At 40.3% G+C, this 72,089-nt stretch overlaps 1 long non-coding RNA gene across 1 annotated transcript; it reads left to right on the top strand.

Annotated features, from left to right (window-relative positions):
* The first annotated feature begins 40,726 nt into the window (after nt 1-40,726).
* Nucleotides 40,727-63,043, top strand: LOC123364477. The gene is made up of 4 exons (XR_006577122.1): nt 40,727-40,797; nt 42,017-42,098; nt 42,395-42,540; nt 62,989-63,043. It is a non-coding gene; the product is annotated as an uncharacterized LOC123364477 (long non-coding RNA).
* The last annotated feature ends 9,046 nt before the right edge of the window (nt 63,044-72,089 follow it).

Genomic DNA, 72,089 nt, shown 5'->3' with positions numbered 1-72,089 from the left:
TAAAAGTGCCTAGAGCTAATGTAACTTATTATGCATGGAAGAAGATGCTAAGTATATTGGCCTTCAGCAGAAAATAATAAAATGGTTTGATTAGGTTTAATTTAATTATTGTTGTAAGTGAAATTCCCTCTTCTTGATCCCCCATCCTTCAATAGGATTTCTTACAGAAATCAGACTAGACCCCATTTACCAGGTTGTAAAGAGGATGTCAGTTAAGGCCACGATAAGCTCCTGTCTATTCACTTCCTTCTGTCATTTTTTCTTTTTTTGAACTGGAAGCATAGACCCCATGGTGTAATTCTCTGCCTGATACACCTATTCTTTACCTAACTTGTCCATTTGCTCTCCATCCCTTCCAGGCTTTCTGGAGGGGATGGAGAGCAAGAAGTGGGAATTAGAAAGACTAAAACAAGAAATTTAGAGATGATTAAGGAATCCCTGGCTCATGTGGTTGTCCCTGTCAAAAAGGTGGGCTACCAGAGGACATTTTCTAGTGTGACCTCTCTGGTTTCAGAGTCTAGATATATTTCAGATTCATTCTCATCCCTTGCCCCAGATAAATCCTGGGATTTGTTCCCTTAAAGCTTAAACTGGTTTTCTTCTCTCTTTCTTCTTCCATTGGCTTATTTCTGCTGCCTCAATTGAAAAATAAATGAGCTCCCCTCTGAGTAGGCCCTTTCTTCTCCTAATGCCAAACCAGGATTCATGATTTCTTATAATCCAATGTATCCTTTGTCTGCATCTTTCCTCTAGAGGAGCTATATTTCCCACCAGCAAGAACTATTCCTGCTTTTCTCTCAGCATCTTCCTTCATTTCTGCAGAAAGCAGTGTGGTACAGTGAAAAAAAATTTCAGCTAAGGAGTAGTAGACATGTTCTCTCCATCTCCAACCAGATGCTTGCCTGAGTGTATTTCCTTCTGGGGGTTGCTCTCATGACTGAGCAACCTACTTACTTCAGAGAGGTTTCTTTTCACATTAACCAATCCATCATTTTATCAATTTTCTATTCTGACCACTCTCTTAGTGTTCAAAAGCGATTTCACCCACAGGATGTGAAGCAGGGCCTTAGTTCAGAGATGAGCCATATAAACCCTTTCAAAAAGACCAAATCCTTGTTTGTTTCTTTCCATGGCCACAGAAAAATGGTTTGAAGCCTCAAACCCTACATTTTCCTGCTGGATTTATATAGATGACTAGTCAAAGTCTGTCTGAATGGTAGAGAGAAATACAGCTGGTATCTTAGGTCAGGACATCTGAAAAGTTTGTATATCTGCTACATAGGTTCACATTATCAGCTCTTGGTTGAATCTTGAGTTCTCCTGGAAAACTGCCTTTTGGAAAGAGATTGCTTCACATTACTTTGTAAAGTATATCCGCCACCATGTATGTTTCTCCATGCTACATCTGCTATATGTAAGGGATTCTTTTGTATGATGAGCAAGCAGAGAAGGGAAATGTACATTGAGGAAACATTGCATACAAATAATATTTATTTGTTATTGCCCCTTTCTTTCCTCATTTTTCTTGCCCTCTTCCCACTCATGAGGCTGATTAGAGTAAATATGTTGTTAAGCTTTTTTTAATTCCCATATCTGTGTTTTATTTTATTCTGAAAGTTTCTGGACTGAGAGTAGTGGGCATGCTGCTGTCTTAATACTTGCCATGATTGGCAAGTTTTGTTTTTTTCTCTCTTTTTGATTCCAGGTAGCAGCAATCATACTGTTAAGAGATTCTGCTGTAGGTTGGTGGAGGAGGAATACAACAAATACAATTACTGGTAATTTTCCTATCTGAAAATGTTCATCATGCAAAGAGGCAGATAAATCTTTTCACACTGCCACGTCAACAATGTCTAGAAGAACCCCTCTGCCTCCCCTCCCCCCCAAACCCTCTACTTTGTGGGTGAGGCTGATATGGTTTTGACAGATGTGAATACTTGGCATACTCATCTTTAATTACTATGTAGAATTCTTTCAAACTTTTTCTTAAAGCAAGAAACAGTAAAAAGAAGCCTCAAAACCAGTAAAAATTGGGTTTGGATGAAGTTTAGTGAAAAACAAAATTAAGTTGATTTTGGCCATTTCTGTTCCATTCATTTGGTCCGTCTGAACATAATCGTTGTTACTTAATATCAATAATTGTCCTCTATTATAGTTGGATGAAATCTTTAAAATTAACTTTGCTTATTCCAGTAAATCTGTGGATTTTTAGTACAAATTGAAAAAAAAAATCAACGTATTTTTGTTAATATTCATGTTTAGTGGGTTCAGTATTAACATACTATGACTGATATGATACTAAGCCATGAATTTAAATCTGATTGCTAACTTTCAGTATTTTTTATTTTACTATCCATCTGTTAAATAATTTGGAGAAGATTTCCATAATTTCTGCTTTAAAAAAACCCAACTTTGTGGTACTCAGCAATCTGAAATTCAAAAAGGTCAAATTGCTGGCAAAGACTTCCTCATAATGATGCCTCATGCAAATATACAATTAGCAGACAGCGTGCAAATAATTTGCAGTCTTAGGTATAGTGAATTCTGAAAAATCTCATTTCTACATTTGATGTATGAGAATTTCATTGAGACAGTAGTGGTCAGCATGATAGGTACTGGTCTCAGCAAAGAAGAGTTTTAAGGAGGGATTTGAAGGAGGATAATGAAATACCTTTGCGGACATTTATGGAGAGGTCCTCCCATGTGTGAGGGATGATATGGGAGAAAGTAAGAAGATGATTGTTTGAAAACTGAACAAGTGGGTGATGAAGGCTGCCAGAGCAGAGGTAAGAGTATACATCTTGACACCATATGAGATATGTTTAGCAGGTAGGCAACAAAGAACCATGAACACAACTCCACAAGCCTTCCAAATCCCTCCTTTCTCAGCCCTTACTTATATCTACCCAATTTTGTGTAATTTCAGGCATAACATTTTATGCAAATTATATAACAAACAATAATAATAATTAATAAAGACCCTTGGTCTAGTGCCAGGTGTTTGGGTCTCTCTCTCTCCTCTACAAAGGGGAAATAACGTGTGCTATCTGATATCCACTCTTCTCCACTTATTCTTTACAAAAGAGACAGTAGGAGCAGCTGCAGAAGAGAGAGCCTTATAAATGTAAGGCAAAGCAAAGGTCTTCTGCTGCTTGCTGTTGTGGTCCATCACCCTTAAGGTCCTAAATTTGATGTGGTGCCTGAAAACCTAGAACCTGTTTTAACCACATTTTATGTTTCCTTCTGTTTGGAGACTGTTTAGCATTTTTTTCACACAACACAGACCAAAATCATCACATATTGTTGGAGTTTGAAAATTGTACAATTGGGTTATGCAACCCAATTTCACTCCACTTCACCTCCCAACACCCTACAATGCCCCCTCCCCCAATCCTTTTCAGGGATTCTTCTCATTAAATAGAAGTGGACACCTCTTGGTGCCTTCAAAAGATATCTTTCTGGAAGATATGCTTTAGTGAAACAAGTTATTGGACTCAATACCAGGGCAACTTGGTGAACTTAATGGTCTGTAATATACAGGAGTTTAGACTAGATGAGCTAATGGATCCTTCTTGCCTTAAAATTTATGAATAAATCATTTTGAGTGTGGATATGCTGTTCCTCCTGGAGTTGGGAGGGATAGAATATCTTCCTGCAGAGTTTCAAGGAAAGGGCTTTAATATCTCCAACTAAGAAAGAAAGACGTTTTCAGTTTTTTCTGGCTCTCAGGAAGTTAAACTCTTTCATATGAATATTCAAATTCTGGATTATTACCCCGGACTCCATTATCCCTTCAGCATTGGGGCATTTGATCTCGAGGATGCCTACTTTCTCCCTGAAAGCCCTTGCCTTTTACTGTGGGACTAACCATACAAGTTCATCCCTTTCAGCCTCTCTACAGAACCTCAAATCTTCACTAGATGCCTCACAGCTGTGGCAGTCCATCTGTTGGTATAATGTTTTCACATCTACCCTTTTCTTAATGACTGGTTGCTCAGGTAGCCATCCCAGGGGAGCTCTAGGCCTGGCTATACAAAAGATTTGCAATCTATTTCAGGAACTGGACCTCGTCCTTAACTGAAAGAAGTCTCATACTACTTCATACAACTCATACTACCCAACAAGTTTCCTTCATTTTGGCAGTGCTGGCTTTTGGTGCATGGAAAGGCCTTCCAGTTAGAGGACAGACATATCAAAGTTTTCAAGGCCATCGAGACCTTGAAAGAGAACTCTTGTCAGCCAATGATGTTCTTCTCCAGATAGCCTCAGCAAGGTATATGACTCCAGGAAAGGATAATGTCCTTGCAGATCAACTCAGCTGAAATCAGCAAGTCTAGTACAAATGATCTCTGAAAGAGTCAATGAAAGAATAGATTCAGTGGGGTTTTCCAGAAAAAAGATTTGTTTGTCACCAGGGCACAAAAGAAAATATCAGATGCTCTGCTTCAAGACAAGCCTGGACACTCAGTTTGTAAGGGGGACAGGTGATCTACATGCTGTCTTTTCTTTTCTAATATCAAGAGTGCTACCAATATATCTACCTCCATATCCTCATTCCTATTTGTCATCCTACCATTATCCCTAAGCTCCTCATTAAAGACTGAGGCAAAGTATTTGTTTAGATATTGGGCCATGCCTAGATTATCCTTAACCTCCACTCCATCCTCAGTGTTTAGTGGTCCCACTTATTCTTTCTTTGTTTTCTTCTTATTTATATGGCTATAGAACCTTCTACTATTGGTTTTAATTCCCTTCGCAAGGTCCAACTCTACATGGCTTTTGGCCTTTATAACTTTATCCCTACGTGTTCTGACCTCAATAAAGTAGGTTTCCTTGCTGATCACTCCCATCTTCCATTCCTTGTAGGCTTTCTGCTTTTTCTTAATCACCTCTCTGAGATGCTTGTTCATCCGGCGTGGTCTACAACTCCTGCCTATGATTTTTTCCCCCTTTCTTGGGATGCAGGCTTCTGATAGTTTCTGCAACTTTGACTTGAAGTAAAAGTTTCTGACTTGTAGGTCAGAAAGCAGATATGATGGTGGGTGAAGCACCATCGGGAGAGGGCATACTGATCTGAGGCGCTAATTTCCAAGATGGCCAACAGGAGGCACCACCATGGTGAGTGGAGCCCAATCACACTGCCATCATTTCTTTTATGCAGTATTGCAGGTGTTGGTTCCAGGATATTAGAGAGACAAGGTGGGTGAGGTAATATCATAAAAGATATTACCACCCCCACCTTGTCTCTTCATTCTTTGGTAATTGAGGTTGTTTTTATTTTCAACCAGTCCTGCCTTCTTTCTTGATTATGGGATTTTGGCTTTTTGGGTGTCTAATAAAATGTCAGTAAACAGTTCTCAATTATCGTACACAGGTTTTGGTTTAAATTCTTTCTCTGAACAGATTGGGCAGATAGTTAGTTATTTTCAGTTTTGTGAAAATGGCCCTTTTAACGCACCAGAATTTAGGCCTGAAATTTGTTTCTTGTCCACTGCGCTGGGAGGAATTAGCCATGTTGGTGAAGAAACAGTCTCAACTCTGAAGAGACAGGGAGAGAATCCTGTATGTAATGATAGCAGGTTCTGTTGGAGCTTAATGAAGCCCTTCAATGGAGAGGTGTTAACAGCATCCCAGAAGAAACATTTGTTGCCCAGCGGAGGGCAACAAAAATGATTAGGGGCCTGGAGCTGAGGGAACTGGGAGGAGAGGCTGAGGGAACTGGGATTGTTTAGTCTGCAGAAGAGAAGAATGAGGGGGGATTTGATAGCTGCTTTCAACTACCTGAAAGGGGGTTCCAAAGATGATGGATCTAGACTGTTCTCAGTGGTACCTGATGACAGAACAAGGAGTAATGGTCTCAAGTTGCAGTGGGGAGGTTTAGGTTGGATATTAGGAACAAAATTTTTCACTAGGAGGGTGGTGAAGCACTGGAATGGGTTACCTAGGGAGGTGGTGGAATCTCTTTCCAGGCTTGATAAAAGCCCTGGCTGGGATGATTTATTTGGAGATTGGTCATGCTTTGAGCAGGGAGTTGGACTAGATGACCTCCTGAGGTCCCTGCCAATTCTGATATTCTATAATTCTATGATTGTCCTGGCCAGAGGTTTGGTGCTGGAATGCTAGCTTGCTTATAGTATGCTGAAGTATTGGAAATCTGTAATATTTTAGTAAAATCTTTACAGCATAGAAGATGATAAATCTGATTTCAGGATAAGATTTGATATTGTTGAAAATTGTCCATTTTATTGAACATGAGGGTTCAGAGTTTGAGACTTGAGCTGAGTCCCTAATTGTCAGGTTAGCAGGGCTGGGAGTATTGCATAATCAGAATGTTACGCTTCTATAAGGAAGGGACCTGTACATTGTTGTGCATTGACCTTTCTGGCCAGAAGAATCTGCATTTCTGTCTGTTTTGTTGTGGGCCAGAGGTTCAGATGAGAACAATATAGAGTCTTTGGTGAGGTGAATAAAGGGGAGGTTGTACCTTGGAAACTCCTGTAGGAAAACAGTCTCAAATTATTGTTTAAATTTAAGTTGTAGTGTTATTGACTTGGTGACTTCTAGATTGGGGGATGGAGGAGAAAAGAAAAAAATATGACTTTTTCAAGTTATTTTTTTAAATTATTCTTGCCCTGTGGTGTAAACCATTCATTAATTCATTTCCAGGCACATTCATCAAAATGAATTATAACATGCTTCCCATTGTTTTGGAATTTAATTATGTAGTGTTTATCATTTTTTATAGTTATTTAGTGATGAATTTAAAAAGGGACAAGTGAGATCCAGACAAATAAGTTAGCTTAATAAAGCCATAAATGACTAATATTTCTTTTTTCCCATTGAACAATATCTGAGTAGTTAACTAGCAGAATCAAAGAACTACAAGAAAAAATAAAACAGTTTCTGATAAACATGGGAGAAAAGGAGGAAGAACATAACAGGTTTGTGTAGAAAAAAAATGACCTGGAAGAAAAATAAAACTGCTGCCTCTGGAGTAAAGAAATTGCATTAAATTCATTTGTTTAATTATGACAGCATTTGCTGCTTATATATGTTTTCAGTTTATCTGGCAGCATAAAGTGGTTCCAGTTTAAGAAATCTTTTTTAGATTGAAATAATCCTGAATTTTCAAGAATAGCATACTAGACATTGCGGGGGAACATTTAATAGCAGATTTACACATTAGTAGCAAATAGAAAAGCTCAAAGTTTAAAAAGTTAACAAAGATAAAAGTGAAGAATAAGTTTTCTCATTGCACTTTATATAGCTCATTTGATATCAGAATTGTAAGTGTTTCAGGAATAGTATTTGGTAAAATAAGTAACACCATATTATTTCTGTGAGATATTAGTAAAAAAGTTGTTTTGTTGTTCCAGTTCCATGCAATGTGAATCATAAGGATTTTCATGAATGAAATCTCTTGTAGTTATTTTTCATTGCAGTAGCATTGACAGAGCCCATAATGCTAGGCTCTGTAGAGACAGAGTAGAAGATGAGACCTGCCCTGGCGGGGTTAAAATCTGAATAGTCAAGACAGAGCGTAGAGGGAAGGGATATAACACAAAAGGAGAATGATGGTTACCAATTGCATATTAGTTTCACAATTTGTCCAATGTACCTGAGTTTTCTTGCACTGTTATATATAATACTTCCATTTCCTTCTGTTTTTACCTTATCCTCGCATCCATCATGTGTTGATTTTACCCAGGAGCTTTGTTACTGGCTTGGTAGTGAGATATGCAACTTTTTCCAATGTTCCCATAAATAACTGTACACACTTGTCACAAAGAAATACTCTTAGGCTATGTCTACAATACATGCAACTGGCGGTGGTGTGCATTGTATATGTAGCCACACGCCAGTGAAAAGCACACCATGTCCACACTGTGATGTTTGTAGCTACACATGTCAATGAAAGGCTCTGGCAGATGGGAGGCAGCAGGGAAAGGCTTTAACTGCTCCCTGCTGCTGGAGCCTTTCACTGTGGCAAGGAAAGGCCTGCTCCTTTCCCCACTGCTGGAGTGTTTCCTTTCTGTGGTGAAAGGCTCCAGCAACGGGAATCTGGCAGAGCTAGGAGCAGGACACTACACTGCTAAAAACAGCAGTGTAGATGGGAGTGTAGCGGGGCAGTAACCCTGCTTCTGCCCTGATGGGCTGAAAACAGCCTTGGGAGAGGGCTGTGGTAGAAAAGCCTAAGCTGACTGGAGAAGGCTGCCACAGCTGGGGCCACTCCCCAATCAGGCCATAGCTGACCCTATAAAAGGCTGGGAGCCAGGAGCTCAGAGTCTCTCTCTCTCTACCTGTTGAGAGGGATGAGCCTGGCTGCTGGGAACTGAGCAGAGTACCTAAAGTGGAGCAGGGCTGGGGAAAGGCCAGAAGAGCTGGGAAGCTCCGGTCTGGAAAACCCCCAGGCTGCAGGCCTTACTGGGGTTGCAGAGGGCAGCCCAAGGGTAGGCAGAGGCAGCAGGTCCAAACTCTCCTTGCTGATGATGAATGGCTTTTACACTGCAGTCAGCCCCAGTGAGCGGGGCCTAGATGGTGACTGGCAATAGCCAAAGACTGAAGCGAGGTGGGGATAGGGGGTTGGGGGTTCCCTGGGGAGGGGAGACCCAGCGAGACTGCGGGGTACTTCAGGGGGCAGAACCCCAAGAGAAGGGGCACCGGGGTCCGGGAGGGACACTGGGGCCAGCGGCAAGGGTAAGACACCGGCTTGCAGAGGGTGCTCCGGAGGCTGGTGAGCTAATTCCCCTGGACGACCAGCAGGAGGCGCCACACCAGTGAGTCCTCACCCCGCTACTGGGAGGTATGACTTGGGCAAATAGAGAGCTGTACTGGAGTACATACCCACACCCTTCAGGTGTCTTTACTCTACTCACCTAAGCTATGCTCCACAATCTACACTGCTGTTGATACCCGTGCTGGGGGGCTACATGGGTTATATACACTACACACCACTGAAAGAAGCATGCAGTATAGATGCACCCTTACTAATGCAAAACGTTTGGCCTATTCCTGACCACAAATGCCCACATCCTGGAATAAGTCTAATTTAACCTGAGAATTAAGAGTTGAATCTGGGTTTTCCACATAGCTGTGCAGCTTGCCATAGCCTCTGTTTTGGTCCATTGTCTACCTTTCATCTAGTAAGCATCTAGGAAAATCATCTGTTGTATTTGTGTGAATACAGACTAGTTTCCAACAGAAACGGAAGGAAATTTATAACTTCTCTTTGAACCAAGGAAACTTGGAGTAATACTTAAATATTTGATAAGGCATAGTAATTTAGAGGAACTGTAATAAGCTTCTTTACTCACATGTTGAGTATAGAATTGTAGCAGATCTTTTTGTTTCTCATTGACAGCGTATATACGCTCATGGATTCACTATGTTCTTTGATGCATATATTTTCTCTAACACATGTAGCCAGGGCATTTGCAGTGCTGATACCATTATGCAAATTAAATCTGTTTAAAGAGACTTTGGTTAGGATAGGCTTAACATTAGAAGGATCTAGATGTCTTTTTTTATTTTTCTTAATTTCTTTATCTTTTTGTAATTGATTATTTGTTATAGTAAAGATTAATAATTTATCACTCATATAGCTCTTGTCTTATTGTTTAATTTCAGAGAAAGTGAGTGCTAAGGTACTGCAAGTTGTCGTTCACATTACATTTAAATACTACATTGATGCATAGATTAGAGATGGTCAAAGTACATCAGATTTGTTCCTTATATCTTGTACGATATTTATAAAGAAGCATAATGATAATGAAGATTAAAGAGTATTTTTTTTAAGTAGAAGAGGCTTTTGATAGCATCTGATTTGGCATATTTGATGACTCTGCTGTGTTTTTTCCTTTTACACATCTTTTTTGCCTCATTGGTTTTCATTACAGTAGGCCAAGCAGAAAGAGGAGCAAATGGAATAAACAATACTTACTCTTAATAATAAACATAATTAAATATGCAAATAAATGATATCATTCATCTTAAAAAGCAGATAAGCCTCTTAAAAGCCTTTTGGAATTGCATTTAGTCTTGCGATCTGTTAAGATCAAAGGGACAGAATTTGTGTCTGTGTTGCTCTTTTGATGAGAATATGAAGTGGTTCTGCATCACTGGAGAGTCTGTGGCATTAAACAAACCAGTTCAATGCCTGGAAGAAAAAGAGTTGATTTTTAGTGAGTTTGCTATCCTTTTCCAAATCCATTTTAGGTAAGTCAAGAGATGGTTTTCTGTTCCTTATCTAAAAGTAACTATTATTATCAATACTTTTTAAAAATGGTTACAATACTTTGGAGTTTGTTGCTGACTCTGGTTGAGATACAGATATGAAGTTTTTCAAGAAGAGTGCACAAATATATTATTGGAATCAGTAATGGTAACAAATTGCTAGTATTTAAACTCTAGTTTTTGTAAAAAGGAGGTATTTAATTTCACCTTGTGCTTGTTATAAATATGATACTTATAGTGGGATAGTTAATGGAAGAACAAGTGCTTCTGTATATCTTGCTTCAGAGTATTCTATTATAGTTTGTTGTCCTCTGAATTATCTAGATTATCTATTTTGAAATACACTAACTCAAATGAAGGATATGACAGAAAACAGATGGTTAAAAAAGAAATAAGCATTGTTTATAAAATGTATAGTCCCATGTCTCTCTTCTACTTAGAATGGATGACATTTTCTGTAAGAAGACAAAATAAGTTCCAAAGATAGTTTGAGTTGCTGTTTGTATTTACCACATTCAGAAATATCCTGGACCCTGAGTCACTGGGTACAGCTGCACTCTGTACATTCAAGAGAGACACATGTATGTCCAGAAAAGTCTCTGGGAAATGCATACTCTACTCTGCTACAAGATTGGTGGAAGTCAGACAGTGCTTTAGAGTTGTGCTGCCTTCAAATTTCTCCTATTCCTGTTAGCACTGCAGGAATCCCTCTTTTAGAGCAAAGAAAATGGATTGAAAAGGCAAATACCTTGATATTACTTATGCTCTCGAACAGCAGGGGAGCTCTATATAATGTTGTACCTGAAGGATCAGCAAGTTCTGAGTCTATTACTAGAGCTGTCCAACTTTTTCAAGAAACGTCAGGCGTACACAATGGTTAGAGTAGCAGACAAGATTGCTTCTCTGCAATTGTCTTTCATAGCTCTGGCTATGAAGGGGACACACCATTTCTCAATATATCCTGTCAGACAAATGTTCTGATAGGCCTCAGCACTATCTCTACAGTAAGAAATCTGGGGTTGCTGGCTCATTGCCATAGGATCTAATATCAACAGGCTGAGAAATCCTCTGAAACCTCGATACTTTTCAGTACTAAATTATTCTCCTGTTGTAAAGCATTTTATAGAACAAATAATTGCACCAAACACACCTCTTGCTAATGCCACAGTCTGCAGTCCAAATGTTGCATTCTTTAACCCTTCCATTTACAAGAAGAAGAGGGTGTTTCATTGACAGCTACTTACAGTATATAATATTTCTCAAACTGAAGAGTGTCAATTGACTGAAACCTCAGCTTTTGCAATTTCTGGGCCTAATGAGGCTCTGCAGACTATAACTCCTCTTAGGTTTTCTGGTGTGGGCTGGAGTCAAAGTCAAGAAATCCCTTCAGTTTTTTCAAGAAACTCAAAGGCCTACCATGGAGCTTGTATCTTAAAGTTGCTTCACAGTTTGGTAAGTCTAATAGATATTACAGAAATGGACAGAAAGTTACATAAAATAAAAAAGTAATAGGGTACATTTCAAAAGTATATCTTGGTAAATTTTATATCACCTATATAACTTGATACCTTAGCTAATGTTAAACAGTCTCAGTCTGAAAAATGCCAGGAATCAAGTGTGGGAGGCAGTGCTGCTCTGCAGTGCCCCTTCAGGGCCACTGTGGTACTGCAGGCACATCTCACAGTCTGCAAGGGTTGGCCCTGCTTGGGGCAGGGCAGTCCATGCTATGAGCTTGGTGTCAGTGTCTAGTAAGAACAAAAGAATAGCCATACTGGGTCAGACCAAAGGTCCATCCAGCCCAGTATCCTGTCTTTGGACAGTGGCGAATGCCAGGTGCCCCAGAGGGAATGAACAGAACAGGTAATCATCAAGTGATCCATCTCCTGTCGCCCATTCCCAGCTTCTGGAAAACAGAGGCTAGGGACGTCATCCCTGCCCACCCTGGCTAATAGCCATTGATGGACCTATCCTCCATGCACTTAACTAGTTCTTTTCTTTTTAATCCTGTTATAGTGTTGGCCTTCACAACATCCTCTGGCAAAGAGTTCCACAGGTTGACTGTGCATTGTGAGTAGAAATACTTTCGTTTGTTTAAACCTGCTGCCTATTAATTTCATTTGGTGATCCCCTAAGTTTTCATGTTATAACACTTCCTTATTTACTTTCTCCACACCAGTCATGATTTTATAGGCCTCTATCATATTCCCCCTTAGTCATCTTTTTTCCAAGCTGAAAAGTCCCAATCTTATTAATCTCTCCTCATATGGAAGCTGTTCCATACTCTTAATCATTTTGTTGCCCTTTTCTGAACCTTTTCCAATTCCAATATATCTTTTTTGAGATGGGATGACTGCATCTGCATGCAGTATTCAAGATGTGGGCATACCATGGTTTTATAGAGAGGCAATATGATATTTTCTGTCTTATGATCTATCCCTTTCTTAATGATTCCCAACATTCTGTTAGCTTTTTTGACTGCTGCTGCACATTGAGTGGATGTTTTAAGAGAACTATCCACAATGATGCCAAAATCTCTGTCGCGTGGTAACAGCTAATCAAGTAACACGATATCTAAACAATTAAGTAACATGATATCAGCTCAGGATTCGACTGACTGTGCCTTTAAACAAAGAGGAAAAAAACCCTTCATGTGCAAGTTCCTGGTTACAGAGCTTAGGGCAAGGCCTTTGCTTGAGTTATGGGTTAGCCTTGAAGAGCTCCTCCTCTGTCCAAGTGTCACCCAGCTCTGTCCCTAAGCAAAAGCAGGCAAGCCTTCTTAACTGGCCTGCTGGTTCTTGATTGTTCAATATTTCCTCCTGGCCATTCTAGGTTTCTGGAGGACTCTCTTGTTGGTCACCCAGTGTGAGTGGATTTTCCTTGGGATTTTCCTTGAGTGTGTCAGGGTGGACCCAGCAGGGAGCAGAGAAGGCATGATAGACCCCATCACACAAGTTTATAGCTACATTTAATTCTGGTAATATAGAGGATGATAAAATACCTCAAAATAGCAGGAATTTGTAAATGCAAGTTAGGGAATAAATCTTTGGGTTGAGAATGAAGTGGCTCATTCTGCATGTTTATTTTTAGCCCTTTCAAGTCACTGTAACTAAAACATTTTGTTTCTTCCTCAAAGAATCTTTACCACATTCTACTTATGTAGCGAGCCATTAACAAGCATGGCACTTTAGCATTTTCACCAGGCTTTCTCAATTGCATTTTGTAAATTTATCCTTGAGATAATATATAATATATTATTCTTCATACAGTATATCTCAGAAAAGTTTATGGAGAGAGCTGTTGAAAAGAAATGATGGCTTTAAGTAATCTTTCAAAAAGAAGAAATGGCTGTAAAAGTGTTTGTTTCGTAAAGACTAAGCTGTTCATTGAAAGAGTGTCCTAGCTATGAGCTCACCCCATACCCTCACCAAACGGGAAAAAAGCTGTGGAAGTAAGAGAAAGGTTTGGCTGGAAGAGAAGAATAAATAGGCAGGGTAGCAGAAGAAAATTATTCATAGATGTATGGCTGAATAAGCCCAAAGAGTTTTGAGAGCCAGGTAGGTAGGTAGGTTTTGTATTAAATTTACAAATATCTAGGAAGAAAGGAGTTGCTGAAGATGGTGTGTGAATGCTGTAGTCCTATTTCTTAAAGTGTACAGAGAGTATTTTGGTCACAGCATTCTGCATCACAAGAAGTTAAGAGAGTAGGATTTTTATGTGGCTGTCTAGATAGGATACTATTTAGGCAACAATAGTATTTTTTTGAGAGCAAGGATATGTAACGTTCTATCTATTAATGTTACTGTAAGTATTGTGGAAGCAAGTTACCTTAAAAAAATCATTCTTTACATTGTCTGTTCATGGCCTTTTCCTCCTGAGAAACCTATAACTTGAGATAACTTAGTCAGCATACTAAATAATTAGGATACTAAGGAGAAATTTTGAGGTGGTTTTAACAATCTATAAACATAATGGATTAACAGGCTCTTAAACTAACAATCTCACTGTCATTTGCAAATAACACCCAGAATTTATATAGCAGTTTATTGTCTTTAAACTGCTTTGCAGCTAGTAACTGCTTAAGGGAAGAAAACAGGCAAATGGCTAAAAATTGGTGGAGACACCCTAAGCATGTCTTTGCTTATGTTATCAACTAACAATGCTGAATGGAAACATCCAGGCTGCCCTTTGATTTTCTGGGTTAACTAATCAACTTGTGGTAGACAGGCATCCTACTTTTTCCAGAATAATTGGCCAAACTTCTCGGATCCCATATGGATGTCAAGCACCCTTGGAAGTCTAGCTCTGACTACATGACATTAGACAATATTTCAACAGAGAGAAAAGTAAGGTATTTTCTTATACAAGTCCTAAATGTGTAATCTCCAGGACTTTTAGTTGTCTTTGCATTTCTATCCTGCCATGAAAGAAATAAAAATTCTCCTCAGGAAACAAAATATAATCAGACCTTGGGAATTGAAGTCAGGAATTGCAAGCCAAAATGTTATACGGACTCTATGAAAATGTACAGAGCCTCTTCCATTAAGGTGTGGGATAGTGAAAAGATTTAATATGGCACTTTACAGACAAATAAAAAGGGATAAGTCAGAATCCTCAGCTGATGGACCAATATACTCAATGGGAGTACTGCTTAAAGTTAAGCATGTGTAGAAATCTGGGCTGTCAAGCGATAAAATAAATAATCGTGATTAATCACGATTAAAAAAATAATTGTGATTAATCATGTGATTAAAAAATTAATCATGATTAATCACGCGATTAATCACACTAAACAATAATAGAATACCATTTATTTAAATATTTTTGATGTTTTCTACATTTTCAAATATATTTATTTCAATTATAACAGAATACAAAGTATACAGTACTCACTTTATTTTTATTACAAATATTTGCATTATAAAAAACAAAAGAAATCGTATTTTTCAATTCACCTCATACAGATACTGTAGTGCAACTTACAAATGTAGATTTTTGTTGTTGTTGCATAACTGCACTCTTCTTCAGCCAATCTGCAGACAAACAAGTTTGTTTACATTTATGGGAAATAATGCCATCTGCTTCTTGTTTACCATGTCACCTGAAAGTGAGAACAGGCGTTCGCATGGCACTGGTTTAGCCAACATTGCAAGATATTTATGTGCCAGATGTGCTAAAGATTCATATGTCCCTTCATGCTTCAACCACCATTCCAGAGGACATGTGTCCATGCTGAGGATGGGTTCTGCTTGATAACGATCCAAAGCAGTGCGGACCGATGCATGTTCATTTTCATCATCTGAGTCAGATGCCACCAGCATAAGGTTGATTTTCTCTTTTGGTGGCTCGGGTTTTGTAGTTTCCACATTGGAGTGTTGCTCTTTTAAGACCTCTGAAAGCATGCTCCACACCTCATGCCTCTCAGATTTGGAAGGCACTTCAGATTCGTAAACCTTGGGTCGACTGCTGTAGCTATCTTTAGAAATCTCACATTGGTACCTTCTTTGTGTTTTGTCAAATCTGCAGTGAAAGTGTTCTTAGAATGAACAACATGTTCTGGGTCATCATCTGAGCCTTCTAAAACATGAAATGTATGGCAAAATGCAGGTAAAACACAGCAGGAGACATACAATTCTCTTCCAAGGAGTTGAGTCACAAATTTAATTAATGCATTTTTTTTAACAAGCGTCAGCAGCATGGATGAGCACTGACTGCTCATTCCACAAGATCGCAGGCATCCTTAGCTGCTTTCCTAGTGCAAGAGTCTATTCAGGACATCTGCAGAGCAGCAAGCTGGTCATTGGCAAACTATTCCATCACCCAGAAGGCTAGAGATGATGCCAACTTCAGCTGCACAGTCTTGCAGTCAGCCTGTCCTTGAACACTGAGCCCACCTACTGTACAACTGCTTGTGAGCCACTTACATTGATATGGACATGCACAAACATTCAAAGAAGAAAAATGGTTACTAATCTTTCTGTAACTGTTGTTCTTTGGGATGTGTTGCACTTGTCCATTCCAAAACTCACCCTCCATCCCCTCTTATAGGAGTCAGTTGGTAAGAAGAAACTAAGGGGGGATGGGATGGCAGGGTCCTTTATACTGGTGCTATGATGCTTGGGACCAGAGGGTACTAGAGCCGACCCAACGGATACCACTTGGGGGAAAAAATTCCAGCAATTGTGCTCAGGGCAAGCACACACCTGCATTGGAATGGACATGTGCAACACCTCTCGAAGAACAACAGCTACAGAAAGGTTAGTAACTGTTTTATCTTTCTTATACTTGTGTCCTTGAAAGAGCAGTGGCTTGTGTTTACTATAAGTGGGCGCCCTGTAATTTTACACTATCTGCAGTGCAGGAAATGGCAGCCACCTTCCTATTTATTATAGCAAGAATATTTCATTATGAATTAAAGCATGTGCACTAATCTGCCAGTTTCAAGTAGGTCACAATATCCAAGCATCTTGGTTTCTCAGATGAGATTAAAAAATCATGGAATCCCCAGTTGTCTTAATATCTCATTCCATATTATTCATATAACCAGTGTAGTGTTTCCTGCAATGATTTATTGTAGAGTATCAAAGACTGCTCTCCTTGTATACCACATAAAAATGTCTAATTACCTTATCTATAGCAATGTCAACATCCTAAGGAAAAAGTGTGCAACTTTCTGTACCATATTCTGGTCCCAGTTACACTGATACAAGTCTGGCACAACATCATTCAAAGCCGCGGAGTTACTCTGGATCAATGTAACTGAGATCAGAAACTCTCACTGTCAATAATAGGGAAATTTTTGTCTACACTGTATAAATAATAGCTAACAGCAGATCTATGACATAACTGCACTTCCTCTTAAATAAAGGTAGCAAAGATCACATAGTCTAAGAGGCAGTGTGCTTATTCTGTCTAAGGACTCTCATGGAAACAGAAGGCTTTGTGGGTGAACAGAAACAGAGTGACCCCAGTCTCCCAACTAATGGGAAGAGGAAGGATCTCAACCACTCTCTCTACAATACCTCCTCATCACCATCTTGAAATGATCACTTATTCCAAGCTGAATTATTCCAATTAATGCTGAAACTCATTCCTGCCATTCTAGGACTTCACCAACACTCCACAATGGAGCAGAAGAGGGACAAGTAGAATGCAAATGGAAGTCTATTAAAATATTTTCTGGCTAAATCAGATGAGGAGACAACCCTTATCCTGCATTCATCCTTTGAAAAGATTAACTGGTCAGAGTGAGAGGGAGCTAGCCTAGGACAAAAGGCCTCAGCAAATGTGTATCAACGTTTTCTCTATTTCCAAAAGAAAATAGTACCTTGGTCAGTGCTTAAAAGTGGACACAGCTGTGGCATCCCTCATGAAGACTCCTGAAGGGGAAATTTCTTCTACTGCTACCCTTCACAAGGATAATTCTCACTTGGATTTAATACTGCAAGTCAGTCAAGAGCAAAGAGGTACACAGGTGTTGAATAAGATCTCCTTGTACCTGCTACGCCACTGAAGGATCCATGGATACTAGATTCTCTACCAGATCAGTGGCCTCCAGCACGATACCGTAAAGTTAACACATAGTGATGTTGGATAGGCGATACTGTTCCTATCTCTGCATGTGGACATCTCTCTTTACAGCGATACCTTCACCAGAAAAAAGGCATTGAGTATGTTGGGTAGAGAAGGCAAAATGAAAAATTCAGGACTTTAACCTTTTGCCAGGACCCCATTCATACATATGACTACCATCCACTAGGTCAGTCATACTGCCTTGAATGGGGTGTCAGGCTACCTTTACCATTTTTATATTGTTCCCAGTAGGCCATCTCACAACAGGTCTGTGCTCTGGGGATAATCGGGGACAGACTTGTAAAAACACCAAAAGGGGATTTTCTATCTTCTTCTAAGTCTTTGAACATCCTCTTTTTTTTTGTTCTTCACCCAGGGATGGCGCTTCCATTAGGTGACCCTAGGCAGTTGCCTAGGGCGCCAGGATTCGGGGGGCAGCATTCCATCGCACCGCCGAAGAAGGACCTTCTGCCGACGTGCCGCGGAAAACAGCGGCAGGCAATTGAGCAGCTCAATGACTGCCGCTGTTGCCTGCGACATTTTGGCAGAGGGTCCTTCTTCGGCGGCGCGATGGGAGTGGAACTGGAAGCTCCCATGCGCCCTGTGGGGAGCACTCTGGCGCTGCTGCTGTCTTCACCCCCCTCCCTGCATACTTTGTTTCCTACTTGGAAGTTAAGAACCTGGTGGAGTCTAACTGTCAAATTTGTTTTATTTTTATGGCTGTATTTTTATGATTGGCTGTGGTTTAATTACAATTTTGGAAACATTTTATTTTTCCTTATGTGTAGGAAAATGGCAAAATCTTGGGAAAACTGAAACAAAAATTAAGTTATAATATATGGAGATATACCTATCTCGTAGAGCTGGAAGGGACACTGAAAGGTCATCGAGTCCAGCCCCCTGCCTTCACTAGCAGGACCAAGTACTGATTTTGCCCCAGATCCCTAAGTGGCCCCCTCAAGGATTGAATTCACAACCCTGGGTTTAGCAGGCCAATGGTCAAGCCACTGAGCTATCTCTCCCCCCCCTAATAAATAAAGTTCATAATAAATATTTATTAATATCTGAAAAAACTCAGAAGATCTAGTTCTAGCATACAATACTTTTAAAAGGAGCTATATGAAACCAGTGGTATAAATATTGTAATATTTTGAAAGATATATTCATATGTACATGTGTGTTTATACATGCATGCATACACATACACACATGTCCATGCACACAAACACACACACTCACATCTACTATCTATCATTCAAACTCATGCATATAATGATCTGAGAGAGCAAGAGAGAGAGATGCAGATAACACAAAAATAAAAAAGTACTTCAGACTGAATCTGAAGTGGACATTTAAAACAAATGTTTTATATTACAAACACATAAGAAAACTCACCTGTTATTTACTAACAAGTCTTATAAAGGAAAACACAGTAAATCACAAATTCCTCTATTTGTCCTTTCTTACATAAATAAAAAGACTGTTTGGTTTACTGAATGGAGATTACAAATTGAACTTCTAGGACTAATTCTCTGAAGCAACATCAAGGAAACTTATTCAACTCTTCTTTCTTGCCACTTCCCTTTTGGGGTTATTGAATTTTATAGCCTTCTTCCAAAACTCATGTACACCTGGCTGTCAGGCAAATTGGTCTCTCTAAGGTCCATTGATATCTTGGTCATCTTCCATCCACGATCACTGCAAGGGCCTTCCTACCAGTATAGGTCTCAGGTCTTCACTGGACATGTCCAAGCTAACATAGCCAGCTTCCCTCATCCTGTCTTCAATTGGGTTAACCCGGATTAGGCCCCTCACAACCTCATTTTGTTTCTATCACAGAGTGTCCAGCTATTTGACCATCTCAGCAGCTTCATTTCCATGATGGAAAGCATACTGCTTTCTTTTCTTATGACTGGCCAAGTCTCTATCCCATACATTAAGATGGACCAAATTACAGTATTATATACTCTAACTTTTAACTTTATTGGCATCTTTTTATCACAGAGAACTGGGGTCAGCTCCCATCATTTGCTCCAAACAGCTTTGATATGGTGTCAGGCATCACTCAAGAGGGCACCATTGTCAGCAACCACTGATCCTAGGTATTTAAGTTCTTTCACTCTTCTAAGCTGTCTGCCTGTAACATCCTTTATGGTGGGGCCTCCTACCTCAGTTATCATAGCCTTAGTCTTACCAATGTGCACTCTAAGCCCCTCCTGTTCAGAACTGTGTTGCCACTATTAAAGGTTGGTTTGAGGAGTTTGTCTTACACACACGTCAGCAGCAAACAGCATATTCCAAGGCAGTTCCCTTCATATAGTCTCACATCACATCCACTACTACTGCAAACAAAATAGGGCTTCATGCTGCCCCTTGGTGCAGACCAGCGTTTACTGGCAATTCTCTGCTGTAGTCCTGTTTTGGTTCTGACTACAGTAGTCATTCCATCATACATATCCTACATAAGATGGGCATATCCTTCTGTCACACCTTCCTGTTGCAAACTCCGTAAAACTGATTCTCTTGTTACGTGATTGTATGCCAAGTCCATGAAGACCATGCCCAGCTGCGGTCTCTTTTCTCTAAACTTCTTCATGAGGATTTGTAGAGCAAATATGGCATCAAATGTACTCTTTCCTGCCATAAATCCATACTAAACCTTCCAAATTTCAGCTGTTTCATACAGATGCTTTTCAATAATCTTCTCCCATAGTTTCATAGCATAGACTCATTCAACTCTATAGCATTTTTATTATTGAATTTGAATACTAAAATGAGGTAACAGCAAAAACAATTGGTTCATCTCCCATTTTCCCCCAAATACACTTTCTGATTATTTTCTGCAAAATCTTACCTTTAGATATTAATATAATAAAGTAAGAATGTCAATTCCTGCTTTGGGCCTAAACTGGCCTTTTAAAATTTGCCTGACTCTCAAGATTTCTCAGTAGGATCGAAAGTTAGCTATTAATTTAAAAAAAAATGTTGCATATTTATTTGCTCCAAGTAGCCAGATCATTTTGATTGTTACTGATGAAGTGGACTTGAAAAAGAACAAGATTTGATATTTTTGAGGAGGCACCTGTGGAAAAAAAATCTGTATTCTCCCATAAACTTGTCTCTGAACATTTTAAGACTATTACATACAGTTCCATCCATGCTCATACATTACAGAGGTGGTTTAATCACCCATAAGAAATTACTAGCTTCTCTATTCGTGAAGCATGACATTTCAATTGCACAGCCAATAAAAGAATTACATGAAGAGGGCTGAAATGATTTACTGTATGGAAAGCCACAAGACCAAGGTTACCATGGTGAACTACCTTTCTGTGCATACAAGGTCAAGTGAGAGTGACCTGTCAGTGGACAACCTTCAGTTCTAACATTAGTAAAATATTGCTCCAACAACCATTTATTGGTTTTCTTCTTAAATAATAATTCTTCTTAAATAAAACATTTTATCATTGTATTTCATCATTTGTGCTGGATTTTTAAAATGTAGATGATAATGAATACAAAATCTTCATTTTATGCATCTGTAATCATTTTAACAGCATTAGATGAACATTTGTGTTTAGAAGATTCATATGAATTATAATTGTGTACTTTACTGTTTCCTAGGGTATGTTCGTAGGTTAAAAAAACACCAGGAAAGGTTTACAGAATTTTAATCTAGTGTGTAGGAGATTCTAGTTGTTGTTGCTTCTCATATTTTCTGACTCTCCTTTGTTGTAAATTGCCTAATTCCTCTTTTAGTTCCAGTGGGGGTAGAGGTGGGGACATAGGGAGCACTGAAAATGGTTTATATACAAATATTGCCAAAGAAAACATACAATTAAAACCTTTGGATAAAAGAGTCTGAAAAACTGGGGAGTTCCAGCTAATGCTTTTCTGAAAAATATGTTGTGGATGCATAAAACGAGAACTATACTAATAAATGTCTCTTGAATTACATATGCTGTAAGAAAATGAAACCCTTTGGGTTATGAATCTTGGATTTAAAGAGGCAGTCATCAAATATTTAAGATGAAATGCAGTAACACATGCTAGCTGTCATATGTAAGTTTGGTGAATGTTATGACAAGGTTTTTAAAACATTCATAGTCAGAGTATTTTTATGAAAATATTCATTAATTCAAACAGACATTCATATCTGGCAACCTGCATTACAACTGAGATTTCTGGATGCATGAGAAATCATTGTAAAGCCACAAAAATATGGGTGAAATATATAGCAATCATATTTAAATTATACATTATAAGGCATACCTATCGGTATGTTGTCATATTATGCATTAAATTTAGTGCATAAATCAGGCTGTTATAATTCTGATGTCGCCAAAAGGCACAAAATATGACAAACAGGACTAGGCATGTAGATATTATCATACTCAATAATTCAATGAGCATTTGTTTTATGTAAATTAACTTCTGTTAATAAAAATTACACTCATTTATTACATCACTTCTATATGATAATTAAAAAAGTCCTTTTTTTAGAAAATCATTACAAAATGTGAATAATGCATTTGTTTAATAACTTTATAAATAAGATTCTACCATCAGATTAGTTCTGGAAACGAAAGCGTTATTGATTTCTGTAATAATTTTATAATATTGCTACATTGCAGTGCTGAAACTGCTAATCTCATTTTTGTGGAGAACTCTATGCATTTAAAGCAGTGCTTGAAAGCTCACATACGGCACATAAACAATTTTAATTTGATACAAACTGCTAATGTTGAATCTGCAGAAAATGTACCTTTCAAAATATAGGGAATAAAAAGCAGAGGTACTTTTAAACAGTAGCTTTTAACATAATGAATACAACTAGCCATTAAAATAACATTGGAGTATATTATACTATCTTTTGATGCATTAAAGCTAACTGGGTGAGAATGAACCCCAAATTGGGTGAGACTGGACTACAACAATTTGATTTTAAACTTGCAAAAGAAACAAGTTCTGAGACAAATTAGTGTTTTATTCTCAGCACTCCCTCATTTTGTCTAGACCTTGCAATGAGTATCTAACAGTACAACATGTATGCTATGTGTCTGTTCTCCCACTTTATGTATGGATTGGAGGCTTACTGTTATATATTATTCCAAATCTATTGCTGTGGAACATCAGCAACATAAAGGGTTCGCTCCTCCTTATAACTTAGTAGGAGTGTGCTTCTTATGATATCAGTCTACCATCAGTTTGAGGGTTGCCACTGGAAAAACAGAGGAAGATGAACAGTTGTAATCCCTCTTAATCTCTAAAATGGCTGAGCAGTTTTGGAAGAGGTGATGCATTCCCAGCTTTACCCCCAGTAGCTTTCCTCAGAAAACACCACTGGTCATCTTCCTAAACTACAGATAGCATTGAAGGGAGCAGTGATGAATGTTCTTTAGAGGTTGGGGCATAGTCAGATGAAGAAGGCGACTCCACAGGCTCAGAGCATTCCTAGTTAAATGATTGAAAAGATGAGAAGAATTTCTGGAAAATCCAGAGGTTCCTCGTAAATCCCAGTGTGACACAAAATCATATTAGGATGAAACAGGGCTTGCCTGTTCAATCCAGATAATATCCAGAACCCACAAACCACTGACTGCATTCCAAACATAGAGGGAGACATGACTACCAGAATCCAGAGATAAATGATTAGGAGAAAAGAAAGGGCAGAACACCCATTGCCTAGCACATTGGCTTTCCTTCTTGAATTTGACCCATATATACATTTATATAAGAGGGTGTTGTGGGGAAAAAACAGTAGGTAGGGATCTGTTTGGACAAGAAGTTCATGCCAAGACCAATGGATCCTACAACCAATTCAAGAATTCTACTAAGAATTTATTGGCACCTGTCAATGCAACAACCACTACCCAACCAGGCTTCCAAATCAGAAAATCTTATCATAAAAGGAGAGAGAACCTCTGGAGGGAACTTTTTTTCCAAAAAATACAAGTCATCTTATTAAGACAGATGTTTCTGAGCAATGTATTTATGGTCCACAGGGAGGATGGAGGTTAGCATCTGGTGATAACCTACGTAAAGCCTCAGTTTACATATAAGCATTTCATGATGGAGGGAATTAATCTCTTGAGGGACAGAGATTTGTTTGGTTAGCAAGAGTGGTGCCCATCTACTCAGAACACCAGAAATTCCTATAGTTTCTTACGGAGGACAGTCTGTGGTAGTTCATAAGCTTACCTAATGGCCTACCCTCTGACTGTTGATGAAACTGGTGATAGCATCTTTCAGCATAGTAATGGGGGCATAGTAATGAGGCCAGAGGCCATAATACTAAAGTCACAGAACAAATGCTCATTAATGCATAAGGTGGGGAAGGCTTGGGCTATAGCACACAGCTGACACCTGCAGTTCATCCAAGAATGAGAGTTTTTGAAATTGTAATATCTTTCTTGGAGAGAATGTTAAAACTTCCCCCAAAGAAAATAAACAGAATAAAGCTGGTGATAAAGTGAACTCTCAAAAAAGTAACCCTTTCCTTCTGGAACATAGCCAACATGCTGAAATTATTTTACATCTCAGTTTAGACAATACTCCCAGGCTCCTTTTGATTATTGGAGACTCCAGACCATGAAAGCCGAGGAACAAAGATGGAGACTAGGTTACCACCCGACAACACTGGAGCAAGAAACAACAGAGAAGCTCTCCTCACCTTGAAGTCTGGAATGGGAAAACAGTATTTGGATCCTACCTGGGTATGATTCAGATATCAGCCTGTCAGACTGGGGAGCCAAGTGTGGGGAAATATGTCCATGTGTCAGACAGTCATAGTAGTACAACAACTGCAAGGGCCTTTATGATGAGACTTTGCATCAATGTACAGTGTACTTAAAGCCACTAGAGGAGACACTGAGATCATATCTACTATATTGGTACATTGAGACTATTCTGTGCTTTTTTTTTTATCTTTCTCATTCTACAATCCAATTACTTACCTATCCAAGTTTAAACATCTGGATGAAACTGAATGGGCAGTAACTCCAAGTACATATGATGGAAGTGATTTTTTTGGCCATAGGGAAGTAATTAGAGGAGATGAAGTCTGCCTCTTCTTTTAACAGTGTATGGTCACACTACACCAAAAATGATAGGCAGCCTGTTTCCCGTGAGGACTGCACAGAAATTCTTCACTCACTTCCTTTTTGCATCTGGATGCAACTCAAGATATTGGTGATATTCTTTAAACCTTGAATCATTTTTAATCTGCTTTTCTGAGAGTACAGGACTACAATCAAGGATACTCCAGGACTACAATCAAGGATTTCTCAGAATAGAGCCGAGTTTTTGGAACTTGCTCTCTTTGGAAGTCCACCAGTGCTTGGGTTTGGTGGCTTTCAGAGGATAATGGAAGGCATAATTCTCTGATTTAGCTTTTAGAATTTTTTTTGTTTATTTCACAGCTTGACTGCCAATATGTTTCTTGTGACAGCTGTTATCATTTTAGCTAACAAAATATCCTTTGTGGATTGCTTATCCAATTAATATTTTGAAATTGTAAATAACACCTGGTTTCTATGGCTGTATGCATAGATATTACTAAATAAATTTGATGGGATCTTGCTCAGTAGGACTCTTTGTGACAATTTAATTTCATTAGCTGCTGAAATGCATGTAAGCTGGTGGGGTGATGGAACAGAAGCAAAACACAGCAACAAGCAGGAACATCTGTTCAGCAGGAGACAGTATAAACACAGATTAAAGCAAGGTAACATAAGCAGAAATTGTAATGAACAAACAGTTGTCCACACTGAGGATTAACCCAGCCCACAGAGCCTATAGAGAGAGCCCTACCTTTCTACTTCTATTCCTCTAGCAGCTCTACCCATGAACATCTGTATGAATAGAAAGGAAAGAGAAGCTGGAGTTAATCTCTTGTTCATTGGAAACCAGGGATGCCCCTGCAACCTGTGCCTAAAAGCATGACACATGTCTGCTATCCTGTGAGAGAAAAAATCAACATTCAAGTGAGTTGCACCCAACTGTAAAAGAATAGGGCTGCAAAATAAGGTACCAGTTGGTTGATGCTGGCTTTTGTACATTTTGCAGCCTGCTGCCATATGAGAGTGATATGACCAGGGTGCAGGGGGGTAATAGCAGAGGGGACTTTTATTACATGTTTCACAGCTCTTTGGTGCACAAGAACAAAGATGGATTGGTTGGTAAGCACAGGGGTTTCCTCACTTGCAGAACCAGTTTACTCAGTAGAAGTATTGTGTATCTGTGTTATCCCTATTTTTATGCATCTTTTTATCTTGTAAGTCCTGGAATGAGATTAGGCCCTTAGTAGATATGTTAAGTGTTTACTTGTTTCGGGAGGTAGAGAATACATAACTGGTATATAATAATCTCCCACTAACATTGAACTTGTCGTCTTCATCTCCAACTTCAAGAAAGTACTAAGTAAGACTAACTGTCTGCATTGTTTAAGCTCTAATGGCTATTCCCTCTTTGTTCCCCAACTTGTTTTGCTCTGTTCTTTCCCCCTTGTGACTTTTTGTAAAACTTTTAGTGAAAGAACCTGTTGGCCACTGAACTACAAATATACAGTGCTATGTACACTGATATTGGTGGAGAAATGATTAATAAATTCAACTTCTAAAAGTTTAACTGAGACTTATTGCTGAATAAGTGTAAGGTATCATTAACTCAAATATACAGAGATGGACACATCTTAACACACACATGTATTAGTATTCATAGGCTCATAGACTTTAAGGTCAGGAGAGACCATCATGATTGTCTTATCTGACCTCCTGCACATTGCAGGCCACAGAACCTTGCCCACCCATTCCTGTAATAGACTCTAACTTCAGGTTGAGTTCTGAAGTCCTCAAATCATGATTTAAAGACTTAAAGTTACAGAGAATCCACTATTTACACTAGTTTAATCCTGAAAGTGACCCATGCCCCATGCTGCAGAGGAAGGTGAAACCCCGCCAGGGTCTCTGCCAATCTGACCCAGGGGAAAATTCCTTCCCGATCCAAATATGGCAAACATTTAGACCCAGAGCGTGTGTGCAAGACCCACCACGTGAGAGAGAATTCTCTGTAGTAACTCAAAGCCCTCCACATCTAGTGTCACATCACTGGCCATTGGAGATATTTGCTACTAACAATCACAGACCGGCTACATGCCATTGTATGCCGTCTCATCATACCATCCCCTCTATAAACCTATCACACTCAGTCTTGAAACCAGTTTGCCCGCACTGATCCCCTTGGAAGGCTGTTCCAGAACTTAACTTCACTGTTGGTTAGAAACCTTCATCTAATTTCAAGCCTAATCTTGTTGCTGGCCAGTTTATATCCATTTGTTCTTGTGTCCACATTGGCGCTTAACTTAAATAACTCCACTCCCTCCTTGGTATTTATCCCTCTGCTGCATTTATAGAGAACACTCACATCTCCCCTCAGCCTTCATTTGGTTATGCTAAACACGCCAAGCTCTTTGAGCCTTTTCTGATAAGGTAGGCTTTTCATTCTTTGGATCATCCTAGTAGTTCTTCTCTTTGCCTGATCCCATTTCAATTCATCTTTCTTATACGTGGGAGATCAGAATTGCACACATAATTCCAGATAAGGTCTCACCAATGCCTTGTCTAATGGTACTAACATGTTACTGTCTCTAATCTTGTCTGATGCATCCTAGGGCCACATTAACCCTTTTTCACATTGTATCACATTGGTGGCTTATAGTCATCCTAGGATCAACCAGTGCACCCACGTCTCTCTCCTCGACTGTCACTTCCAACTGATAAAGGCCCCATCTTATAGGAAAAAATATTGTTGTTAGTCCCTCAGTGCATGAACTTGCACTTTGCACTATTAAATTTCATCCCGTTTTTATTACTCCAGTTTGGCAATAGTAGGCAAGTGCTGAGTTCACTTAATTGTGAATGTCTTTGTCTTTGTTTTGTGAATGTCGTTGTTTTGGTCATTTTAAGTCAAGCCTGTAACATATGATAACTTTTTATATTTTAAGAATGGTCCAAATGGTGTTTCGCATTCTGAATACACACTATTTCCTTATTAGCCCTCTTCCCTTAGAAGGCTGAAGGTGCATGTCCATCAGTAAGCATTGCTGCACTGGGTAATAGCCAGCAAGGGCTATTGTATGGCAGCCATCTCACTCCCCTCCCTGAAGTCCAAGCATATAATCTGTGTGACACTGGTGGTACAACCAAGTTTTTGATATAATTGTGTTTCAGAATACGAAAAGACATTTACACTAAACATTTAACGCTGCAAAAAGTAATTTGACAAATATCAGATGTGTTTTGAAGTACCTAAGGCTATTAAACAATGAGAAAACAGCACTGCTATGATATTTTTGCCTTTATAAAAAGATTAATAATATTTAAGAATTAATAATAAGATAAATCTATGCTGATGACTTGTAGGTCAAATTTTATCATGATGCAATTTTAAATGACAGAGACTAAACCTCTAAAATCAGTTTTTATAATGGAAACCTTTGCAGATTTTTCACCATGACTAAAATAAAACTAATCTATACCCTTCATTGTTTTGAATCCAGAAATCAGTTATCTTCAGTAAAAAAATTGCTTACTCAGCTTAAAAAGACAAAATTATAGTGAAGTGTTTAAATAATAATGTAAACGTGTAAACATAACCTTTGCATTTTCAAAGATGACTATAATATATAAGAAATAGAATTGTAACAAGCGATAATATTTAAGAAGTAAAATAAAAATATATATCTTTAGTACTAACTTTACTGTGAGAATGCTCTAGCTATCTAATGTGTCTGCTTCTCTCTCTGCCTGGAAGGGGTATCCTGACTAGTCACAAACAAGCTTCTTTTAGGGGATAAATAGGTTTGGAAGGAATAGATTTTTATCAATAAATGTAGGTAATCCTCAGTTTCACTGTACATACACAAATCAATGAAAAAAATTTCCATCAATAATAATAAAAACTTACAGATAGAGCAAGAAAAATGCTGCTTGAGAGCTTATTAGTATTTGATTTAAAGATATTTACTTTGTATATTTTTGACATGTGATGTTGACAATTTGTGTTTTAAGAGTTATAAAGCTTTAACTTTCTGAATTGCAATGTCTTCTGTAATTAATTATTGTCTGACTGCCCTACTGTCTGATTCCACCACTGAAATTTAAATAGATAAAAATAGAATAAACCTTAAACCCCATAACTTTGCACAATTATGAAAATTTAAATGGATAAAAAGTCTTCAAAATAGGCATCAATATTATCTTTCTAAATTATATATTTATATATATTAGAGCTGTTGATTAATCGCAGTTAACTCATGTGATGAACTAAAAAAAATTAATCTGGATTAATCGCAGTTTTAATCACATTGTTAAACAATAGAACACCAATTGAAATTTATTTAAAATGTTGGATGTTTTTCTACATTTCCATATATATTGTATTCTGTGTTGTAATTGAAATCAAAGTGTATATTATTTTTTATTACAAATATTTGCACTGTAAAAATGATAAAGAAATTGTATTGTTCAATTCACCCCATACAAGTACTATAGTGCAATCCTTTTGTTGTGAAAGTGCAATTTACAAATGTAGATTTTTTTGTTTGTTACATAACTGCACTCAAAAACCAAGTAAAACTTCAGCGCCTACAAGTCCTTTCAGTCCTACTTCTTGTGCAGCCAATCGCTAAGACAAACAAGTTTGTTTACATTTACAGGAGAAAGTGAGAACAGGTATTTGCATGGCACTTTTGTAACTGGCATTGCAAGGTATTTATGTGCCAGATACGCTAAACATTCATATGCCCCTTCATGCTTCGGCCACCATTCCAGAGGACATGCTTCCATGCTGATGACAATTGTTTAAAAAAAACTATGTTAATTTAATTTTTGACTGAACTCCTTGGGGGAGAATTGTATGTCACCTGCTCTGTTTTACCTGCATTCTGCCATATATTTCATGTTATAGCAGGCTCGGATGATGACCCAGCACATGTTGTTTGTTTTAAGAACACTTTCACTGCAGATTTGACAAAACACAAAGAAGATACCAATGAGAGATTTCTAAAGATAGCTACAGCACTCGACTCAAGGTTTAAGAATCTGAAGTGCCTTCCAAAGTCTGAGAGGGACAAGGTGTAGATCATGCTTTCAGAAGTTTTAAAAGAGCAACACTTCAATGAGCTGAACTACCAAAATAGAAAATCAACCTTCTGCTGGTGGCATCTGACTCAGATAATGAAAATGAACATGCGTCCGTCTGCACTGTTTTGGATTGTTATTGAGCAGAACCAGTTATCAGCATGGATGGATGTTCCGTGGAATGGTGGTTGAAGCATGAAGGGATATATGACTCTTTAGCACATCTGGGACGTAAATATCTTGTGACACTGGCTACAAAAGTGCCAGGAGAACGTTTGTTCTCACTTTCAGGTGACATTGTAAACAAGCAGGCAGCATTATCTCCTGCAAATGTAAACAAACTTGTTTGTCTGAGTGATTGATTGAACAAGAAGTAGGACTGAGTGGACTTGCAGGCTCTAACATTTCACATTACTTTTAATGCAGTTTTTTTGTACGTAATTCTACATTTGTAAGTTCAACTTTCATGATAAAGAGTTTGCACTAACAGTACTTGTATTAGGTGAATTGAAAAAATACTATTTCTTTTGTGAGCACTGTACACTGAGTATTCTGTGTTGGAATTGAAATATGTTTGAAAATGTAATAAACATCCAAAAAATGTATTCTATTAACAGTGTGATTAATTGTGATTAATTTTTTTATCGCACGATTAATTGTGATCATTTTTTATATATAATATAATATATAAAATGAAATTCCCCCAAATCTAGTGATACTCTTTAGTCTAGAGAAAAAGGAGCTTCCCAGGCAGCCTTCTCTGAACAGTGCAAGTTAGGCTTCCTTTGCAGAGTTGCTTCCTTCCTCTCTGAGATGCTACTGTCTCTTCTGATCAGCTGTACCCATGCACTTGAGAGTGCCCCCTCACACTGTTACTTCCACCTACTGCTCTTCATCTGGCTTCACTGTGCTTCCCCTTCTCTGTACTACTTTTTCATACTCTTCCCCCCCCCAATGCCAGATCCCTTCCTACTCCTTTACAGTTATATCTTTCACCTGCTTACCCCCTCCTAAATTTCTGGCTCCTGTCTGCTCTCCCCAGTTCTTTCTTTTTGTCCACTGAGTGACCAGTCCCCTTCTCACTCCCACAAGAATTGCCTTTCCTCCATCTCCCATTCTATGAATGCCCATCCCCTTTCTCTCTCTTGCACCCCCCACCCATTCTGCCTTTTCCTTCCACCTGCTTCTTTTCACACTAAATGTCTGCTTCCCTTTCCCACCCACTCCGCATCTTGGGTGCCCAGCTTCTTCCCACTTGCACTCACTTGTGGAAACAGGAAGAAACAGTCAGTGAAAAGTTGACTAGAAGCCAGGATCCAGAGCTCAGCAATATGAGAGCTGTACTGTTTGTTGTTTGTTTTAGTGTTTAGCATGTTCATTTTGGAGTTTTAAGTCCATGAAGCTAAGGTTGCTAAAGCCTTTACTGGTTGGTGTTATTTTCTTTGCACTGGAAAAATCACATCTAAATAAACCTGAATCTTGAAAGAGTGTTATCTTTGCTTAACTTAGCCCTCCTTCTGTGTTTCTGTCAAGGATTGTGGTCTCTGGCCCTGCCTGCTGCAGAAAAATCTCATTTGTCATGTGTTTTTATCCACATTTAGAGAATGTTGTGCTCACAAGCTTCTTCCATTTTATCAGCCTCATGCATCTGTCTTTTGATCTCCCATCTCTAGCTTTTACACTTTGTCCATCACTTCTATCTTTTCCCCAGCTTATTATTTATTATTTGTATTTTGGTAGTGCCTGGAAGGCCAATGGACCAAGATCCCATTGTTCTAGGTGCTGTGAAAATACAGAACCAAAAAAACATAAAGCAATTTCTAGTTCAGCCTCCCATTGCATAAATAAGTCCAGTTTGGTATTCTGTGCCTCACTGCTATAGTTGCTTGTCAATTCAGTGCTTTGTGTGTTTCCAAACAGGTATTACTCTGTTTTCACTGATCCCTGGAAGTCTCATATATTTCTGCTAGTCTCCTTTTGCCATCAAGAGTCAGATTAGTTTGTCTTATGTTTATTTGATGTTTAACTCAATTAAAATGCTATTCTTTAACTTGCACTACCTGAAAATATATAGTTTTATGAGCTTATGAGTTTCAGCACAGCTAACTGTTTATCTTTTAAATCTAGAATACCCAAGTTCCTCTCATGTAAAACTTTTCTTTGAGTCAGGTGTTTTGCATAAAGTACTGAATGCCATAAATAGTTCAAATATGATCAGCTGGACTGATTTGTGTACTAGATTCCCATGCAAGGCATGCCTTTCTGCCCATTTCAGATTTGTAAATGTGGTTCCTTTTGATTTGCCAATCATCTATCTGCTTTATGTTCTACAAAAGCCAACATGACCAGCCTTTCCTTCTGGTCCAGTTTTCAACATTTATTTCTTCAAGTCTATTGGAGGAATATTTCTTAAATTACCAGCAGTTGCCATTTCAGTTTACTTCTGACATGACACCATGTCCCCAGATAATGTTATAAAATGAATTGCAGTCAGGCAGAGGCTTCTCAAACACAACTGTTTTATTTAACTGCAGCATACAACTACTCAGCTCCCAGTCCCTGGAGTTCTCTTTTTGCTACCAGTTCCAGTGTCAGACTTAAAGTGGCAAGTTTTTTTTTTGTTTTGTATTTTTTTGAGAATCCAGTTTGCTGAGCTCATTAACTTGTATTGTGAAAAATACAATACTACAGTTTGTTCTGTTTTTAAGAGGGGAGTGTAGAATGCTGGGAAAGATTAGAAGTGATGCTGCCTCTTCTTTTCTCCTCAGGCCTTGAAAAGGGAATAGAAAACTAATGCAGGGGTTTATTGAGTGTGAGTCTGAGCCTTGTGATTGTTCTCCTGTATATTAAGTGGAGCAGGAGTCCCCTTCCTCATCTGTGTGTTTTTGGGAAGACCTTCAACAAGTAGAAGTGTGAACAGTTTCAAGCCTAATCTAGCAGGCTTCAAGCAACTCCTCAATATTCTATACACAATAATAGGGGAGAGGAGATTCTGTACGGACACAGATCTCTGTACAATTTCACTATTCTAGAAGAGGACAAAGTGTGAGTCCCTAAGGCACAACACCAAACTAAATTTTCAAAGATAGGGAGGTCTGGGAAACCAGATGACTACAATTTAACTATACAGAAATCTATCACATCCATATATATCTAGGAACTTGTATGGTGCCCTTCACTGTCGTATCTGAGTGCTTTCCAAGTATTTATGGATTTATCCTTAACAATACTCCTGTGAGCTAGGGAAATATTATCATCCCCCTGTGACAGGTTGGGTCACAGAAACTCCCTCAAGACTGTCACTAGATGTGCTGGGACACCCCTGAGGGAAAAAAAAACCCTGCCAGAAGAGGCTTCCCTCCACTCCTGTCTTGCTGAGTTAGACACTTCAGTCAGCTTCAGCACAGACCCAAGGGTTGGGCCACACGTCTCTGCAGTTCACTGAAACTGAGATCCACTCAACTCAGAGGCTTCTTAGTTAACAGGGACATTCCCAGCACCCAGTATTCAGTCTTTCTGGGAGCCTAAACCCTGAATAAATCTGTTTTACTCTGTATAAAGCTTATGTAGGGTAAACTCATAAACTGTCCACCCTCTATAACACTGATAGAGAGAAATGCACAGCTGTTTGCTCCCTCAGGTATTAATTACTTACTCTGGGTTAATTAATAAGCAAAAGTGATTTTATTAAATATAAAAAGTAGGATTTAAGTGGTTCCAAGTAATAACAGACAGACAGAGCCGGCTCCAGGGGTTTTGCCACCCCAAGCAGCCCCCGCAAAAAAAGGCGTGATTGTAATCTGCGGCAATTCAGCGGGAGGTCCTTCACTCCAAGCGGGAGTGAGGGACCCTCCACCGAATTGCTGCCGAATACCTGAAAGTGCCCCCCCCCGCTCTGGAGTTGCCGCCCCAAGCACCTGCTTGATAAGCTGGTGCCTGGAGCCGGCCCTGCAAACAGAACAAAGTAAGTTACCAAGCAAAATAAAACAGAACATGTAAGTCTAAGCCTAATACTGTAGGAAACTGAATACAGGTAAATCTCACCCTTAATCTTCTTCCAATAATCTTCTTTCACAGACTAGACTCCTTCCTAGTCTGGGCCCAATCCTGGGCTTATGGCCCGGGACCAGCAATCACTCAAACCCCTGTGGTTACAATCCTTTGTTCTAGTTTCTTTCAGGCATCTCTTTGGAGTGGAGAGGCCGTCTCTTGAGCCAGCTGAAGACAAAATGGAGGGGCTTTCAGGGCCTTTTATATTCTCTCTCTCGTGGGTGGAAACCCCTTTGTTCTTCTGTGCAAAGTCACAGCAACAAGATGGAGTTTGGGCAAGTCATATGTCCATGAACAATTCAGCTTTTTGCAGGCCCATGCCATTGTTTACATGTTAGTTTGAACGTTTCCAGAAAAGCTTTGGCATCTCCCAAAGTCCATTGTCAGTTAAGTGTTTTTTGATAGGACTATTCTCAGTAAGTGCCCATTCTCAAGAAACTGACCAAATGCTTCACTGAGGCTACTTAGAATCAAATACATTGAGATACAAGTACCTAACCAATATTCATAACATCAAATACAAAAATGATACACACATACAGACAGCATAATCATAGCTAGCAAATTACAACCTTTCTATAGACAAACACCTCACTTGACCTCCTTTGTACAAGGTTTGGTACAACTATAGGACCTTGGTTGCAACAATGATCTATACAGTCACAGTTCATGTCAACAATGTCATACCCCCATTTTACAGATAGGGACAAATACATTTACTGACTTGCTCAAACTAACAAAGAAGTCTTGACAGAACTGGGAACTGAATCTGGATCTCCTGGGTTCCTTAACAAGAAAGCCATCCTTCCTTTCCAAGAACTGGATATTGAACTAAAAAAGGAACCTCAGCAAAATCAAAAGACCAGAAACAAATACTGACCTCCTTGGATCTAAAAAGTCTAATAACAGTACCTTCCCTAAAATAGAAAACTAGACTAAAAAACATGATTGTACTTCAAATGGCTCAAAAAGAAGAAAGATGTTTCATGGGTGGAATTGTCAACATTCTCTTACTGAAAGTTTTGTTCCCGCTGTTGTAATGATCTCATTGGGTTAACTAATAATGAACTACATGTAGGTGACATCACTGAGTCCTATATATTAACTTGTAGTCCATGCTGAAAAGATTCAGGAAGCATTGCAGCAGAGAATATGGACTGTAGTTGTTTGTTACACCAGTGAAAGAGCAAAGTCTTGTTCTCTCAGAGTATTTTTGCTATAGATGGTGGCTGGTATCAGGCAAAGAAGAGAAGACAGATCAAGTACATTATCTAAACTGGAGCAAGAAAACAGCTTTCTTGAAAGGTGGTGGTCCACCTTTCCTCAAAAATTTTTAATATCACTTGACATCAATAACCTTGCTCAACACTTCCTGGTTTCACACAGTATTTCCCTTCCCTAGGAAAGGCTGTTGAGAAGGCCAGCAGCACATGATTTCCTCAAATATCGCAGACCCTTTTAGTCAGGCTTTAGAGCTGGCTACATCATTGAAACAGTGATGCATGCACTTATGGATGATTTCCTTCTGGTTATCTATATCTTAATGTAAGAAATATCAGTGGTGATGAATTTAGTTCTGCTAGTTTACATGTAGGACCTGGCAGGTGTAGAAGGTAGTCTTGCTGAGTTTCTCAACTATTTTTTTTCTCAGAGAATTCCCAGAAAATGATGGACAGTTTGCCAACATTCCTTATTTGTGGAATCTTTCAGGGCTCTCTTCACCAATTATGTGAGGCTGTTGGGATCATTATAAAATGTATGGATTACAAAACCATCAGTATGATAATGGCATGCAGATCTATACCATCTCCTTGTTGACTGTTGACAGCATAGTATGCCTATTGCCTCAGTGTCTCCTGGAATAGGGACCTGGATGAAGCACAGATAGCTCGTGCTGAATACTGGCAAAACAGAAGTGTAGTGATTGGCGAGAGAAACATGTTGAAGAACTAGCAGAGACTGTATCCTTGTCCTGATTTCAGGGCCTTGGCCCTCAAAGTGGTCTGATGTCTTCCAATGTTGCTGGACTCTTCTCTGCTTCTGGACCCAGAGATAGCAGCAGTGACCAAAAATGCCTTTTTCAATCTGCAGCTGCTAAATAAGTGCACATCCTTTTCAGATGGATGAAAAGCTTGCCACAGTGATCCAAGTTTGTCACCTATTTAAACCTGACAATTTTAACATACTGTACATGGAACATAGCTGAGCAAAACGAGGAAAGAGTCAGAAGCAACTGTTTGGTCTCTTAGAATACAGCACAGGTATACTTGAATACAGGGTTTTTAGAGGTATTTGGACATTTGAGAAGTGGGTTGAGCTATCCATGGGAAAAGTCACTTCTGTTGACAAATGAAAGATATTAAGAAAAGCTCCCCAGTCAGGCAAGAATTCTACCATCTGTGTTAGGATATCAAGACATTTACTGAGTGCATATAGGCCCATATGGTTCTGCAGGATGAGACAAACACACAAAAAGCATCCCTCAGTCACCACTCTTGGAGATTGTGTAAAGGGTCAAACTTCTCAAGTGTAACACATTGTGGGGTATACTCACCAGTACAGCAGATTCTACATTCCTGTGACAATGTACTGCAAACTAAGGTGGTGTTCAGGGGACCAGGAGGAGGCTAACTTTACTGCATGAGTGGGTGGCTTAAATTAAATGTATATAGGGTTGGGAGCTGACTTAACTGAATAGCAGTAGGGATGGGTGTGGGTGTAGGTGTGGGAGGCCCTAACTTACTTATTGATACTAGAGAGTGGAGGCACCCAAATTTATTATATAAGGGAGGAGAGAGGAGTGGCTCAATTAGTTGTATTGTGGGGGGAGTGGCAGCTTTAATTATATTGGAGGCAGCTTGGACAGGAGCCACCTTTCCCTCCCCAAAACTCAAATCCTGTTGGCTCCTTGTGGCTTAAAAAGAAGCCAGGGAAGAGACCCTCTCCATAAACTACCCCAGTTTCAAGCAATCTGGTAGGGACCCCTCTCTCCCCCTGTCACCTATCAGCATCTTTAGCACATTACAAAACTTTATTCACAGAGTGTGAAAAGATCCTTAAACAGGAGTATTAATTAAGAAGGTATTATAATCCGTCAGACAGTGAATGACCCTAACCAAAACATAGATGTTTCATATTTTGGCTATTTGTTACACATTTCAATGTCTTGTGTGACATAGAATCTTAGAAATGTAGAGCCAGAAGGGACCTCAAAAGGTCATCAAGTCCAATCCCCTGCTCTGAGACAGGACCAAGTAAACCTAGACCATCTCTCTGACAGATATTTGTCCAACCTATTCTTAAAAACCTCCAGTGATGGAGATTCTGCAACCTCTCTTGGAAGCTTATTTCAGAGTTTAACTATCCTTATAGTTAGTAAGTTTTTCCTAATATCTAATCTAAATCTTCCTTATTGCAGATTAAGCCCATTACGTATTCTCCCACCTTCAGTGGACATGGAGAACAATTGATCACTGTCCTTGGTATAACAATACTTAACATATAACCTGTTATCTGGTCTCCCCTCAGTCTTCTTTTCTCAAGACTAAACACACCTAGTTTCTTTAACGTTTCCTCATAGGTCAAGTTTTCTAAACCTTTTATTATTTTTGTTGCTCTCTTCTGGACTCTATGCAGTTTGTGCACAACTTTCCAAAAGTTTGGTGCCCAGAATTGGACACTGAGGCTTCACCAATGCTGAGTAGAGAAGGACAGTTACCTCCCATGTCTTATATACAACATGATTATTAATACAACCCAGAATGATATTAGCCCTTTTTGCAACTGAATCACACTAACTCATATTCAATTTGTGATATATTATAACCCCCAGATCCTTTTCAGCAGTGCTACCACCTAGCTAGTTATTCCCCATTTTGTAGTTGTGCATTTGATTTTTCCTTCCTAAGTGTAGTGCTTTGCACATGTCTTTATTGAATTTTGTTGAGTTCAGACCAATTCTCCAATTTGTCAAGATAATTTTCAATTCTAATCCAGTCCTCCACAGTGCTTGCAACCCCTCTCAGCTTGGTGTAATCCACAAATTTTATAAACATCGTCTCCACTCTACTATCCAAGTCATTAATGGAAATATTGAATAGTATCGGATCCCTGCAGGACCCTACTAGATATGCCCTCCCAGTGTGACAGTGGCCCACTGATAACTACTTATTGAGTACGGTCTTTCAAACAGTTGTGCACCCATTTTATAGTAATTTCATCTAGACCACATTTCCCTAGTTTGCTTATGAGAATGGCATGTAGGACTGTTTTGAAAACCTTGCTAAAATCAAGATATATCAAACTCCTGCTTCCCCCTTATCCAGTAGGCCAAAAACCATGTCAAAGAAGGAAATTAGGTTGGATTGCTGACTATTCCTTCTAACCCTGTTATCCTCTAGGTGCTTACAAACTGATTGTTTAATAGTTTGTTTCAGTATTTTTCCAGGTATCAAAGTTAGGCTGACTGCTCTGTAATTCTCATAGTCCTCTTAATTCCCTTTTTTAAAGATAGGCACTATGTTTGCCCTTCTCCAGTTCTCTGGGACCTCATCCATCCTCCCTGAGTTCTCCAAGATCACTGTTCTTAGATTGCTTCAATACCCTAGGATTAATTGCATGAGGCCCTGCCATCTTCAATACATCTAATTTATCTAAATATTCTTTAACCTGTTCTTTCCTCATCTGGGTTATGTTCCTTTCCCCTTGTTGTTAATATTAGTTGTTTGAGTATCTGGTCACCATTAACTTTTTAGTGAAGACTGAAATAAAATAAGCATTAAACTCATCAGCCTTCTTCGTGCCATCAGTTGTTACCTCTCCTATTTCGCTAAGTAGAGGACCTACACTTTACCTCGTCTTTCTCTTGCTCCTAATGTGTGTGTGTGTGTGTGTGTGTGTGTATATGTATATGTATATTCTTATTGCCTTTTATGTCTCTTGATAGGTGTAACTAATTTTGTGCCTGAGCCTTTCTGTTTTTATACCTATATGCTTGTGCTATTCTTTTGTACTCCTCCTTAGTAATTTGTCCATGTTTTTTACTTTTTGAAGGATTCCCTCTTGCTTTTTCATGTCTTTAAAGTGCTCCTGATGCAGTCATATTGACCTCTTACTATTCTTCCTATTGTTCCTTTGCATCAGGATAGTATGCTGTTGTGCCTTTAATATTGTCTCCTTGAGAAAGTGCTAGCTCTCATGAACTCCTTTATCCCTTTGATTTTCTTCCAATGGGACCTTAACTATCAGTTCTTTAAGTTTATTGAAGTCTTCTTTTTTTTTGAAGTCCATTGTCTTTATTCTGATGCTCTCACTCCTTTCTTTCCTTAGAAACATGAAATGTATCATTTTATGATCACTTTCACCCAAATTGCTTTCCACTATGAGATTCGCTACCAATTGCTCCCTGATGCTCAGAATCAACTTTAAAATTACTGTTGCTCTGGTTACTTCCTCCACTTTATGAAGTAAAAAGTTTTTCTCAATACATTCGAAGAACTTACGGGATATTTTGTGTTTTGCTGTAATACTTTTTCAACAGATGTCTGAGTAGTTAAAGTCCCCCATTACTACCAAGTCTTGTGTTCTGGATATTTTTATTACTCATTCTAGAAAATGCTTTATCCACCTCTTCTTCCTAATTTGGTGGTCTATAGCAGACTCCAATCATGATATTATCCTATTTTTTATCTGTTTTATATTTAACCAGAGACTTTCAACTGGTCTGACTATCATCTCCTTCTGGATCTCAGAACACATGTTTATATTCCTGATGCAGAATGCAACATCTCCTCTCTTTTAATCCTGCCAGTCCTTCACGAACAAGCTACCCCTGTATACCAATGTTCCAGTCATGAGACTTAACTAGCATCACAGAGAGGTGGTGGGATAAGTCATAATTTAGCTTCTGTACAAATACCTCAGTTCTTCGTTTATTCCCTGTGCTCCTTGTATTTGTGTATAGATATCTAAGATGCTGAGCAGATTGCCACACTGATTTCCTTCTTGTTGCTCCTATGACCCTAGTGTAATTTTCCATGTACTCTCCTCCCCCAATATCTTATCCTCTGTTAAAATCACCTTTTTATGCTTAACTATGGCCTTTTGTTACCTACTCACTTTGAACCTATTTTAAAGTCCTCCTCACTAGGTTGGTGACTTGGTATGCAAAAGTTTTAAAGGTATGCAGAGGTCCTCCCACAATAACACTCTCTGCACTCTTCTGATCACAGTTTTTTTTTTATTATTATTTCTTGCTCCCTGTGATAATGATCTGCTTGTTCATATAAGGCCCACATAGAGACTTCCATACTTGTCCCAGCCATCTGCACTCTTTGTTACAAGCAAGCCCATTCATGTGTTTCATTCTTTTGTGGTCATCAAAGTTACTAAGGATGGTTTACTAATTATTCTTTCTTCTCTTTTGGTGAAGCGAAATGGTTGATAAAGTATGTTTAGGACATGTTGACCTATGTTGAACATGATTGTGGTTCTAGATATCATCAAGCACATCTTGCCCTGCATGCAGCGGAAGGAGTGAACTTTAGCATTGTCTTTTGTCCATTTATTTCTGGAGGTTCACACTGAGTTTCATTCATGACACCACATCATCTAGTATTGATAAAGAATCAGAGAATGAGTCACTTTCCTGTAAAACTAAACTGAGAACATTATTTGAATAAGGAAAACAGTATTATCCCTACAGTTACTTGGCCTGTCTCTGTGTTTTACTGTAGAGCTTCTTCCTGAACCTTTCTGGGACCCTCCAGCAGATTTCCTGATACAATTCTAAAGAAACATTACACAAGTACAGTATCCATTGTTACATATTGGCTTCAGATCTTTAATATATAATAGGAACATTCAAATGATAATTAGAAGGATATTGTGGGAGGGTAGAGGGAGGAGATGTGAGTGTTTCCACATGTGTGAATATATATATATCCACCTAATAGGCGTAAGCCAAGCCAAAAAGACTATATAGTTATATTTTGGGCTTGATTCTCAACACACACACACACACACACACACGTACGTAGAGGAAGAGTGCTGTAACTTAGAGGGATTCACTCCCCTGGGAAGGAAGGGAATGTCTGGATCACTTGCATTCTCCAGAAGGCTTTTTTGGGCAAGAGCATTTTTAAAGTGTGGCCCATGGCTTCACTGAATTCTACTGGAGAAGGCCGCCTAGGGTTCACATTGAATTAGCAGTTTCCTGAGGTGCCCTGGCCATTCCTTCTTCCTGAACAGCATATTCAACTTTAGTAATTACACTGGGATTTTGAAGGTCACCTGGTAGAACAGGCCTGCAAAAGTTGTGCACTAGTGAGTGGATTGTATACCACTAGTGGCCCTGCAGATTGGGGTGGTGGTAGAATATAACCTGGGTCTGATTATGGCCTATTGCATACATTGTACTTATACATAAGATAATATAGGAATTTGATAACCAATTAATTATTTTTCTTTTTTCAAATGAAAGTATAGGAAGACTTACATATAGACACGAAAAGCTTTATTGTAATAATATTTTAACAGTAGCAGGAAGCATGTTTAGTTCTCTCTATTTCTTAGGATTTACTTCCCAATATAATATTTGTACAAATTAAAAACTGTTAATAGCAAAACATTGTAATTGATTAGCCTCTGTATGTTTACAGCTCACTTTAATTGCTTAAAAACGCCATTTGTCAGCTTCATGTTCTATTGACAATGTTATCGATTTATCCGATTTGGGCTTTGTCTTGTCTCTCGTACATAAAACTCACATATGCAGTTCAAATGGGAAATGACTGTATTGATTTCCTTAACTTGAGCCCAAATGCTAAAGATTTTTGGATAAGCTTTCTCATTACTTAAGCCAAAATCAATAAGAGAGAGCATCTTTTAATGAAAGAGCAGTTTGAGCAACGTACTTCAGAAATGGGGTCCTGTTCATCCTTTGCTTTACAAATCGATCTCCTAGGTTCCTTAAGTGAGGTCCAATTGGTTGACATTGTGGTTTGTCTTTGTGTGTAAACTTGCAGCTTCAGAAAAGAGAAGATGAGCTACAGAGACAGCAGAAGGAAACGTTTTCTCTGCAACTGAAAAAAAGGTCTTCTTATGCAGGTACCTAGTTTGTAAGGGTATCCTACAAAATTTTTACTATTTGGGGGCCACATTTCAGTATTCTAATTGAAGACTAATGTCCTTTTCTGTCCCATTTATGTGTCACTCGTTATATCGCTCTGTGTTGTACTACATTGTTTAAAAACTGATACAGTAGTTCATTTGGGAAACTCTGATAATAAGCTATCAGTTTGTTTTATGGGTTTTTTAATGCTGCATTCAATAATATAATATAAATGGAAAGCTGAGTTCATATTGTTTTGATAACCTGTTAATTTAATTGTGCTTTTTTTCAGCTTCAAGCTCAAGAACATCTGATTTATCAGCTTCAGACTGAACAGTGTAAATGAAATCTGAGCTAGAAAAATTAAGAGCTAAAGTTGAACAGCAGCAGAATGAACTGGGCACATACAGCAAGTTATATGGGCAGGCCAAACGTCAGGTACTGTTCTAAGATATCATTAACTGCCCTGAACTACATAAATTAAGCTGATTATGCCTTTGCTTAATTAACTGAGAATGACCTATTGATGTATAGGCAGAGTAAGATAGAGACTACATGCTGCACTGTACTAAATTTATAGGTTTTCAATTAGTTCTACTATTGACTGTGACTATTTTAAAAAAGAGTTTATTTTTATGTTTTGTAGCATGCTTTTTAATTTAGCAGGATATTTGTGCTATATTGTATATTTTCTTTTCACTTATCTGAAGATTGATCTAGTGAAGATTGTTTATGCCACAGTTAAATCTATTCATTTTTGCCTCATTTGCTGATGAACCTGTATGAAGTATTTGTCTTTCAAGACATAGTAAGTTGTTGTCATAACCTTTGGTTAGACATATTCAATAATATAGTCAAAGTAATTTTGGAATTATTATTTAAGCAAATATGTGGAACTCAAGACAAATCCCTGCAAAAATGTTTTGATAAGTTAATTTTTTATGTAGGTTGAATTAGATATTTTTCTCCCAAGAGATCCTTATATTATCTGTGATTCTAGTTTTAGTTAGATTTGAAAAAGGAAGGCTTTGCTGACTATTAAGTAACAAGGAGCTCCTTTAGTTAGTATGAATTCTTGTCAAATATTTATAGATTTTTAATCAAAGAGTAACACAGATGTTTATGCTAACATTCTAACTTTCTGTACTTTGGGATCTTTATTACATGGGGATTGGCAGCTAGTCAATTAGCATGCCATAATAAAGATTCTCCTGTAATAGAAGTGCTTAGCAAAACAGTCACTTAGTTGGAAAATTGGAGATTAGGAATCTTATATCTGTGTTAAAATATCTGTATAATACTATTGTAAATTTAAAGCCAAGTAACTCATTTAACATTGTTTGTTTATTAAAAGTAGGAATATTACATCATGAAGACGTAGCTTCATCAGTATTTCTTAGTGAGGCTTATATCTTTACTAAAGTAGAGATTTGTTTATTTCAAACATGAATTATGGGAAAATTGCCTAAAGGTAACATCAACTATAAAGATAGGTGTGATTGTACATTAGTTGTACCTTCTGAATTCCAACATTATAGTATGATATAAAATGGTGTTTAGATACTATGGCTACTGGTGCATTGAAAATGCATATATGGCAGGTAGATAAACAGAGTTACCGTAGTTGCCATCAAAATGGCAACCTTTACTGTACCACATTGTGGCATTTGAGAGAGCTTGTCTTCACTACCGGGATAAGTCAACGTAGCTTAGTTCGACTTACCCCAGTGTCTTCACTGCACTGCATCAATGGGAGACACTCTCCAGTCGACTTACCTTACTCTTCTCCCAGAGGTTGAGTATTGAGGTTGACCAGAGAACGTTCTGCCATCGATTTAGTGGGTCTTCACTAAACCTGCTAAATCAACACCTGCTGCATCGATTGCAGCAGCATTGATCTCCCCGGTAGTGAAGACAAGCCCAGAAAGTGTACTTATTTTTAATTGTCAAGTTAGGGAAAAACATCTTGTGGCATATTTTGTGGATAGGAGTGTGGTAAAACATCCTAGAGATCAGATGTTCAGCTCACAATCAAAGATTGTTTATTGGGATACCAAGGAAAGTAAAATAATACGTACACAAAACACAACAATCCCAGAATACTCAGCTTTGAGTCCCTAACTAAAGTTTTTTTCAGCAGGATCTCAGGCATAGATTTCCTTGTAGTTGGATTCCTACCTATATAGACTCCACTTATCCTAGATACATTTACAAGATATACATTTATGTGATAAATGGTATAGTAAGATCTGAACTTTTTAAAATTGGTACTCTACACATTCTTAATTGTAGCACATAAAAAGCCTTATGACACTCTGCAGTCCTTCTTTAGATCTTGCTTATGTGCCGTGTATGAGAGGCTACTCTTGCAAAATTTGGTGCACCCAAATGACAGTAGTCTCTTGCGTCTGTTTCTTTCTTAGTCTTAGACATTAGGAGCTTCATATCTGTTTCAGCCTATAATTTCTTTGGTTTGATCTTACCTTTTCTCAATATATATCTGATATCTGGTTTGTTTATGTCGTAGCTTATCTCTGGTGATTTATAGTTAAATCTGCACTTTGTAATTCAGTGATCACCTTATCAAAATATTACCTGTGGCTTTCCTAGTCTAGATGGAAGATGACTACATTGTCTACATATGCAGCACTCTATGCTTCCTTGGGATTTTGGTCCTTAAACCTTTGATGGATCAACCTGAAAGAATTGATGGTAAATTGATATAGGCCCATGACAACTTACCACAGTTAGAGCAAAATTAAGTTGATTACAAAATTAAGTTGATCTAAGTTAGGTCAACGTAAAGCCACCATAGTAATTACTGATGTGGTTCATAACCACACTACACCCCCTCTGTCAGTGGTGCATGGCCTCACCAGAAGTACTTTCACAGGCTTAACTGTGTAGGGCATTGTGTGGCATTGACAGCTGGAGGCCCCCGCTGCCCTAAGGCTGAAAGCTCGAGCTGTCAGCCACTCACTCATTAATTTGCCACTCATTACTCTTGTATGATTATCTGCACAACTGCTTTACTGCCTTGTTTACTGATTTGAGTTATTGCATTATTGATCATTAGTTTATCGGTTCCATAGCTAGACCAACTCTCATTTGGCTTCCAGCATTTTACCTAGCCATTGATCCTGTCCAGACATTATTTTTGCACCATGATTACAACATGATTTCTCTGTCCCATTGTCTCCTATCTCATCCTTTCTATTTCCTTTTCCATTGTCTTCATATCATTGTCCTTTTTACCTTCTACTCTACTTCTCTCCCTAGCTCTACTTCCTCCTCTTATCATTCCATTCCAATTCCCTCACTCTTTTTTTATGCTTATGGATTCTTATCCCACATCCTCATCCTCCTCTTTACCTCTGCAAATATTTATCCTGGCTATCATTCCAACTTAATCTTTTCCCACCACCACTGCATCTCTGGCCCCTCTCAACCCTCATCCCCATCAATTCCACTTGTTTCCCACCCAACTCTTCTGGAGTCTTCAGTCTGTCAGCAGCCATGACAATTTTTGCCACTCTAATCCTTATCTCTGCATTCTCTGCTTTAGTTAATTAGTTAATTCACTCAACTCCATTCTCTTCACTGTTTTTGTTTCCTTTTTCAGCCATTGCAAAATCCATTCCATCAACCTTCAACCTGAACTCACCCCCAACATTTGCTCCTCCATAACTTTTCCCATGCTGATGAGCATCTCCCGAATTCCTGTGACTATGTGAACTATCAATTTTTTCTCCCCCCCCCCTTAGTTCTTCCATCTTCATGGACAAACATCTCAAAATAAAGATCTGAGATCATAATCCTGCCCCATCATTCTGACCATGTAAGTCATCTTTAATGCTTCCCTTACTACTCATTCACTACCACATCAAATTCAAGCTTCTTGCCCTCACCTTGACGAACCTTTCAAAATCCCCGCCCCCCAATTATCCTCTTTTGTCTATTATCACTTCACACACTTCAACCACCTTCCTTCTGCTGATGATACCAGATTGGAATCAAGCTTATTTATCTGCTTCTTTCACACTGCTTTCACAAGTCATGTCCTCCCTGAATTAATCTGTAAGGCCAACACTCTCTTCTCCTTAAAATTGTGCCTCCCAAAGCACCTTGCCATGACACCTTTAGGAAGCTGGCCACTCTATGATAGTCAATATTGCAGCAGTTAGGGAAAGCTGATTTTATGTATGTATTTTTTTTTAAATTGTCATGTCTTGGAACCATCAAGCTGTGCAGCTTGTATAACTGTGTGATTGTATTTTAGTGACAATTATCCTTCTTCATCTGTTCTTCCTATTTGTCACTCTTAAATGTTGCATCTTATTTCAAATTAGATTGGAAACTATTCAGGTCAGGAATCATGCATGCTTGTGTGTTTGGTACAGGGCTAGGCAATGGGGCCTTGCTCCTGACTGGGCCTTTTGGGAACAACCATAATAGAAACATTATAGAAGAACTGTGGCAAAGAAAATCCTAGGATGTGATATCATCAAGGGGAATTTTCAATATTCTTTTGATAAATCAAGAGTGGGTGTGAATTTAGCCCTTCCTAACTATTAACTAGTTCCTTTGGTGTGGCATGAGATGTATTGTGTATTTTCAAAAGCTGATGATATGTTGGAAAATTAATTCTATTCAATTAGTTGTATACTTTGATGACTGTCATAAATGGAAGTCTACTACTTTTACTAGTTCATTTTGTTGGCATATGACCAAGCTGGTACACAGTATCAAGATTCTGTAGTCATACTCCTCTGGAGCTATTTTTACACCACAGGCAGAAATGACCGAGGCATCCATACCACATGACAATCGGCCATCCCTTCACAATGTAATAAGGCACTGCCAGTTTGCTTCTGTGTGCATTCCAGACAGAGCCTCTTTAGCTGTAAACTCCTATAAGATGCTCACTATGATAAGCCCAGCTCCTCAGGATACTGCTAATTACATCGATTGACTGTTCTTCACTATTTCTATTGGTTGGGCAGGAGAATAGGGAAATATGACAAAGAAATATTCACAAGGAAATGTGACAAAGAAAACTATTAATGCTTTCCATCCTCTCTTCTACCAACCTACACCCCAACTCTCCTCCTCACTGAGGGATGTGTTATGTTTTATCACATTATTCCTCTCTTTAAGAAAGCTGTTCTCTTTGGCTTTTGGGTGTTATTTATCAGCCCAAAGCCTGCCTCAGCAACAAAGTATTGTCGACATACCCAAAGTTTTGTGATCGTCTTCCTGTGCTCCCTTTGCTTTATCTCCAAGACTCGACGCCCAAGGCATCAGTTTATGCACTTCTGCACATGAAACTCTTTGTTGTTATTGCTGTTTTCTTTAGGTTCTGTTCTCTCTCTTGTTATTTAGTATGGAGCATTTCCCAAGCATTTTTAATGCTTCAAGTGCAGTTGGGCTCTGTAGTGCATATGTATAACTTATATGTGATATACCTCAAAAAAGATCATGAATCATTTGGCTATGAGATTTGCTCACAGGCCTTTTGAAAAGGCTTTTCTCTAAAAATTCCTGAAAATCCAGCATGAAGCCAGTCTGGAAGAAATGGAAGACTTCAGTTTAGAGGAAAACAGAACCAAGACCCTATATTGCCATTGAAACTCTGTATTTGAACTTCATTGAATGAGTCCTTGCTTGTGCTGAACTAAATTCTGTCTGGGTAAAAGGCCTTTTATTCCAGGTATTTTCTGCTATGCAGACATTTAAGAAGTTGCAGGGTTATTCTGTATTTCAGAGATATCATTTTACCTGGTCAAGGAAAAATTTATAAAAATAGTGTTTCTAGGAATAATCAAATACGCAGGATGCCACTGCAAATGTTTCTCTCTCTGGGTGACAGTTTACTCAGACAGTGCCCTGGATGTGATCCACAGATCACTTTGTGAAATCATCAAAGTACTCTTCAAGATACTCAAAACTCCACATTGGTCTGCAGAGAAAATTGGAGTACATAGGAGCCCTGCTAGATGTGGCTTCTCACCTTTCTCCCCCAGAGAAGGTATAGGACATTTTGAATCTTGTGCAAAAGATTTGCCACAATCATCAGGTATCAGTATGCTCCATGCTATGACTGTTGTACTTGCTCAGCAGAATTCATCGTAACTCTGATATATCCCCACATTACACAGAGCAAAGATGTTAAGTACTCACAGGCCACAGTGACACTTGTATCTGGTTATCTCTCTGATCCTCCCTGGGTTGCTGGTAGTCCAGGGGTAACCTGCAATAAACTATGGACTTCCAGACTCAAACTACAATAACTTTGGATGTGTCTTGCATAAGTTAGGTAACCCATTCAGGGGAAACACATATCCATGCCACCTGGTATCGACTGAATCAACAGTTCTGCATATTTCTTTTAGAGATGAGGTTGGTGCAAGTGCTCCCTGTATCTTCAGAGACCAAGTATCCTTAAAAGGATCACATAAACAATTAAGAAAGAACAGGCTAATGGTTCTTGTGTAAGGAACTGGACAGTATCTCACAAGACATTGCTACATGTTGTGGCAAAGTTCCTCCTCTCCTCTAGTAGGTCCTGCGCTTATTGGCGGATTTCCTCCCCTCAGTGGTCTTCCCCTTGGATGAAACCCACAGTCTGGATCAACTCCTCCTATGTCTGATTAGGAGTAGCGAGGCTTGGGGGGGAACCCGGGCCCGCCCTCTACTCCGGGTTCCAGCCCAGGGCCCTGTGAATTGCAGCAGTCTCTATAGTGCTACTTGTAACTGCTGCTTGACCACTACAGCTCCCTGGGCTACTTCCCCATAGCCTCCTTCAAACACCGTTTTTATCCTCACCATAGGATCCTCCTGGTGTCTGATACTGCTTGATTGTATGGTGTTTCCTCAATCCTCCAGTAGTACACCCTCTCAGTTCTTAGTTCCTTGTGTCTCTGGCTCCCAGCTCCTCATACACACTTCCTTCCTCTGGCTCCTCCTCCCTTGACTGGAGTGAGCTCCCCTTTTTATACCAGGTGCCCTGATTAGCCTGCCCTGATTGGATGCAGGTGCTCCAATCAATGTAGCTCTCTCCGGTGCCTTCTAGAAAGTTTTTAATTGGCCCCAGGTGCCTTGATTACCCTGGAGCAACTGCCATTTTGGTTCCCATGGTACTAGGGATTTGCTTAGCCTGGGACTAACATACCTGTTCCTCAGTACTTTCCTGTAGCCATCCGGCCTTGCTCCATCACAATGCATACAACCTCACTGGTTGGAAAGCAAAACATTATTTCAGAGAGGCTAAGCCAATAAATAATGGATACATGTGAGTGGTCACTGGAGCAGAGGATACTGAATTGGAGCCATTTCCAGATAAATATATTTAAAACTTATCCAAACTGAAAGCTATTAGTATTCATTTATAAAAAGTTTCTTATTGGTGGTGCATTGTGTGGTTTCTGTGATTCATAGAATCATAAAAGATTAGGGTTGGAAGAGACCTCAGGAGGTCATCTAGTCCAGCCCCCGACTCAAAGCAGGACCAACCTCAACTAAATCATCCCAGCCAGGGCTTTGTCAAACCAGGCCTTAAAAACCTCTAAGGATGGAGACTCCACCACCTCCCTAGGCAACCCATTCCAGTGCTTCACCACCCTCCTAGTGAAATAGTTTTTCCCAATATCCAGTCTAGACCTCCCCCACTGCAACTTGAGACAATGTCATCTGCCACCACTTTGAATAGCCTAGCTCCATCCTCTAGAGAAGAAGAATGAGGGGGGATTTGATAGCTGCTTTCAACTACCTGAAAGGGGGTTCCAAAGAGGATAGATCTAGACCGTTCTCAGTGGTACCACATGACAGAACAAGGAGTAGTGGTCTCAAGTTGCAGTGGGGGAGGTTTAGGTTGGATATTAGGAAAAACTTTTTCACTAGGAGGGTGGTGAAGCACTGGAATGGGTTACCGAGGGATTGGCCCTCTTTAAGCAGGGGGTTGGACTAGGTGACCTCCGGAGGTCCCTTCCAACCCTGATATTCTATGATTCTTTGGAACCCTCCTTCAGGTAGTTGAAGGCATCTATCAAATCCCCCCTCACTCTTCTGCAGACTAAATAAACCCAGTTTCCTCAGCCTCTCCTCATAAGTCATGTGCTCCAGCCAACTAATCATTTTTGCTGCCCTCTGCTGGACACTCTCCAATTTGTCCACATCCTTTCTGTAGTGGGGGGCCCAAACTGGACACACTACTCCAGATGTGGCCTCACCAGTGCCGAATAGAGGGGAATAATCACTTCCCTCGATCTGCTGGCAATGCTCCTACTAATGCAACCTAATATGCCATTAGCCTTCTTGGCAACAAGGGCACACTGTTGACTCATATCCAGCTTCTCATCCACTGTAATCCCCAGGTCGTTTTCTGCAGAACTGACGCTTAGCCAGTCGGTCCTCAGCCTGTAGCAGTGCATGGGATTCTTCCGTCCTAAGTGCAGGACTCTGCACTTGTCCTTGTTGAACCTCATCAGATTTCTTTTGGACCAATCTTCCAATTTGTCTAGGTCACTCTTGATCCCGTCCCTACCCTCCAGCGTATCTACCTCGCCCACCAGCTTAGTGTCATCCGCAAACTTTCTGAGGGTGCAATCCATCCCATCATCCAGATCATTAATCATGATGTTGAACAAAACCAGCCCCAGGACAGACTCCTGAGGCACTCCGTTTGATAACAGCTGCCAACTACACATCGAGCCGTTGATCACTACCCGTTGAGCCCAATGATCTAGCCAGCTTTCTGTCCATCTTATAGTCCATTCATCCAATTCATACTTTTTTAACTTGCTGGCAAGAATACTTGGGAGACTGTATGAAAAGCTTTGCTAAGTCAAGGTACATCACGTCCACCGCTTTCCCCATATTCACAGAGCCAGTTATCTCATCATAGAAGGCAATCAGGTTGGTCAGACATGACTTGTCCTTGGTGAATCCAAGTTGACTGTTCCTGATCACCTTCCTCTCCTCCAAGTGCTTCAAAAGGGATTTCTAGAGAATCTGCTCCACAAATTTTCCAGTGATTGAGGTGAGGCTGACCGGGCTGTAGTACCCCAGATTCTCCTTCTTCCCCTTTTTAAATATGGGCACTATATTTGCCTTTTTCCAATCGTCTGGTACCCTCCCCCGATTGCCACGAGTTTTCAAAGATAATTGCCAATAGCTCTGCAATCACATCAGCCAACTCCCTGAGCATCCTCGGATACATTAGATCCGAACCCATGGACCTGTGCATGTCCAGCTTTTCTAAATAGTCCTCAACCTGTTCTCTCACCACTGAGGGCTGCTCAACTCCTACCCATACTGTGTTGCCCAGTGAAGCAGTCTGGGAACTGACCTTGTCTATGAAGACCGAGGCAAAAATGTATCATCTGACGTTTTTCATTTCTGTTGCTGTGTGAGACATACAATTACACACATAGAAATTTCTGCATGTTCTTTTGTTTGTGAGAAGTAGGACATCCTTCTCCATGAGAGATACCTAACACAACAATCTTTAGATCTAGTATGGAGTTTTAATTCTATTCCAACCGTTCACATACAATTTGGGGTTGTATACAATTCCAGAGTATATATATTGAGTCAGCATTTATTTTCTGTATTATGTCTTCAACATTTATCTGTCTTTTATGTTTCTTCTGCTTTTTACACCCCTTTTAAATGTATTTCTCCTTCTCTGGGAGATCAAGTTTTATGCAAGGTTTCTTTACCATCCCCATAGCAATGCAAATTCTTATAATCCTGCTATGGAACTGCTACTTTTGTTATATAGGTCTTCCTTCAAGCTTCTTCTGCTCTCCACTATCAAGAAGAAGGCAAGTTTATCACTGGCATTCAACTTTTGTCCTATGTGTCTTTTGGGAACCTAATTATTTTAATAAACAATGTTTTTCTTGTAATATATTTAATTTTCAACATTTTAATATGCAAAATGGGAAGGTTTATTGGTAGGTTGTAGATATGTCAAATTTTACTCTCGTTATTACAGTGATGTCATCAAAATCCTTTGATGAATATGTGTTGGAGAGCATGCTTATTGCCCTGTCGCTCAGTGTTTGCATACTATTGTCTATTTGTCTCTTTTTTATAAATGTTCAAAGGTATCTGATAAAAGCCATATATCTGAATATGCCATTCCATGTCATGTCCTGCAGTGATAAAATATTATCTTGCACACCATGCTACAATTATAACTCTGATTAAATAAGGTTCAGTTAGTGTACTGCAGAAAAATATCCCCTAAAATATCCTAACTGGGTATGTGTAAATGCATTATACCTGATTCTGGGCTCACAGATACTGGATTTTCACTGCTTCAACTCCATTGATTTCAATTGAATTACTCCTTATTTACAGCAATGTGAGATCAGACTAGGGCTTATCAAGCAAAAGCTCCTTAACTGTTATCAGGACATAATTGTATCTATTGTAAATGAAGATCAATCAGTTCCCCAGTAAGGACTGCCAGAAACCTGAAGTAAAATATTAGATACTTTAAAAATGCCCTAAAAAAGCAAACTTTAAAAAAAGTCACAGGGATTTTCTTACACCATTTGGTTTGGGAGATTATCTAGAGTATATCTTCTTGTGTGCTTCATTGAGAGTCTCCTGATCCATAATTTCATTGTAAAATAGACCATTTACAAGCCTCTGTGTCATGTCAGAAGGTCAAAGTAAACAAGGGTCAACTAGCAGGAGCTGCGGAGCACACTGACATCATAGAAATATAATGAGCATGTAAACGAGTATGTGGGTGTGGCTCTCCCTTCCTGTAGTCTCTGAGGGTGGCCATGTCCCTTTGCTATACACTCCTGAAACAACAGGCTGAGTAAATGAGGAAATTAACAGTCTCGAGCCCCAACCCACAGGCAGAGAAGGGCTGCAAATAGTTAAGAGGTCCAGGCCCTCAGCCAGGATGGGGCACCACACAGTCAAAGGCTTTAACCCTTAGGCAGAGTAGTCATGAGTGGTTCAGGGGGCCCACACCCTCAGTTAGAGCGGGGGGCTCAGCAAGCAGTCTCAGGCTCCAGCAGGGGGTTGAGCACCCAGCAAGAAATTTAGGGCACCGGCAGGGGGGGTGAGCACCCAGCAAGCAGTCTAGGGTGTCGGCAGGGGGTTGAGCATCCAGCAAGCAGTCTAGGGTGTTGGCAGGGGGTTGAGCACCCAGCAAGCAGTCTAGGGTGTCAGCAGGGGGTTGAGCACCCAGCAAGCAGTCTAGGGCGCCGGCAGGGGGTTGAGCATCCAGCAAGTAGTCTAGGGTGTCGGCAGGGGGTTGAGCACCCAGCAAGCAGTCTAGGGCGCCGGCAGGGGGCTGAGCATCCAGCAAGCAGTCTAGGGTGCTGGCAGGGGGTTGAGCACACAGCAAGCAGTCTATGGGACTCAAGCAAGGGGTGAGCACCAACCACAGTCTATGGGGCTCAGGAAAGGGTTGTCCAAGGAGCACAGGCCTCCTGGCCTAAGGAGTTGGAGTACTGCTACCTTAAGGGTGACGTGGAAGGAGGGACGTGGGCCCTCCCAACTCCACCACATCCCATCCCACGCCCTAACAGTGGCAGAGTTGTCTGCCAGTGGGTCAGCAGGGAATCCACCTGCAACATGCTGAACGTGTCTCCGGCAGCACCACAGCCAGACAGTAGTCTGGTTCCCCATGGCTGCTTCCTATACTCTCCCTCGTGTGTACCTACATCCAAGGGTTGTCCTCCATCTCCCCAGGGTACACTGCAAGCAACAGTCCCAGAAACTCCTCAGCATCAGATGTGTCAGGCACTCCTGGTACCTGGGCAGTCTTCTTGGGAGAGCCGAAGTCTTCCACTAGTTCCGGCTCCAGCACTGGGCTGGAAGTGTATGTCTCTCTCGGCGGCTCTTCTGCAACAGAGCTGCAGGATCCGCCTTTTATACTTCTGGTTCCTGTTCTGCCCTTCCGCTTCCAGCGTGGTGGCCTAGGCCTTCCAGATTCCACCCACCAGGGGGCGTCTGGCTCTCCCTCACTGTCAGTCTCTGATGGAGGCCATGCCCCTTTGCCACACAGCAAAAGGAATTGAACTTCTTAAAAACAAAGATCTAAGGATTTATCATTGATTAATACTATTCAACAACTGAGAGATATCTAGTATGTTTAGAAAGTCAGGAAGATTTCTGCAGCATCAAAATTCTGGGCCTAGGAGTTGGGAAGGGAAAATTAGAGAATTATTATACTTAAAATCCTAGCCACTGACATTTAGCAAAACTCCTTAAGTGTGCCCACTGTACTGAATTTCTGGATCTCAAGCTAGAATCATAGAATCTCAGGGTTGGGAGGGACCTCAGGAGGTCATCTAGTCCAACCCCCTGCTCAAAGCAGGACCAAACTGTCGGAGAAAAACTCAGTTCTCGCTTTCTGTTTGGGTGCAGCAAAATCAAATACTTTGTTCTTTCTCTAGTAATTACAATAGAGGGAGGGAGTGTCCTAGGAAACAGGGTCGCCCCAGTCCCGGACAGGTCTCTCTCAATTGGTAAACAATTACAGCAAGCCTTTATACTTTTGTTACAAACAATAACTAGCAATAATACAGACAGTAAAGAGAAACAATTGCATTTTGTTTATACATAAGCCTTTCTGCTATCTTATTTGTCTCACTACTAGAAAAAGCAAGCCTGCATATTTGGTTATCAATGCAAGGTCGTAAAAACTTTTTCACAGTTCGTTCCTCTGCCTTACACTAACTTTGCTTCTACAAATCTCACGTCATTAGGGTCACAGTTAGCCTAACTCATGCTAACTAACTGACATGCATTAAGATCCCTTCAAATCCTTGTTAATTCTTTCCCTGCTTCCACACTCCCCCCTTTTGTACTTCCAGTACAACAGATATTTTCAAATCTCTATTTGCATTAAACCACGGATTTCAGATTCTACAGCAGATATGTCAACCTTAGGGGTTTCCACCGGATGTAATGACAATGCATGATTAGCATGAACATGAAAGGTATTACTATCATTACGTCTTTTACAACAACAACAACAATAACATAATCCTAAACTAACTAACAATACTACAAACAATAACATTCCCATAGGAATAATATAATGGGGTTGTTGTACAGTTTTGGTTACAAAGCACAAGACATCATACTTAGTACATAAAGTAGACACTCTATAAGCTGTATGAAAGGCATTCTTTTCAGCATGATATATATTCTGAAGCATGTGAATTTGCCCTTGCAATTCAGAGATACTTTGAACCTCTGGTAACAATGAAAGTAAATTTTGAAACCGATCAGGCACTACTCTAGTCCAATTAAAATATACCTAAAATCTAAGAGCTACTTGCAACATTCTATCTGCAGGCCAGTAAATGATATGATTGCCTGCAGCAGTGGTAAGATTAATATGTATATCGTGCAATGTGGTGGCATTAACGTACACACAGCTATCATTAGCTTGAATAAGTGGGTGTTCTGTCAGGGTAGTTCCTTGACCTCTACCCTCCCAGCAAATATTGTCATAAACAGTGACAACTTCCCCTGGCTTCAGTTTCCGTACACACTGAAGCTGTGGTGGTTCTAACGGCCAAAATGTCCATAGATTTCCTAACCCCATCCAAATATCAGCTGTAATCCCAGGAGCACTAACTAAAAATCGATTAGGAGAATCAGGTGGTCTCACTTCCCAAATATCTCGGGTGAATCACCCAATCCCGTATGCATCCTCCCCATGGACCCGGTACGATTTGGTATGTGGGAGCCCACACCCCCTTAACCGGTCCATATGCTTGGAAGGAGCACTGTGAACGTCCACACTTCCATCCAGAAAGTCTCCAAGTATGTCTCCATGGCCACAGATTAGATGGTACTCCTGACGTGTCTGTAAGGGCAGTGGGCCAAGCTTGGTGCTCTAGATCATTCCGAATGGCCATCAGCTGGTCATTCAGGAAATCCTGAATTTCCAAACATGCTAGATCCCACTGCAATGCCTTCCCAGCCTCAGTGATATTCAATACCATCTCTCTCAATAACTTCTGAGTCATAGAACTAAGGGCGGAAATGACATGTAACTCACCCACCCGGTTTGCACTTCGGTTAGCTGTGCCGCAGAAATTAGGCCGGTGGCCTTCTCTAGTTGGCCCAATTTCTCATCATGTTCTTGATTCTTAAAAATATTCCAAACTGCTGCGGCACTATTGGCCCCATCCCATAAGGATCCGGTCAGGTCCCTCTTCTTTCTAGAGGAAATAACCCAGGCCCTCTGTTGTGCTAATCTAATGGCAGCCCCTTGTGAACAATTTGGATATGTAGAGGTGATCTGAAAACCAGATAAAGGCAATGTAAACTTCACAGTCCCTAGTGTAGTGTTAATTACAGTCCATCGATATTCTACTACATCTCTCCTTAGTGTAGGCCTATACCACATCTGTTGGTTGTAGACCTTTATATATTTCCGGGAGGCATTAATATTAATAGCATAAGAGGGAGTGTATTGCAATAAGGTACAGGTGACATTATCAGTCACTGGAATGGTCTCAATACAGGTAAAATTTCCAGTAGCAGAACAAACTCTTTGGGTATTCGTTTGATTATTCACTAATTGGGTAACCAAATAACAATAAGGGCCTCTTGTAGGTAACATAGCACAAATTCCAGGAATAACCATCATATCTACTTCACTATGGAACCCATCAATTACATTTATAAATTCTTGGGGCTGATTTGCAGTAATATTATGGATCTCTATTTTCACTGATCCATTTGTTTTCCACTCAATTGTTTGCTCATATGAATTCTTTTGAACTTTAAAAAATAGTCTTTCTGAGCAATATTCTAATAAATCACTAAGATGGGAAGGCCTTGGCCAATGAATTTCATTAGAATATACAATTTTGTTTATATCTGGATAAATTACAGAAGTGATGGCCAGGGTTGAGGGGCTAGTGGGGGTAACCTTTGTGGTAGCAAGGCGCTTTCGGTATTCATCATCTGAGAGCCAATTAGGGAGGGCAGTACATCCCCAGGGTACTTGTCCATAAGCACAGAGCCCTGCCCCTGGAAGAAATCCAAGCCACCATTCAACCCCACATTCCCAAGCACGTTCCCCACAGTTCCCTCCTTGCCAATTAACGATGCTTTGTGTCTTCCACCAGGGCCAGTTCTTAATGTCTCTTGTAGTCAGGAATCCCTGGACTCTGGAGGCTTCTGCAGAACGAATGTTTCTTCTTTTCTTCTCCAAAAACAATTGTGGTTTAGCATGATAAAGGGGAGAGGTCTTTAATGTTGGAATTCCTTTAGAAAAATCCAAAGGCACAATAGGTCTGTCAGAGGACAAGGGAGAGGTTGCTAGTATGTCACCTTGTCCTCTTCTTCCACTGTCCAGTAGGTACAGCAGGGCTAGAAGAAGGAGTACGCTGATCATCAGTAGGAGTGTCCTCCCGAGGTGGAGGGGTCTTTTTGCAGTGCGATGCATGGGTCCAGGCAGGTAGTCCTTGACACTTCACAGCGGTGTTGGTGGTTAACAGGACTTGGAAAGGGCCTTTCCAGCATGGAGCCAAGGCAGTCTTTCGTTGATGGACCTTTATGTAGACCCAGTCTCCTGGTTCCAACGAGTGGCAAGGTTGCACACTGTCAGCTTTAACTAATTGAGGATAAAGAGAAGCAGAGGGCTTTGCTCGAGCAGGAAGACATTTGGATGTCTTACATTTAAGTTTCAAATCCTGTACTTCAGTTTTTAATTTTTCCTGGGAGTCCTTCAGACTCCGCACCCGAGACTCATGGAGTCTCTTTGTTGCTTCCTCCCACCAATACATAAACTGCTCCCACTGCGCATCAGAGGCTTGTGAAGTAAGGGTTCCTCTGAGGTATGTAAGTTTATCTAACTCAAATGTACCTTCTAATGGGCATTGTTTAAATGAATTTTCACGCGTGTACAGATTCCAATCATTTAAATACCTGCAGGTTTTAGGACCATAATGTACATACATGTAATATGCTGGGGTACCCTTAGGGGGTAAGGTGGAATGTTTAGACTGTCCCTCCCCCATTTTCCAATCACACAAACTCAGGGGGGTGCCCTGTCCGCGCTAGCGGATCATAAACTGAGGATCTTTCCCTACAGGGCACTCACACAGGAGAGACTAACAAGGAAGACTATGACTCTCCTACACCTCCCTTCAGCAAAGAGCATCGGCTAGTCTCTGGGAGACGGCGCCGCTTACTCTAATTGCATCCAGTGAGATGATCAGATTGAAAGTAGCCCACACGGAAGGGAAAGGGGAGGGAAGATGGGTTCACACACTCCTAGACCCAGGTAGCGTCCTCGCCGGAATATGCCAGGACTATGCCAGGCCGAGTCAGCCCACCGTGGGTCGGATCTCCTAAAGATCCACTAGTTACCGGGCTTGCGTTAGAGTAGTCCTGATCACTAGCTTTCGCTTCACAGGGTACTCTGGGCGTCTTCCGATAACAATCACTCACACTGGTGTACACACACACACACACACACCAAGGCCTCTTTTTTTTCCTTTTTCTACCTTTTTATCTCTTTTTAAATTTTTTTTTTTTTTTACCACGATGCATCTTTACCTGGTTCGGACCAATACCATGAGGCGGTAAAAACCCCTCAGCACCGGTGCATTCTAATGCATTTACCTATGCATTACCTTATGCATTTACCTATGCATTTACCTTGTTGGCCAACTCAGCAGTTCCCAGTACTGCTATAAACTAACCTTTGTGGGGCCTTTCCCCAATACCACTCTGCATCTGATCTTGCTGCACAGTCAATAAGTTCAGATGGCGTGAGTCCAACAGAGACAGACGTCCCCACAGACAGTCCTCCTCCGACACCCCAATAGAGATTTCAAAAGGTCTCTTACCTCTATTGTGGCGCCATGGGGTTCGAAGGGGAACGATCCGTAGTAGCCGTCTGTGGGTCCATGGGCGTTGCCATCCCGGACGAGCCCCCAAATTGTCGGAGAAAAACTCAGTTCTCGCTTTCTGTTTGGGTGCAGCAAAATCAAATACTTTATTCTTTCTCTAGTAATTACAATAGAGGGAGGGAGTGTCCTAGGAAACAGGGTCGCCCCAGTCCCGGACAGGTCTCTCTCAATTGGTAAACAATTACAGCAAGCCTTTATACTTTTGTTACAAACAATAACTAACAATAATACAGACAGTAAAGAGAAACAATTGCATTTTGTTTATACATAAGCCTTTCTGCTATCTTATTTGTCTCACTACTAGAAAAAGCAAGCCTGCATATTTGTTATCAATGCAAGGTCGTAATAACTTTTTACACAGTTCGTTCCTCTGCCTTACACTAACTTTGCTACTACAAATCTCACGTCATTAGGGTCACAGTTAGCCTAACTCATGCTAACTAACTGACATGCATTAAGATCCCTTCAAATCCTTGTTAATTCTTTCCCTGCTTCCACAAAACCCAACTAAATCATCCCAGCCAGGGCTTTGTCAAGCCTGACCTTAAAAACCTCTAAGGAAGGAGATTTCACTACCTCCCTAGGTAACCCATTCCAGTGCTTCACCACCCTACTAGTGAAAAAGTTTTTCCTAATGTCCAACCTAAACCTCCCCCTCTGCAACTTGAGACCATTACTCCTTGTTCTGTCATCTTCTACCACTGAGAACAGTCTAGATCCATCCTCTTTGGAACCCCCTTTCAGGTAGTTGAAAGCAGCTATCAAATCCCCCCTCATTCTTCTCTTCTGCAGACTAAACAATCCCAGTTCCCTCAGCCTCTCCTCATAAGTCATGTGCTCCAGCCCCCTAATCATTTTTGTTGCCCTCCGCTGGACTCTCTCCAATTTATCCACATCCTTCTTGTAGTGTGGGGCCCAAAACTGGACACAGTACTCCAAACGAGGCCTCACCAGTGCTGAGTAGAGGGGAATGATCACATCCCTCGATCTGCTGGAAATGCCCCTACTTATACAACCCAAAATGCCATTAGCCTTCTTGGCAACAAGGGCACACTGTTGACTCATATTCAGCTTTTCATCCACCGTAATCCCTAGGTCCTTTTCTGCAGAACTGCTGCCCAGCCATTCGGTCCCTAGTCTGTAACATTGCATGGGATTCTTCCGTCCTAAGTGCAGGACTCTGCACTTGTCCTTGTTGAACCTCATCATATTTCTTTTGGCCCAATCCTCTAATTTGTCTAGGTCCCTCTGTATCCTATCCCTACCCTCCAGCATATCAACTACTCCTCCCAGTTTAGTGTCATCTGCAAACTTGCTAAGGGTGCAGTCCACACCATCCTCCAGATCGTTAATGAAGATATTGAATAAAACCGGCCCCAGCACCGACCCTTGGGGCACTCCACTTGATACCGGCTGCCAACTAGACATGGAACCATTGATCACTAGATACCACTGGTTCTAGCAGTATTTCCCATTTTAATGGGAACATCTTCAAAGCAGAATGAAATATTTAAGTGTTCATTGTCCATGATGAATGTCTGCACTGCTACCCCCTAAGAGGGGAAAATGGAAAAGGGAAAACTGGAGTTTGTGACATTATCCCTACTCATGAATAGTGACTGAATATTGCATGCAACTACACAGAAATCTTAAATAAATAAATAAATAAATAAACTAATTTGTTCCCCACCAGATTTAGGGTGTATTATTCAGGACAAAAAATGAGTAACTATGCTTTAAACAAGTAAAAGCTTCTCTAGAAGAGTGTCCGTGTCAGTCCTCTCAACCACCAAACTGAGGTAAACTATTATATTGAGATAAATCATACCATCTGTGTTTTGGGAAGTGGATGTAGAAAATAAAAAGCAAAACTGGAAACTAGACCTGGAAAGCTGTTTCATCCTGGAATTCTGCTGTTCTGCTTTACAGATATAGTAGCGTGTTACCAGGAACATGCTGAAGAAACTCCAATCTTTATTCTCAGACTATACCCAGTCAGTGAAATCTTGGCTGCATTAAAATCAATGAGAATTTTGCCATTACTTTCAAGGGGGCCAGGATTTCACTCAGAATTTTCTTCTTCATCTTAAAATTCTCACCTGTAGAGTGCCAAAGATCTATTGTCTTCCCCTCTTCCCATTTAAAATTTATGATGGACTTTTAGGGGAGATTGTGAGACAAAAGATGGATTTCAATTCCTGCAATTCATGGATAACCTTCAGCTCTAAATCTCCTTTACATCTAACATGGACAGCTGTGTTTCCTAGCACTCTCAATGCCTGGAAGACATCAGCACCCAGATGAAAAACAGCTGACTGAAGCTAAATCTTGTCAAGATGAAGATGATACTGTTTGGGAGAGGAAAGCCCTAAAAAGATCTTTGCATTGCCATAATTTCACCCTCAATGAGGGAATCTACCCTAAAATAATCAAGATGACCACAGTTTTAGGGATCCTTCGGCATTTCTTGTCTCCACTACTGGATACTGTTGTGACAAACACCCTTGTCCACCTTTGCCTGGCCAGAAGACTGATCCTCATTCTATTGGATTCTGACTTAGACCCAGTTCTACAAGCCCCGCTAGCATTCTAGGCTTGATTCATGAAATATACTGAATTTAGAAATTAAATAGCTAATTTAGTAAAAAAAAAAAATCAAACTCCAGTTGGTTCAAAATTCAGAAGCCACTTACTCATCCTCACAAGCTAGAGCACATGTTGAATATGGGCATATGCTCCTGACATGCTCTGGACAGGTTTCCCATTGAATACAGAATGATGTTTTAGGAATCTGACTTTCTGAGCACACTCAGAAGATACTAGAACCACATGAATGTCTCTGCTTTCTAACTGAAGTGTGAAACCCATTGCAGACATACTTATACTTATACTTAATCCTGCATCAGTGCATGGCAATGGACTAGACGGCCTCTTGAAGTCCCCTCTAGCCCTCCATTTCTATTTTTTTTAATCAATCCTTCCCCTAATAACAACACAAACACCCACACTGAATGAAGTGTGTTGAGAAAAATACAGAGAACTCATACTTTGCTCACTTCAGAATTTATAAGGTGCTTAGAAACCACAATAATGAGCACTATGTAAGTGTCTTGATAGCAAGATAAATCACTTTGTGTGAAATCCTGCCCCACCAAAGTGAAAGGGAGTTTTGCAGTTGAGTAGGCCAGGATTTCACCCTTTGTGTTTGTATACGAGCATTGGTGATGCTGTTCATTCCTTATGCAATATTTAAGACAATAATCATGCCCTTGTTTCAGCCTTACTCTCCAAAAACCAACAATCGATGGATTGTACTTACTATTATTTTAGCATGAAATACTATAGGTATAATTGTATATTTTTTCTTGTTAAAACATGCTTATGACATTATTATACTGTATTAATCTTTTTCTGGAAATTAGCCATGGTAGTTGCTCCTGTGCAGAATTTAACCTCATAATTACGCTTTTGTTATTAGATTTGCAATGATCATGCTTGTAGTAGTAGCAAAGAATCCTGTGGCACCTTATAGACTAACAAACGTTTTGCAGCATGAGCTTTCGTGGGTGAATACCCACTTCTTCGGATGCAAGCAGTGGAAATTTCCAGGGGCAGGTGTATATATAAGCAAGCAAGAAGCAAGCTAGAGATAACGAGGTTAGATCAATCAGGGAGGATGAGGCCCTGTTCCAGCAGTTGAGGAGTGAAAACCAAGGGAGGAGAAACTGGTTCTGTAATTGGCAAGCCATTCACAGTCTTTGTTTAGTCCTGAGCTGATGGTGTTAAATTTGCAGATGAACTGGAGCTCAGCAGTTTCTCTTTGAAGTCTGGTCCTAAAGTTTTTTTGCTGTAGGATGGCCACCTTAAGATCTGCTATTGTGTAGCCAGGGAGGTTGAAGTGTTCTCCTACAGGTTTTTGTATATTGCCATTCCTAATGTCTGATTTGTGTCCATTTATCCTTTTCCTTAGAGACTGTCCAGTTTGGCCGATGTACATAGCAGAGGGGCATTGCTGGCATATGATGGCATATATTACATTGGTGGACGTGCAGGTGAATGATTGATAAAGAGAAGGATGCAACAAACTTTCCATTATAACAACCCTCCCCCAATTTCTATGTGCTCATGACTTCCTGTACTTCCTGTACTTTGAGTAAACAGAGATCAGTGCAGTTTTGAAGACTGAAGTTGTATCAATTCTTTTGAATATTAAGTGTACTTTAAAGACAGATCAGGCAAAACAACATGAGTCACCTACAACTTTTTTCACTACCATGAGTGAAGTTCCAATCAAATATAATCACAGTATGTGTCTTTGATTTCCCAGTTTCCTAATATCAAATATTTAACTATAGATGAATAAAACTTAATTTTGGAAACCACATATGAAGGGTGTTAAAATCAGTATAAAAGAACCCTGAAAATATATATTATAAAGATGAAAAGTGGCATCATTCTAAAAGGCATCTGGTATTTCAGTATTCAGAATACCTCCATTTTGCCTATGTAGTTTATAAATACTTGAGCAGTTGGCTTCATTACATGGATGTCTGCTGGAATATTTGGTTTTGTCCCATGGATGTCTATTGTATGTGAAATAGATGCATGTCTGTGACAAAGCCTACCCAAGTACAAATTTTAAACATTTTAAATCCCGTAGGCCAGATTTTTTTCTGCTGCTCCTGGACACAGCAGGTTGGGGGCTGTTTGGGATTCTACTATTTCCTGATTATGAAGCCAGTTTTGTGCCTACCCCACTGGAATTAAAGACAGCCAGTATCCTGACTGCTTATGGCGTTCATTACATATTACTACAGCTTGTTTATGTTTCTGTACAATTATTGTTCTTTATTCCATTTTCGAGGAGCTAGCTACTATTGAAAATTATGTTTACTGTAAAACCATATCCTTATCAGTGCATACCTGGCACAAACCTCTACCTTTTGGTTACAGTGTCAAAATAAGTAGTTGGAATAACAGGGGGAAACCTACAAGGAATTTATGAAGTCATGTTTTAATCAGTATTTTAGTTGCTTATGCAATTTTCATGGTGGAATTTAAGGTGGTGTGTTTTGCCTAAATGGCCTGGGCTCTTCCTCTTTGAGAAGACTACCTCTCCCCCCAGGCCATACTGCCACAATTTAAATAAGCAGAAGTCCCCTCAATTTATGCGAATGCTGGCAATAGGATGTTTTCCATGAGGGGACATTGGCTTCGAAATCTACTTATTTATAGCTGTTCCAGGTGCTTTGGTTGATGAAGGGTGCTGTTTATTTTTGGTATATGGTTGTTGTGAATTAGCTGCTGATTTTAATTAGATTTTCTTTTCTTTTTTTTTTATCAAAAATGCCTAGAGAAGTAGACAACTTTTAAAATGTTTGATATTTTTGTTGTTTTAGGTAGAACAATGAGCTGTGCTTATAATAGTAAGTGTTAGGTAACCTTAACTATAAGAGTCTGATTTCAGTTGTTCGGGCTGAAATTTTCCATGCTTGGTGTTTGCATCAAATTGACTGTTTTTCCCCCCAGCTAAACAGGTCAGCTGTTTCCCAGAACATGATTAGGGAAAAATACGTATTTTTTGTCATTTAAATTACGTATTTTTTGTCATTTGATTAAGAAAGTCTAGCATCTCCACGTTTTGGACCAGGCACTTGAAATTTAGCAAGGGGGTTCCTCTAGTGTGAAGGATGTGCCTCTCTGCTGTCCAGGTGAAAATATGCCCCCATTTTGGCCAAGGCATAAGCCCCTGAAAGTCTCTGATATCAGTTTGCATATGCTCAGTTTCAGGCTTGTTTGAGTGTGGCAGTTAAATTGTCTGAAGATTACATCTGCACTGAGCACGCTTCATCCCTTCTTAGCTTCTATGTGCCAGCCAGACTGAATATGTGTCACCTCCTCAGAACTGCTACATCATGGGGCTGAGCAAGACTTTCCCTGCAGTTGTGCACCTGGGGGCTGTGGTACCAAGCCCCAGTGCTGAGAGAAGGGAGACAGCCTCTTCTGTGTTCTTAATGTCTGTCATGCTGGAGCCCAGGAAACATGGAGAAGGAGGGAGAAACCTGACTTGAATGAGCAGGGTGAGGAACAGAGGGAAAGGTGAGAGAGGACTGTAGGTGGACAGGAATTGGTGGGAGAGAGGAGCAGGAGCTGGGGGAAAGGAGGAAGAGATAGGAGCATAAAAGGAGGATGAGACAGGTGCTCTGGGAGGAGGGATAGGAACAGAAGAAATGATACTGTCAGGAGCCAGTGGGGTAGGGATGACAGGAACAGGTGGGGTCAGAGAGAAGCTGTGGTGGAACAAGGGCAGAGAAGAGTTTATAACTAAGGCTATGTTTAATCATGGGTATTTTTAGTAAAAGTCATGGACAGGTCAAGGGCAGTAAAATATATTCACGGCCTGTGACCTGTCCATGACTTTTACTATATACCCCTGACTAAAACTTGGGGAAGGGAGTGGCTTGGGAGGGCAGCCCTGGGGACGACCAGGGGGGCAGGGTGGGTGCAGGGGAGGAGGGCATGGCCCAGGAGGCAGCATGGGTGCTGAGGGGTGGGAAGTAGCAGCCCGAGGGGCACCAGGGGGTTTGTTGAAGGGCTGGGGAAGGCTCCCTACCAGGCTCTGGGAAGCGGTGACCCCAGCTCCTAGCTCCACATGCTGCCGCCGCACTGCCCCAAGCCCCAGTTCTGTAGCTCCCATTGGCACGGAGCCTTATTTATAACCACTGGAGATATTCCCATGCAGAACCTGGAACTGAACCCAGGAATTCTGAGTCTCAGTATTCTTCTTCTGTCAGCAAACAGTTGTGAAGCCCACTAGCAAAGTGTGCATATCTTTCCCCTCCAATGGCTGGTCCACATGAAGGATAAGAGCCTACTATTGCTATGAGTTATTCAGTAGGATCTGTGCTGTGGCTCTAAAGATCCCAACCCTGCCAATGATCCATATTTGTATCAATATGGTTACACATAATGCAGTTTCTCTTTTTCAGTTTTTTTTAAATGTGGGAAGTTATATAAAACCCCCCACACTGAAAGAATATTAATCTTGAAAAGTGAAGCATCACCTCACCTTATAGTGGTGTTATGAAAATAAATTCATTAAAGTTTATGAAGCACACATATATTGCAGTCAGAGCACCACAGAAAAGCCTGAGAGAAAATTAATAATATTGTATTCAGTGTAATGTTTGGATGATGGGGCCTGGGGCCACATAATGAATGATGAAGATAAAAAGAAATATTGAATAGCTTCCCATTCAATGAATGCTGTCCAACTTGTGCACTGAAGGAGGCTAGAGTTCTGTGGAAAAAAACAGTATGGGTCATGTAGTTAAAGACTGTCTCATAATGCATATGCTTAAGCGGGGCAAATTAAGGTTGCATTCTAGCATGTCTAGACTTCAGAGTGGTTGACTTTATAACTTTATAGTTGTTTAAATATTAGTTTTTTGGATGTAAAAATATAAATAAATTCATAACATAAATATGGGTGAGGACATCTTAAATTTTGAAAAGCCACTATTCTGGTATAATGACTAGCCACCACTGATTTCCTATCTTCTGTTCTGCTTCTTTTTTCATTTGAACTTTAAGAAATCCACAGTAGTAGGCTAATGATATCTTAAATTTGCAGAAGACTCTGCATATGTACAGACTGTTAAAATGTGAACCAAAGAACACAAATTTTTATAACGTGCTTGATACATATAGTATCAGAGGGGTAGCCGTGTTAGTCTGGTTCTGTAGAAGCAGCAAAGAATCCTGTGGCACCTTATAGACTAACAGACGTTTTGCAGCATGAGCTTTCGTGGGTGAATACCCACTTCTTCAGATGCAAGTGGCCACTTGCAAGTGACCACTTGCATCTGAAGAAGTGGGTATTCACCCACGAAAGCTCATGCTGCAAAACGTCTGTTAGTCTATAAGGTGCCACAGGATTCTTTGCTGCTTGATACATATAGTTCTTCAGTATTATGCTCAGTTCTTCTGTCCTAACACTAAATTTTCTTCTTTCCAGGGAAAATCCACAGATCCATTAGTGTGGGTCTTACTCTAGCTTGAAGCTTCTTTGGGGCAGTAACCAGATCTGTCAATCAAGCAGGCTGAGTATGGCCATATCCATGAAGACTCAGCTAGCTAGCCAGTTTGAACTGCCTCCAGCAGCTGCAGGAAGCCTTACCAGACCTGCTGCTCAGAGCAGCAAGAAAACTAAACAAAACAAACAAAAAGAATTGTAAGTGTTGCTGGGCTGTTATTTAGCCTCCAGGGGCCTCTGCAGCAGAATTGCTGGAAACACCCGTCTGATACTGTGGTCACTGCTGCAGCATCTTCCAGCACAGCACGTTTGGGAAGACCTTTCTGGCAGAACACCTCTCAGGCACTCAGAGGAATAGAGAAGTTGGCAGAAAGGGACACACAAATGCCTGGGCTATCTGACCCCTGCTTGTGCTGCAATTAGCCATGTCACATGGCTAATGGTACCCTGCTCACTGAAGGTCAACCATGCCCCACATGGCGAGCCCTGGAGGACTGAGAGGGAGAGCAGCCCAGGCATCGAGGAATAAGCGGGTGGGAAAGAGCCTCTTGGACCACCACTTTTTCTTGACTAACTTTGCCTGCTCTAACAAGGTGTGAGTCAGCCCTTATGGAAGCTTGCCTTGGGATTCAGTAACACAAAATGGCTTGCGCCATGCAGCTCTTATGTAGAACTGCTGGCTCACTGAGGGCTCCAGTGAGACCAAAGGCCTCACCAAGTGGCTGTTACGTAGCACTGCCTGACTCACTAAGAGAATCAAAGTGTGGTACCCATGCAATTGTGTAACACTGCCCAGTTCACTACAGGATACCATGAGACAAAACATTTGCCATGTGACCGACCCAGTTTTTTTGAGGAGTAATTTAAACCATTCTCATGAATATTATGGAGACTGTTTATTCCTCCAGATAAGCTCTTGATAAAGAAAATGTGGGAGGAAGTGGCAGAGAAGGTGAGTTAGTTCATCCACAAATAAATTTGTGATGATTTATACTCCCAAATTTGATGCAATTCCCACATGAAAGAAATAGAAATTCTTTATTTAAAAGAAAAATATAATAATAACAATAATAGTAATAAAACTCAAAGCCATCTGCAACCCCATGTTTTGTATTAGAACCATGCATACGTGGTCAGACTACCTATTGCCCACTTGGTCATTAAGATCAGAAGATCCTTCAGGCAAGCAGCCTTAGCAGGAGAAGTCTTGGGAGACTGCCATCCGACAGTCTGAGATTTACAGTAAGAGCAACAAACTACACTATGTATCACAGTACCAACTCTGTGTTATGGACCGGGATGTAGGCAGTCTGGCCTGGTAGTCAAAGCAGGAGTCAGGGCTAGTGGGAAAAGGAGGAGTCCAGGTTGGGGAACGAAGTTAAGGGTCAGCACCAGAGTCAACTGCCAATTACCAGAGCCAGGGGTCAAGCCAGAGTCAGAACTAGGAATCAGAGTTGAGAGTCAGAGCCGAGGTCAGATATCAAACGCCAGAGGTAAGGGTCAAGTCAGAGTGAGTGTCAGAAGTTGGAGCCCTGGGCTGGAGCCAGGACTGGTAACTGATGATTGAAGGCCAGATATAAGGGCAGGAACCGGAGGAGAAGCAAGAATTGAGCACAGAGCAGGAGCATGGCGGGAACAAGAGTGAAGGCAGGGGTGAGGCAGGAGTGGAGCAAGAGTCAGGAGCAGAATTGGGTGCAGGTAAAAGCAGGGTCCAATATAGATATAACAGAAAATCACCTTGTTGCTCACACAAATTTCCTGTACCTCTTTCTGGTTTAAATATTATGGCTGGACCAATTGGTGGAACTGGATGACCCTCCAACCAGGGCTCCTGTGTTTATTCCCTCTGGAGCACCTGACATTGGCGACTGTTGGAAGACAGGATATTGGGCTAGATGGATCTTTGGTCTGATCCAGTATGGCCATTCTTATGTTCTTATTAAGATATGTTTATCTTTTGAAATCACCAGCCCCATTCTGCTTCCTGGCCTCCGCCCAGGGGTGGCTCCAGGCCCCAGCACGCAAAGCACGTGCTTGGGGCAGCAAGCTGCGGGGGGTGCTCTGCCGGTACCGCGGGGGTGGCAGATAGGGTGCCTTCGGCGGCTTGCCTGTGGGAGGTCCGCTGGTCCCGCGGCTTCTGGACCTCCCGCAGGCACGGCTGCGGGAGGTCTGCTGAAGCCACGGGACCAGCGGACCTCCCTCAGGCAAGCCGCCGAACGCAGCCTGCCTGCCATACTTGGGGTGGCGAAATGCCTAGAGCTGCCCCTGCCTCCGCCACCAAGCTGGTGAGCAGTTCTAAAAAAAGGCAGAAGACTTGAGTTGTCCAACCCTGTTACCCAGGTTTTCAGAACCCCCAACAGGGGCAACTTAAATATTTCACTCCAGGCGGTGTAAGGACTAAATTACCAGGAACACAGCACTTCTGTCTGATAAGATTCATGCAGGTAAGCATGCTCTATATAAAACTGTAATTTATTCAATTTAAGCACACACAAACATAAACAATAAGTTTAGAACATCCCAGATATTTACCTAATGTCTGGAACGGTATTGAGTAATTAACAGCAGGTTCACAGTGGTCACTTGCTCACCCACTGGAGAAAGGGTGTCAGGAAAAACATCACTCACGATGGCTTCAGAGGACTGCTCCAAAGTACACTCTATTAGCTAATCTTCTAAAAAAACGCATAGGTCATAATGACCCTACTATATCATCACTTTTCTAACTTTCAAAAAACTTTTAATATCAGAGACCTCTAGACTCAAGGCTGTCCATCCACCAAGGTTTTCAGTCTGTTGCTTACTTGTTTGTCCCCTCCTCCCATTCTGATTAGCAGAAACTGTAGCTAGTTTTGACTTTGCTTCTGAAACCCTGTCTCTAAATTAACCCTTAACTATGTGGTATTCTATTTCATTACTTCACGGTTACTGAATGCACATAATATGGTTGGCAATTAGCTTGATCACATTCTGGGGTAAAAAAAACCTTCTAATCCAGGGCAACAACTTCATTGCTTCTCTCCTCCAACCACAGATTGCCAACTACATGCTATTGTCAAGTATCAGAGGGGTAGCCGTGTTAGTCTGGTTCTGTAAAAGCAGCAAAGAATCCTGTGGCACCTTATAGACTAACAGACGTTTTGCAGCATGAGCTTTCGTGGGTGAATACCCACTTCTTCGGATGCAAGACTTGCATCCGAAGAAGTGGGTATTCACCCACGAAAGCTCATGCTGCAAAACGTCTGTTAGTCTATAAGGTGCCACAGGATTCTTTGCTGCTTTTACATGCTATTGAGAAAGGAGAAGAGAAGAGCAAAACTAAGAGGGTGGAGTGGCGGCATGGGGTGGGGTGGGAAGACTGAAGGAATGGGAGCAGGGAGAGGGAAAGGAACTGTGAGAGAGAAGGATCTGGAAGATAAAAAAGGAAGGGGGAAGACCTGGAAGAAATAGAGACCTGGGAGAGGGATTGAAGAAGCTGGCAGCTTCAATGAAGCAAAGAACAAGAGTAAGAGAGTAAAAGGAAAGGAGGAGAGGACTAGGATAAAGACCGTGAGGAGACAAAATAATAAAAGATGGAAAGAACAATCACAAAAGTACACGAAAAAGAAAAAAAGGACAATGAAGCCAAAATACACAAAGGAGGTAGAGGAAGAGAGAATGGTCAGACACAAGGATGCTATTGACCTGGGGGGCCCCAGGCACACATCCATCACAAATAGTGGTCACGCAACCTCGAAGGTTGGGAACCACTGCTCTACACAGATACCCCATGATCCGTGTATGGGAAATATATGCACTCAATAGGCTGTTTGTCTTATTGAGAATTTTTTCTTTCAATGTATCTTACTGTGTTTGGTTTTAAAAAAGGCCAGCATCTGCACAACCCCAGCACAATTAAGAATAAGGTATTCTATATATTTTGCGGCCACTGATGTGATGGATAAAGTTGTTTCAGAGTTTCTAGTTGTTCTCTGTGTGACATCAAAAGGGCAGAGATAGGGTGTTCGAGTGACCTTAGCTGAGTAACTGCATACTTTCCAAGCTTTAAGCATTTGGGAATGTGTTTAAAATGAAAAATTAATCATGAATTTCTAAAATGTATGGATTTTTTGAGAAAATGAATGTTGCCTTACAGGAATTTTGGCTTAACCTTAAATATAGCTGAACTAAGTGTTTTGCCTGGGAATTTCTACGTTTGTTTTTTTTTAAATCCATCGACTAACCTGACACCATCCCTCCTCTCTTTTCTGCTGTGAGGCACAAGAGCTAAGCAGGTGAGTGACTTCTTTCCTCCTCCTCTTTCGGAGTTCCTTAGCTATGTAAGAGCAGATCTCTATTCCTGACGTGCATCTAGACTCTGTATTAGTGAAGAAACTTCCTCAGGAAGATCTCAGAACAGTCCTCCCTTTCTGCATCATTCTCTCAGCTGAGCTCGTAAGATGGGGGACATATGGGCAGGACTACTGGCAGGTCTGTTAATACAAATGTTAGGTTATTTAATTCCATAAATAGGGACAAAGTGAATGATCTCAACTCACTAATTTTTAAAATGTAATTTATTGATATGCTGGAAGGTGTTAGTGGTTACTCTCAAGTATGTCTTTGATCTGTAGGGAATCACAGACCTTGTTAAACTTGATGCCCATGCTAGCCACCCTTCAATCAGCCTATTAGGAGAAGCAATTAAGCTGCAGGGAATGGAAACTACCACCCAAGGTACTAGGCCACATGAAAAGCCATTTAGCAGCTAAGACATGTAGGGCAAGGGGTTTCCATGGGTATTGATTAACAAAACACAGGAGTTGGGGCATTAATAGTTACAGATGATATGTTTGTAAGAAAGCAACCAGAAAAAGGTGAGAAGAAAACTAGAGAAGCAGTTGTGAGCATGGCTCTGGGAAGAAGCACAGACAGAGTTCCTTGGGGCACAAGATGGATTGGAAAGGCAGGTTTTGAAATTGTGAGCAAAAAATTGCTTGTTGTTATTTGTACATTCTTTGCAAATAAACATGACTGAACCAAAAAAATACTTGACC

This window comes from Mauremys mutica, chromosome 2, assembly GCF_020497125.1.
Source record: "Mauremys mutica isolate MM-2020 ecotype Southern chromosome 2, ASM2049712v1, whole genome shotgun sequence".
In the NCBI taxonomy this organism is placed as follows: domain Eukaryota; kingdom Metazoa; phylum Chordata; order Testudines; family Geoemydidae; genus Mauremys; species Mauremys mutica.
Note: the sequence above shows the minus strand (reverse complement) of the source record. Positions and strands in the feature narration are given on the sequence as shown.